Consider the following 72,089-nt stretch of genomic DNA (forward strand, 5'->3'; position numbering starts at 1 on the left):
ACAACTATTTCAATTGACAGCTTTTCACTGCAAGTGCACAATTTTAATGTTTGAAGTATCACTTATAAAAATAATTTTTTATTTATTTTGTCAGAGACACTGTAACCAACAACGGAAGCCACTGGGACCCCACAAAGGTGGCGGTGCACGTGATATTCCCACCCGATGCTGTGACTGAGGACAGACCGATGACTCTCCATACATGGAAATCTTCAGTATGTTCTCCTCCTCTCCAAGAGAATGAAGCCATTGTTAGCGATGTGGTCGAACTATCAAATGAGACTCCTGGAGAACTTGAATTCAACAAGGAAGTTACATTGGCCATTTCTCACAGTGCGGCAGACCTTAAGGGATATGAGGTGGTGGTGAAAAAGTTGATTGACAAGGCCAGCAATGAGTGGGTGGACATTGATAAGACAGTGGACATTCGATCCCTGACAGGTAATGAGCAAAACGCTTACATATAAAAATCTTTTCTTGAGTTATTAGTCCAATTTTTTTTTTTAAAAATCCGTCGTTCATAATTCATCTTAGCCTTCATCAATCTAAACCACCGTTGCTTCTTATTAGTTGATTATTATCTCTTAAGTGTCTTTCGATGGAACTGTATAATTATTTGTAATCACTGTCAGTTAAATGTAAAAAAGCGATTTTAGCCATGTGATTGTTGTACGAAGTAATGGTAAGGTAAGGTAAAGAAGTGACTACTTCGAGCCAAGTTTTCCATACTGCCGGAACTTATCCCGGCTTCTGTACCATCAAGCATCGACAGGGGAACTTCTATATAACGAAGGGCCAAGGGACTGGCAAACTATGTTTGCTATAATGAAGTTTGGTTATATCGAAGTTCTTTTCCGGGAAAAAATATCGCTCATTTAACCGAGAACGTCGTTTATAATGGTAATAGGACTGAGTGGAGTCCAATTCGGTCTGTAATCATACGAGTGATAAACAAAATCGGACGACCGCGAAGCGGGAGTCCGATTTGTTTAATCACGAGTATGATTACAGACAGAATTGGACGACACGAAGTCCTGTTACCAATTAATCAAAACTATGACAAAATTTGAGTAACAAACTAACCTTTAGTCAAATGGTTTAACGTTTTTATAAAAACTGAAAAACATAGCAGTTTACTCAACAAAATGCACAACAACAGCGCGCGCAAAATGACGCGTACTGTCCAATTACACAGGCATGACGCGTAAACTGTCCTATTACACTGTCCAATTACAAGCATGACGCGTACACTGTCCTATTAGTGCTCAAATCGGGCTGCTTATAACCAATCACCGATCGAGAATTTTGTTATAGTTTTAATTATATTGTATAGAGGCTCTTTGTATCGAGGTTCCACTGTTTAAGAGTAGTGTCTTGCTCAAGATTATAAGAATACAGAGCTCGAACCTGGACCGCTCGATCCGTAGTCTAGTGCGTTAACCATTAGACCAATGCGTCTCACATTGCTGTACGAAGTAGACTGCAAATAAACAGAGAATATTGAATACTTCTCTAAGGAAGTGGGACACCAACCAAATGACAATAAATGCAAAGAAAGCGGATCGTCAAAGTTATGGAAGATTGAAAACGATTACTAATGATGAACTGGAAAACTCGCGCAGATTAATCAGTTGTATGACTTGTAAATTAGTTCCATTGAGACATTTAGAGGGTTGCATTTGGCTGTTAGGCGGTGTTGATGTTTGTGGCAGTATTACTTCTATTTCTGCACAATATTTATTTCAGACCTCGAGAAAGCTTATGGCAACGATTTTCCCAACTACCTTCTTCCTGTCGCCGAATCCAAGATCACACAGTGTTCCACATATGCAGTGGTCTGCCGTCTTAAGTCTCACGTGTTCACCATTACATCCGATCAGGCCACCCTTACCTTGCCTGACTATCCCTCGGTCAGGGTTGTCATTCCTCAAAGTGCTGTACGTACAACAGAAGAGCTTTGTGTCACTGTCAAGGTAAGCGTGTCATCCCGAAACGGCGAAACGAAACCAGCAAAACAAGCGAAACCCATTATAATTTTTAAGACTGAAGTGTTAACAGGCTAGTTTGAGCGTTATTTTGGCTAACCGGAGTGCTTTTCAGGCTAACAGGAGTCGAAAACACCGAAACGAAACGAACAGTAATCCGTTTTTTCTTCCGCTAAAGTTTAGAAGAATTGTTAAACTTAAGGCCATGATACAGTGAAGACAAAAGCTATAGAAAAAGTCTCATAAGAGGTAAAGCAAATACATTTGTATATTTTCTTTACGCCAATACGCAAAATCCATCTGACTACCTAGACTACCATTCGGTCTTGTCTCGTAGGCTTGTGACGCTTTCATCTGACAACGTTTATTGAAATAGCTGTAGACTATATTTCTGAGAATACACCTAACCAGCTTACTACTCAGACTGGAGATATTGTGCCCTATCAACTATTTCACGTGACATCTGCTAAGTACTTTATTACGTGTTTTTTTAGGTACAAGAGTTTCCAAGTAAAGAAATAAAAAGCAAGGAAATGTTGGCTGGGCCCATCCTGAGAATTTCGTGTGACAGAGAAGTTGAGTTTCAGGAGCCCGTAACTATTCAGCTGCCATTGTCGTTGAGAGAGAAACCAGACACTGACCTTCCCGATTTGTCGTCCGTCCGTGCTAGGGTCTTGTTTCAACAGTCTGATGGCGAAGACAGAGGATGGACTGAAATTACGGATAGCCTCAAGCATTCACTAAGCTTTGATGGAGCTGTAATCAAATTCAGTGTTAGACACTTTTCTGGGTATGCTAAAGCAGCTGTGTTGTATTGTTTTGTCTGTTCATTTTACCAATTCTTGTTCGATTTTACATCTTTGTTCATGTATTATATTTGACATATAATAGTGAGATCTTTTTCTGAAACGCCTCACTCTTTACATGCATTGCTTTGCTCTTGTTTGTTTGAAGATTTTGGAGCTGGCTAGAGTGGTGCACAGCATCAGTCGTTCAATTAGTAGCCCGCGAGCAGGCTGTCCAGTCAGGGGTGAGACAAGGGGACGGAGAAGGAGGAGGAGGAGGAGGAGAAGGAGCAGCAGCAGCAGGAGCAGCAGCAGCAGCAGCAGCAGCAGCAGCACCACCACCACCACCACCACCACCACCACCGCCACCACCAGCAGAACCAGCGCCAGCACTGGCAGCAGTAACAGCAGCAATGGCACTAGTGGCACCAACAGAAACAGCAAGAGAGGAAACGAGAACAAGCTCTCAGACTGTTCAGATAGCTGGTGATTACAACACAGAATGCGTTAGGCAAGCAGCAGTTTTCACAGCTTGTGTTCCGGCAGACACTCGCCTTGGGTCTAGTACTAAGCTGACTCTGTATTGCAGTCCAAATGACAAAAGAAGGGAGCTTATTGACAAGGAGGATGAATTCCTGTTAGAGGAGGAAAGTGCATGGGAGTTAATGAAGCCGGAAGATATGGCCTTTGTGTTCCTTTCAGGAGATGTAGTTAAACCAGTCAATGTTAAACACGTGAAAGACCTTTTCGTCAGGTAAGACTGTAGAGTGCGAACTACCTCGGATCGTCTATTAATACTGTGAGGCTATAACTGGGTTATCGGAAGGGCTTTTTTGTTCTAAGGTACATAGTCAAAGTATCTTTAATGTGTTTGGTTCCATCCGAATAACATGGGTCTTTTTGGCATTTTAAAGAGGATTTGTCAAACACGGTATCGGTTACCCAAAGTGCCTTTAAAAAGGTATCGTTGTTTGTAAGTGATGATGTAGTGTGCTGATACCATATAGTGTCTATCAGAAATGCTCGACTTTGGAGCAGCTAAATATAAGTGTTTTATTTTGTTCGATAAACGTTTAATCGCGTTGAAGCAGTTTTGTAATAGGCCTTATGCTTGTTACTTCGTATGCTCAAAATTCACAACCAAGCCTCGTTCTCTGGCCCCAAAGGATCTTACCAATAACTTTTCAACGTAAAAACAAGTTTGACTGTCTTATTTACGAAATGTTTTTTTTTATTAACTAACTGAGACCGAGTCTCAATGTTCAATCTGACTCTATTCGTGCGAAAGTTTTGTAAATAATTTTTATTAATTAGTTTTGCATGCTTTTATTGTTTTTAGTAACTACTTTGTAAATTCTTTTTACATACATTTTTACATATTTCTACTTCATTAATATTTTTCATACGGTTTTACCTCTTTGTAGCTATATATATCTATGAAAATTTTATTTCTTACATTTGCCTAGATATTGACTGAAGAGCGGTCGAAACGTCGCGCAATTTTACCGTTAATTTTTATTGTGAAATGTTTTAAAAAACCCTTACTGACAAGCCTCGTTTACGCACATTATTCTCAACCCTCTGCCACCTCCATGCAGTTTTCACGTGGGTATTCTTTTCAACTTTGCTGCTTTCAATTGGAAATTCGTTCTTTATAAAATTAACAAGTTAGCACTTCGAACCGAGGCTTGGTGGTGAATCTTGTCTGTCTGACGTAAATATCTCGTCTGGTCGATGAAACTCGAAGCACATTGTAAATTGGTTGGTTCCTCCTACTTGCTGCACCATCTAATTTGCATTTTTGTTTTGTACGTGGAGTCTTGTTTTTTCGTAGAAAACGTTAGCTCTTCTGAAAAGCAAATTCCTGTAAGCTTACTCACATGATAATACTAACACGCGAATTAACATCAGTGTATACAAAGTTTGAAAAAATTTAAATCTGTTTGAAATTACGGGTTTGGAGTTTCGTTAGCGTCCATGGTACTGCTAGTAATGATTTTTTTATAAAACATGCATGTGATATCTCAATTTTGAAGTCGGATCGTCATATATACAAATACTAGGATTTATGTATGCAGTACGAATCATGTCAAATGACGTCACCTGACAAGCTTGCCAGCAGAAGAAGCCAGATTGCCATGACAGAGTCTGCATAAAGTACATTAGCATTTCCAAAAAATCTTTCAACTTAACTTATACAACATAACACAAACCTCCAATAGATGGCTCTTGCTATCATGCTCAACCTTATCCAATAATTGTTTCTTGTCACTGCTGATATCGGTGTTCGATTATGACAAAAGGATGATAAAATAGTGGGAGCTACATTAAAAAAACATTATAAAATAACTCAGATACTGCGCGCGCTCTGATTGGTCAAAAACCTATTTACTATTGTACCTGTAAAGTCCCGCTTCTGTCCCGACATGGTTGCACTACGCTCGATTACGCATAAGGACGAAGAATCAACGTTAGTTTAATGTATTCTTTTGGTCTATCAGAAGGTTGAAACAGAGGATGTACGATTCTCGTAAATGATCATTATGAAAATTTACTGAGGGTGGATGAGAAAATTGAGTTTCCCGCCCACCACAGTTTGAGCGAAGGAACTAGAGAAAAAAAAGGCAGAGACAAACATACGAGAATGTACACAATAAACAGATCCGCTTTCACCGGACCGCAAAAATATTAAAAACATGGATATGGTTCCATTCAACATTAACTCGGAAATGTTATTTGAAAAGAATTAAAACTGCATCAAATTGGTCGCGATGAACTTGAATTATTTTGATGGCAGAACCTCACGCTGAGTTCTTGTATTATATCTTCGGTTTTACGTGCTTTCAGTGCTTTCTCCCAAGTCTGTTATTCAGCGAAAACGAAAGAATACGAAATAAATTAATTCATAACAAATTTCTGAAGCAGTGTTTGTGGAGCTAACCTTTATTCTTTATTTACACCTTCGTCAGTCTCTGAAGTTTGGAAACTTGCAAAGTTTTCGTGCAGTCTTTTACCTGCTTTTACTTTCGCGAAGAATGACTCCGGCCACACTGTGCTAGATTTCCACGTCAAAGAACTTTAAAATCGTTGAATACATTTTATACCATGACAGTTTGTCTTATCCTTTTCCTTTCTTATGACTTTTATAGCCTTAAGAGAACTTTAAAACGTTTTTGTCGTGTCGATCTGTGGATTTTGTTTGTGGAGCTGAACCTGTGTTTTATTCTTTCGGCTGCTGTGATTGGTTTACCGCGTCATCCGATGAACTTGTTGAGAATAAGACATTTGATCACGAAAAATAAAATAGATTTCTATTTCTTTGAAGAACGTTTTCTATAGTTATTTCATAAAAGCAATAAACCACACTTTCTAGGGCTTTACTGGCGTAATAAAACCACTTGTGATGTTGGGAGAACACTCGAAAAGCTTGTAAATCACTCGCCTGACGGCTCGTGATTTACAAGCTTTTCTCGTGTTCCAACATCCAGCGTGGTTTTATTACGCCAGTAAAGCCCTAGAAAGTGTGGTCTATTGCTTAATTCATAAAAGCTTTACCAAAGAGTGCTATAGTGACTTTTGACGGTGAAACCAAAACTGCTCTGTTATCCTATTTTGACTGAAGTTTCTCTTACAGGTTTCAAGAGCATCATTCTATGAAGAGAAGTCTAAAAGTGCACGTCGTTACCATTGGAGACCTAACCATCGAGTTTTGCAGTAGCCGAAAATTGAAAGAAGAAAGTCTGTTGTGTAGACTGGAAATGGAACTTCCTCCCCCTTCAAGAGATACAGAGGTTAGCCTTTTATAAAAAATTTTTATGCAATGATTGCCAACCAAGGGAAATTCAAATTTCGGAGGTTATGTGGTCCAATGTGCTTGTTTTGGCCGCATGACTCTTTTTAAAATCTACATCTTTCCTCCTTCAAAAAATATATGAACGAAGAAACGAATGAAAAAAATTGATCAGCCATTCTCGGACCTATTACAGTGCGACTACTTCAACCAAAGGCACCTAACAAAATCTGTTCAAAAAGTAAATGAAAACCTTGTTTGTTAACAATAGATTTCCCACAAATTGTGGACCTACACCAGCTGCATGCTACAGAAGAGTAAATTTGTGACCATTTTTATTGTTTTAGCATGCAAACACTATTGGTCAATTTGTGAAGAATTTCCTCGGGTGACCTTGGTTGGAGTAGTCATACTGTAATAATTTATCAAGTTAAAACAAAGAAAATCATAACCGTGAAGGGGGTTTGAATACCTGGTATTAATTGGCATAGTTTTTGTTTCGATTGAGAAGATATATCAAACACTCGAGACAGTGTTTCATAGGCTATCCAAACACCTCGAATTTCGTCAAAAATGGATTTGAATATCCCGATGAAACACTGTCTCTCATTTGTTTATATATTTCATCAATAACTTTCACAAATATGAAGCAGGAATACCTCCGATAACCTCCCTCCCCCAAGTATTATTTTCAAATATTGATTTGGCTCTTGAATGATTTCTTCTCGATTCAAGGATTTCATTCGACTGATCAGATTTGTGGCTTGAAACGTTTTATATGCAATATTTTATTCAAGTTTACACTCTTCAGGAAATAAATCTTGTTGTGATGTGGAATTTCCTTGCAATCTTTCATATCTTTCTTTGGGTTGGAGTCCATTCCATAGATTGAATTATAGTGCTATGCCATCTACTGTTCGCGTGCACACTCCTTGGAGAACGAGATGAAACCTGCTAACAGCGCCTGCAGCTTAATGGAAAAATTAAAGAAAAATTATGCTATTCAGACGAGAAGGGGTCGGGGAGGGCTAACTTTTGGTGCCCACTCGAGCTTTGAAGATTGTTACGGGAAACATTTTGACGCTGGAGAATTTACTTGGAAAACGTTTTTTCTACATTTAAAAGAACATGGAATCTTTCACCCTTTTTCCATTTATGACAGCTCTCATATCTCGTATCGATGCGATATTTTCAGCCAGTGATTGTGCTTATTCCACATGTGACCAATGTCTCGTTGATCGAAATCTTCTAAACTTCTGATGGCGTTTCGTTTGCAGAAAACTCCTGTTGAGTTCTTTGGTGTGCCTTTGGATGACAGGGACCTTACCGATGCGCCTTTGATGGATACCCTAGTGGCATGCAGAGGTGTGTTAGAGGAAATCAGACAAGGGGAAATTTATGAAAATCATTCTACGAGAAGTTCTGACAGGGCTGCTGTGACAAGTTTCTTCACTGCTCTCGCAAGGCTGGAACCGGATGAACAACAAAAGTGCTTTGATGTGATTGTTAGCTTTCTGAAAGAAGAAGGTGAAGGGAAGGAGCACATCGTAAATCGTCTCCTTAATGGTAAACATAATTACCGTAAAAGCTCCATTAAGACCCCTCAAGCAGTTCAATTTTGTTAACATCCCCCCCCCCCCCCACCCTTTCTCTCTTAAGCACCCCTCTTTTCCAAGATGGTCGACCATGAAATTTTGTGAACAAAAAAATAAGGCAATTTTACGCTTTAAAGTTTTTCATCCATTCTTCCCCATTCTCTCACTTTGTCACTCTTTCCCCGTTTCTTCCCCCACTCCCTCCACCGCTTCCTCTATCCCTCCCCTCTGACTACCTTCCATATTTCCTTCGAATACTCCCCCAGTTTCCTACTCACTCCCAATTCCACTCCCTTCCCTACCTTCAGTTGGATCCCCGCTAAATGCATTGCACTTCTTAACCACCAGTATTTTTCCTTTATCTTTTAATAGTATAATTTCAGAGGTGAATATAGAAATCGGGGGCATTCTGATTGGTCGAAAAATTCGGCACTCGGTAATTAATCATTTGACAGCTTGGCCACTAAGGTATGCAATCTTTGACATTCAGGCAAGTAAACATGGCGGACAATTACTGAATGGAATTTTCGCTCATTTGAAACAAATCATTCCAAGTCCGGGATATTCATAACATTGGGAATTCTGAAAATTCACTTCCAAGGCGTTTTGACCGAAAATATTTCAAAGAGATGGTTCTCAAGGCATTATAAGTGACCATTAACACGGTGGTTTTGTAGATCGCACGCGGACATAAGAAACTCAGTGACCGGAGACCGGAGCTATTCATTTGAAAAGAATTCGTACAATTGCTCAGAAGTATTCAGCGACTAAACAAATGTACCAGATAACTGCCTGTTTTGTTTTGTCCCGTTTTATTGCTTAAAGTAATAAATTGGTGTAAATTCTGGCTCACAATCGATGAATTAAACTTGTTTACACCGTATGCAAGTTAAGCGAGCACTTGTGTTTAATGTTTTCTTGTTGTCTATTGTTATTTTGCAGTTCTTGATATTCACCTCTGAAAATTATTCTAAAAAATTCGTCTGGGCAATATTCGCAGAGATTTACTGAGCGAAAAATTGTTAAATATTACCTAAAATAAGCCTTTTTTTATCTTTAAACACGGGTCTTTTAGCGTGTTGTCACTCCTAGGCGTTGCATAAGTAAATAAAAAGTATGCTTTTTATGTTATTAAAATTGAAACCCATAAAGTAAATTGAATTTTTCCCTCATCAGGGGAAGCACGTGTCAAACATCCCCCTGATGAAAGTGTACGTTACGTGGTAGCTGAGAAATTAAGAGTGGGACGTTTGTGGAAGACACTTGCTAGAGGTTTAAAGGTCAAGGAGGCTATCCTTGATGCAATTGAAGAAGAAGAAAGAGACAATGGCCAGGAGTGTTGTCGTGAGGCACTTAGAAAATGGCGCGAGTCCAACGGTTCTGCTGCCACAACCAGAAAGATCATGATCTGTTTAACGAACATGGGCTATGGTAGCGTAAATTGGCACATAATGAGAGAACTTAACCTTGTTGCAAGAGAAAACATGCCACGGTCAGAACGATCATAATGTACTCAACGGGCATGGGCTAAGGTGGCCTACGCCGGCAAAAAAGCAGTGTAATGACGTATCGCAACGTAACGTAACGTATCGTACCGCAACGTAACATAACATAACGTACAGTTACGTAACGTATTCTGCTGTAACTTATCATATGTATTTCTTAGGTCCGGGTTAAACGCCGTACTTCTATAAGCCGAACTTAATACACAGGTTGAGTTGAGCGCTCGCCTCCCACCAATGCGACCCGTTTTCGAATCCTGGACCCGGCGTCATACGTGGGTTTGCGTTTGTTAGCTCCGAGGGTTTTTCTTCGGGTTCTCTGGTTTTCCTCCTTTCAACAAACCAACAGTTATAAATTCCAAATCGATCGGTAATACACGGCTCCACAAGCTTCTAGCTTTAAACCCAACCGTGTCTAAATAAAGGTCATTTATTTATATTCATTTAGGCCATCTCTTTAAGATCTATAACATTGTCTTGTCGTTTCTATTTGTACACATTTTAACAGAAGATCTTCATAAATTAGCAAGCTTTCCCACTTTTCCAAGAGTTCCATCCCTCTTGCGTGTAGCATTGACGGTCATTTTTAATTTTGCAAGTCTTACTCATAAGACCACCTTTGAAGTACTTTGACTGCCTTTGGATGGTGTGTAGTTCTTAAAAAAAAAAACGCTTATAATTTTACGTTTTGGAACATTTGCAAGTGCACAGATCAGTCAAGAAATTGGTATGAATATAGATTTCAGTTTGATAAAATTATTATTATTTTTTTATCTAGACGAAACTCCTTAGAAGTTTAAGAAAAAACTAGATTTTATTTTATTTTATATTTGTAAATATGAAGTTTAATGTATAATGTAGTTTTACTTTACTATAATATACAATTTTTATTTATTTAATAGAATGAAAAAGTTTTGCTATGAAAAGAGAAAAGCAAAATAATATGAAGAAGTACCTAGGTAGTTAAATTACTCAATTCACGAAGTGAATTAGAGCAGATTTCAATTGAGTGTCGTAAAACCAAAACCAAAGTAATTACTCTAGCCAATCACAAAGGACACAGACAATCGAGTGAACCAATCAAAACTCGAAGCAATTACATGTAGTTGGCACCAAGCGCGGGAAAACGTGCGCGAGCAAGTCACAATTGGTTTTGGTTTTACTCCTGATTGGCCGAGAAAGTGGCGCGAAATTTTTAAACCAATCACTAAGCGTAGTGAACGCAAAACCAAAGCAAACGCAAATTACTTTCGACACTCAAGTGAAAACCGCTCTAAAACACTTGTATCAAGATCTGACAAATATGTAGAATACTATTCAGTTCGAATCACGAAGTGATAATAAAGTTAGAAACTATCTCATATACAGGGTAGCATTTTCCATTTTAAATCGCACGACCTCGAGTACAAAATCGCACGGTTGTTGTCATAAATCATTATCATTTGGAACGGAGAGCTTTAGAAAACCTCGATTCGTCTTTGCAAAACTCCGGGGGAACGTCATGGATCTCGGGTAAAATTTTGAAATCTTCGAAAGACTTCGAGTTAACTACCGAAATATTCCGTAGTCTTCAGAAAGCACGAGCTGTAGGCGAGGGTTGTCCAATACTGTCGACATGATAGGAGTCAAAAATACGTCTTACAACTCGTACGAGTGGACAACTTTATTGTCGACTGGAGAAACGTAGTTCTCGAGTGGAGAAATGCATCTCATTAAGGACACTTAGAAATCATCCATCATAAATTGTCGTTGAGCAATGGCCCTGTGATAGGTTGTCGAGTCGTACGAGTGGAAAACATAATTGCCGACTGGAGAAACGTTGTCGAGTAGAGAAATGCATGCCATTATGGACACTAAGGAACTTACCACTCAAGAAAGACAGAATAATCCAGAACGAGGTCAATATGCTGCCCTCACATAACATGAGTTCCATAAAAAAAACTCCTCACCAATGTTAGTAAGACAGAAAAATCTAGCACGAGATCAATATCCTGCCCTCAGATAACAGACGGTCCATAAGGAACGCACTACCAAATTAAGACAATCATCTGGCACGAGGTCAATATGCTGCCCTCGTATAACATGAGTTTTATAAAGAACTCACCACCCAAGTAAGAGGTAATAATCAATCACGAGGATCGATTGGTTACTCACCACTCAAAAAAGACAGAATAATCCAGAGCGAAGTCAATATGCTACCCCCACATAATGTGAGTTCGATAAGGAACTCACCACAAGTAAGTAAGCCAAAAATCTAGCACGAGGTCAATATGCTGTCCTCAGAAAACATAAGTTCCATAAGGAACTCACCACCAAAGTAAGACAGAATAATCTAGCACAGGTCAATATGTTGCCCTTAGATAAAAATAGTTCCATGAGGAACGCACCGCCCAAGTAACAGAGAATAATCCAGCACGAGGCCAATATGCTGCCCTCAGATAAGATGAGTTTCATAAGGAACTCACCACCCCAGATAGTACGAGGGAATTATCTAGCACAAGGTCAATTTGCTGCCCTCAGATAACGTCAGTTCCATAAGGAGCTCACTACGCAAGTAGGACATAATTAACATGAGTTCCATAAGGATTTTACCACCCAAGTAAGATAGAATAATCTAGCACGAGGTCAATATGCTGCCCTCAGATAACATTAGTTCCATAAGGAACTCGCCACCTAAGTAAGAATTAATAATTTAGCACGAGGTCAATAGGCTGCTCTCAGATAACATGAGCTCCATAAGAAACTCACCACTCAAGCAAGACATGCTGCCCTTACGTAATGTGAGTTTCATAAGAGATTACCACCCAAGTAAGTCAGGCAGAATAATCCAGCACGATGTCAATATGCTGCCCTTAGATAACGTGAGTTCCATAAGGAACTCACAATCCAATTAAGACAGAATAATCCAGCACGTTGTCAATATGCTGCCCTTACATAACATGAATTCCATAAGGAACTCACCACCCAAGAAAGACAAAACGATCTAGCAGAGGGTTAATATTCTGCCGCCACATAACATGAGTTCCATAAGGAACTCACCACCCAAGTAAGACAGAATCATCTAGCACAAGGTCAATTTGCTGCCCTCAGATAACATGAATTCCATAAGGAACTCACCACTGTTTTAGACAAAAGAAACACTTTAAATTTGAGACGCAGAAACTCTTCCATTACCAGATTCGTGTTCGGCGAGTTTTCCGTTTGATGTCGAGTTTTTTCCCGTAATACCTCGTTCAAGCCACTGAAATATGTTTAAATAATCCAGCACGAGGCCAATATGCTGCCCTCAGATAAGATGAGTTCCATAAGGAACTCACCACCCCAGATAGTACGAGGGAATTATCTAGCACAAGGTCAATATGCTGCCCTCAGATAACGTCAGTTCCATAAGGAGCTCACTACGCAAGTAGGACATAATTAACATGAGTTCCATAAGGATTTTACCACCCAAGTAAGATAGAATAATCTAGCACGAGGTCAATATGCTGCCCTCAGATAACATTAGTTCCATAAGGAACTCACCACCTAAGTAAGAATTAATAATTTAGCACGAGGTCAATAGGCTGCTCTCAGATAACATGAGCTCCATAAGAAACTCACCACTCAAGCAAGACATGCTGCCCTTACGTAATGTGAGTTTCATAAGAGATTACCACCCAAGTAAGTCAGGCAGAATAATCCAGCACGATGTCAATATGCTGCCCTTAGATAACGTGAGTTCCATTAGGAACTCACAATCCAATTAAGACAGAATAATCCAGCACGTTGTCAATATGCTGCCCTTACATAACATGAGTTCCATAAGGAACTCACCAGCCAAGAAAGACAAAACGATCTAGCAGAAGGTTAATATTCTGCCGCCACATAACATGAATTCCATAAGGAACTCACCACCCAAGTAAGACAGAATCATCTAGCACAAGGTCAATTTGCTGCCCTCAGATAACATGAATTCCATAAGGAACTCACCACTGTTTTAGACGAAAGAAACACTTTAAATTTGAGACGCAGAAACTCTTCCATTACCAGATTCGTTTCCGGCGAGTTTTCTGTTTGATGTCGAGTTTTTTCCCGTAATACCTCGTTCAAGCCACTGAAATATGTTTAAAGTAAACATATGTTTAAAGCAACCCGTTTTCCCTTAAACGATTAACTTGCATTGTTCCCTCAAAGTTGTTCGTGTCCAAACATATGCTTTTTATTATGGTTTTATAATTTATGCGGTTTTATGTTACTTACGTACATAAGATGTTTTACAAATATTACACTAAACCCAAACAATGGAGCTTCGAATTGCTGCTACTTTAGGTTGTGCATGGTTAGATCATACTTGAAACCCTTCGGGAACTTGTTTTCTTTCCTCTGGGGCCACAACGTTTAATGTGTGTAGTCTGAACTACTTCGTGAGTTAGCTATATACATAATCATGCTCAAAATAAACATGTTCCGATGAAGTTTCGTGCAAGGCACCTCCTGATGTAAAATGTTTTCGTTGTGAAACTGCCTCTTCGCCAGGCGCCAGTCGGCCGGCCGGTTTAGGCAGTAAGGCGGGAAAACAGGGAGCACGGGGTTTGATGGTTAGACCCACAACGCCAAGCGAACCATGCACGTCAGTCCCATAACGCCAAGCGAACCGTGCACGTCAGTCCCATAACGCCAAGCGAACCGTGCACGACCAAGGAGGAGGACGCCTGAGGACGAGGCAGGTTGTGAAACTTGTGTCGTTCGTGATCAGTAAACTCAATCGAACTGTGTTAAAATTATACTGACTTTCCCGAAGAGTCGAGTGGAACTCTAACGGTAACTTAAAAATACACTTGGACATTTTCACTGGTGGACGTGTTGAATTAAACGGTCTGTCAGTCAGCTGCAGTGCCTTAAGGATAATTTAAATTTATAAACTGTTAACCGTTTTAACCGATTGTAGCCCAGAAAAAAAGTGCCCTGAAGCTTTTTTGTGTTTGATTTTTATTGAGATCCATGGGTGTTGCTGAAAAAAGGAAAAGAAAAGATCGCTTTCCAAAGACCCGATTGTCATGAGCTCCGCTTGTGTTATGCGAGCTGTTCATTTGAAAAGTATGATCTAGTGTTTTTCAACGAACATTTTGCTTATAAAAGATATGCAAAATAAAATATCAGGGTAAAGTTAAATACAGACGAGTCTATAAAATTAAATTATTTGAAAAACTTCGGGTGCAGAATAAAAATATTGTTAATTCGCTGTGTTGAATAAATATGTAAGTATTACAAACTTGTTATTCTTTTAATTTACGGAGTTTATCTCCAGAACGATAAAATAATCGAACACCTGTGTTTGCTCAGTAATTTAAAACGCCGAAAGTGAGAGATAGCGTGACAGTTATTTATTCAAGAAAATAATTATGTAGGTGTGTGAAAAATTCACCATCACGAACTACAGTCCGACCTCTATTAAGCGGCCACCCTCTATTAAGCGGCAAGATAGAAAATAAAATTACGACCTCTAATTTTTTTCTAAATTGTAATTTAAATATATAAACGGTTAACCTATTTAGATCGATTTTAACCCACAAAAACTTTTCTGAGATACTGTACTTTTTAAACTTATGTGGCTGTGTGTTTTTTTAGATCCATAAATAAGAAAAAATAGTGGTTACTTTACAAAGACCCGATTGTTGTGAGTGACGTGCGAGCTGCCAATTGTTAAAAGCATGAATTTATTTTTTATACAACGAACATTTTTATACAAAATATTAAAAAGGTATGCGAGAAATAAAATATAAGGGTAAAGGTGCGAACAGACGAATTTATAAATACTAAAAGAAATATGAAAAAAATATCTGAGAAAGGTAAAGCTGGCTTCGTCATTGTTTAAAGCATCATAGATGCAAAAGAAAACCACATTGTAAATTCGGTGAATGAACCGGACTTGTTATTAAGCTTGTTATCTTTGTAATTTACGGTCTTTATCTCCAAACGATAAAATAATCCAACACCTGTGTTTACTCAGTAATTAATACGCCGAACGTGACAGGTAGCTAGGCAGGAATTAACTCAAGAAACGAGTAGAGAAGGTGTTTACTATTCGTGATCACGAAATCTCTTGTAGAACTGTAAAATGAAAGAAGTCGATTGTATTGTCCTCTTACATGTTATGGTACTAACTAACGTTTACAACAGTATAACGGTCAATCGATACAAACCGAGCACTTAAGACAGAAAAAAGAATTCAAAACAGACGACTTCTATACGAAAAATGTTTTTTGATTAACGGTTAACCTATTTAGATGGATTTGAGCCCATAAAACGTGTTCTGAGATAGTGTACTTTCAAAACGTTTGTGATTCTATGCGGTCTATTGAGATCCATGGGTATAGCTAAAAAGAAAGAAAAACTGAGTTTTTAAAAGGTCTAAAAGCTGTCAATTTGAAAAGCATAAATAGTTATTTTTTTACACGACGAACATTTTTCTTACGAAATACATAAAGATATATATCAAATACGATATTAGGATAAAGATGCGAACAGACGAATATAAATGTAATTGTTAATTCGCTGAAAAAATTGAGCTAGTATAACAAGCTTGTTTTCCTTTTAATTTATGGTCTTTATATTCAGAATGGGAAAAAATTCAACATCTGTGTTTACTCAATAATTAAAAACACCGAAAGTTACAGATAGCCTGACAGAAATTAATTTAAGAAAAGCATTAAGTAGGTGTGTGTGTTATTCACGATCACGAACTATTTTGAGGAAGTTGCTTGTGCGTCCTCTAACATGCTGCAGTACCTAATTTACGTTTACGATAATATTACGGTCAATAGGCACAAACCGAGTAGATTAGAAACAGAGAAGTAACGACATTTAAAATGTGGGCAGCTTTACAGCTTGAGTTTGAATCATCACTGCATGCAATTGAATATATTTATAAATATTTAATACCAAGGTTGTCATTTATTTTCACAAATTACAAATAGGCCATAATTAAAAAATAATGACATTAAATTTTAATTAAGTTAAAATGACGCACATTCACAGTAATATATTAAAAGGGTACATCTGGTTAAGACTCATCGCACTAAGGAAACAGTTTGCGAAGAAAGGAAAACATTACGTTAACTTTGATCGAATACGCACAAATTGAGAACACTGTTACCTAGTTTACACCGAGTAACATGTGTGGTGTTAAGATATTCATCATTCTCGTTGCTTTTGGACAATTTTTGGCCTCAACGAAAGGTAAGAAAGAAGTGATGGCTCTTTTTGTTTTGTTGGGAGAGTTTCAATCCACCACATTGAGGGACTACTCTTCGTCTTTTAACTGATTTTCTTTTCCGTTTACTTTGTCATTGCCATCGAGAAACGGTTTATTGAACCAATGACGAAGATGGCACTTAGCTGAATAATATAACACAAGCGCGAAACTGCCCAGAACAAAACAAAAAGAATGAAAACGTGTTTCCTACAGTCAGGTATGTCATGAGTAAAATTATGAAACGGCAGATGCGGGATCACTTCTTATAAAATAAATTCATTTAAGACAAAGGTTTTGACTGTGTAACATGGCTTCAGTGCTTGCTCCTAAGATGTTTAATAGTGTCGTTTCTCTGTCTACCTTGCTGAAAACGCTAAGAGAACTATTTTAAATTGCTCACTTTTGTAGGTCGATCAGTCGGGCTAGAAAACGATAGTGATCCATGTTTTGGAAACCCATGTAATGGAGGCGTATGTCGCGCCAAAACTCAAGCGGAAGGGTATGGTTATTCCTGCCAGTGCTGCGAGGGTTTCAGCGGAGAGAATTGTGAAATAGGTAAGTCATATACTGTCTTAGGCATGTTTAATTATTTATCTAATTAAATATCGTGAGGAAAATTAAATGAATTGGGTTAGCCGTAAGCCATAAAACAGCCAATAAAGGGAATAAAAATAACCGTAAGCAGTAAAAAAAGCCAAAATTTTAATCGTTTGCCTTAAAAGCCACCACCCCATTAAGACTCTTATGAAAAAGTCAAGCAAATGTAGTGAAAGCCTTATTCGTTGTTTTGAACTGTTACGTTTGATGACAGAAAACAGTGGCTTAAGTGTGGAAAAAATCGGGTGAGATATTTATATAAAAGACGTAGAATAAATCGTGAAATTCAAGGTATGTAATTAGTACAATGCAGTACATAACCCACTTGTATAAACATACGGCTAATAAGGTACTCGCTCTTTCAAAGTTTGATATATCGAATACTGATATCCAACCTGAGGAATATATAATTTTATAGCTGTGCACTAAAATAAAAGCAACCTTTTACCGGTAAACCTAGGACCCCATCGGGCTGTCATTGAGAGCTTTTAGGAAATGTTCAGGATCGAGGTATTAGATGATGTTAACTAACACGTCTGTCTGAATGCTTTATCAGGTTGTGGGGATTGCGAGGTTCAATGCCCTCTTTGGGCTCAAAATGGCGAATGTGAAAAGAATCCAGGTTGGATGAGAGTGAACTGTCAAAAAAGCTGCATGGTTTGTTGTAAGTGCATCAATTTTAACTGTGCGAGTAGGGGAAACGCCCTTTATACTCTAAAAGAGAACTGCCATTTTTATGGATAGAAAGTGGCGAAAAAACCTGTTTTTTTATAGTTAGTTAGACTAACAGCCCAAGTTTTCCATGTGCGAATAGTCGACAAGGAGTGAATTAAAGCAACAGAAGGATTATCGACACACAAGCTAGCTTATGAATGCCACGTTATCTTCAAATCCTGAAACAATCAGAATCGGACAAATCTTCTCCAAAACGTTTAAAAAACTATCACTTAATAGATAATTTCGCAAGTTTATTGATTTAACATCGTTCAGGGTTTTCCCTTGCATGCTTTTCGCATCGGGTAATTCGAAATTTATTTAATGTGAGACCAGGAATCGGTATTGACCCTTGTTTTGATTGGTCCAACAGCATCTGCGTGTGAAGATTTCCACAGCTCTTGTCCCGCATGGGCGACACTGGGTAAATGCACCACAAATCCTCTTTGGATGAAGCCTAACTGCAAGCTTAGTTGTAAGCAGTGCTAAGAGGTAAGACTGTCTTTAACAGCTTGGATCAAATTGCTTCATTTTCGTAATCAACATTTCTTGAAGATAGCAATTCATCTGAAACAAGTTTACGTGAAAAACTTCGATATTTTTATACGGGTCCTTCCTTCCTTTTAATTTGTTCCGACTTTGATACGTCCCGTTTTTGTGTATTTTTTTCTTGTTTGTACGATTTAGGTTTCATGAAAATCTGTTTTGTCATAAATGCTTGCCTCATAAAAAAGTCTGTGGACACCTAACAGTTTTCTGTGGCAGCAAAAGGACTGATTGCAGCGATAATAGATTTAAGAACGAGTTTGCCAGAGGACCAGGCAGGGGTGATACATGCTATCTCTCCGATTTGGATGAAACTTTGCCAGATTGAAGGGCTCACCCAATACCTCTGAAAGACAAAGTGGGTCGGCTTTGCGATTTTTCCCTTGGGAGTTAGACCACCCCCTTGTTTTTTGACCCAAATCCCCAAAATTCCTCTAAAATAAGCAACAAATGTAGACACCGCTCCTGGCTACAGAATACAATGAAATTTATTGTTCTTCCACACACATAAAGACTAGCCCATTGTTAGTTTACACTGCAAGTTTCATGTCATTTGGACTGACAGGTGCCAATCAAGAATTGCCAACTTCTACCCATGTCACGCAACATTTATCAGTTATGCAAATTAGCTCAAATTCTGATCCAAATATCGTCAAAGTCCAACTTCCTTTTTCCAAACAGTTTTTACCATGTTACAGGCTTAGCTTTGTTCTATTAAAATCACAAATAAAATTTTTGGCATCTGTTAAATTTTGGCGACAACAGCTGTTAAAATAACGTGACCAGAGACTGGTTCTAACAAAGAGGCAAGGACCAAATTCAAGAAAACAAAGCACTATAGATCAGTTCAATGAACACAATTTCTAGGTAATTGCGATTAACAGTGTCTGTAAACACAATTTATAGCAGTTAACTCTAGTGGAAGGCAATATTCAGTGCAATATCCCTTTCAGTTATAATAAATATCTCCTAAATTCTGTTCTTATTTATTGAGAGTAAGGAACGGTCATGATGTTTTTTTTGTTCCAAGGCATCGAGGTGCAAGATATGAGTTTTCCAGTACATTATGTGGTTTGAAAGCTCTTGAATATCCATAAAAAGATAACAATCTTCACACTTGACCTTGTAACTGACCTTCAAATTATTAATTATCGTCAACACTGCCTTTTCTCATTACGTATGAACATTTCAATCTGTCCCGCCGTAAGAAGCCTGAAATCGACCTGAAATTGTTAGTTGTCTTGACCGTTTTAGTCTCGAGCTTTCGTTTTTCTAATTCCACTGTGGGTTAAAACAAACTTTAAATTAATGGCTTCGGCGCATCGTGCATAGAGGCAAACATGGTAAATTGTTCGTCAGGTTGTTCATGAGCGCGTGACGAAGCATGAGCCCGGAAGCATGATCAGCGGTAACTGCAACTGCAGGAAATGAGACCCAATGATAAGAAATGGACTGTGTTCAATGACCTAACTGTGATGAAATATATAATTTGCTTTCACCTTTTGCAAGACTTCTGGCACTTCATTTCAGTCAACGTACGACCATGAATTAGCCTATAAATGCAGCTTTGGAGCAAGCTATGCCAGCTTAGAAGACAAATGGTGGGGCCCTGATTTTTTTCTTTGAATTTTCATGTAATAAATTAGATTGCAAGCAGGCTCAAAGTTTGAGTGAAAATACCTGGAAATAATGGAAGCGGATTCGAAGCTTCTTTTACTCATTCCAGGAAACCTCTTACAGGGGTTTGGGGGTGGGGGTGGTAGAAAGGTATTTCTATTAGTTACTTTATAGATGTAATTCACTCAAAGTTGTCTTGGCACATCTTTGAGATATAGAGTCTCTAAGTTGTCATTCCATCCACGGGTTGACTAACACTTTACCTTAAGGACGTTCGCGCAAAAATCTTCCAACATTGCTTTTTTTTTAAACTTTCACCACTGCTAGTTTACAAGTTACTGATGTCAGAAATGTAAAAAAAATGGTGGTCACCGAATTCGTTAATGAGATACGATATCTGAAAGAAAGCGCTTATTTGGATAAATTTGACTTCGTCACTCGATTTGACCTCTGCGGCTTCTGGCAACAAATTATTTTAGATGAATGATGCAGGCCAAATTCCTTTGTCCGAATTTATTTGAGTGGGTCTATTGAACAAATATATTTCACTTTTAAAGTCCTTTTGAGTAAACCTTGTCTTAAACAACTGGATTTTCAAACGTTTAAAACAGCAAAATGTGACTGATTCGATCAAATTTGGCTCATTTTTTGTCAATTGATAGAGATTTATCCCAAAAGGTTATATATTCCGAAAAAAAATGGGGGTCACCGACTGTTTAAGAGAGGAAACTAGCATGACGTGGAGTGCTGTTGCGACATAAATTACATGCGCAGTAAGGATGCGCATAAACAATTAGCGTGAACATCTTAAAGGTGGCTGAACACAGTTTTTCGATCATTGGAGTGGGTAACTTATATATTGCTCTCACGCCCAAACCGTTGCAGCTGACGAATTCAAATTTGGCAGTTTACAAGATCAGCTACTGCATTTGAAATTTTTGCGTGTTGCGTAAGACCATGTTGCATTACCATGGTCACCCAGCTAATTAAAAATCGATCAAAAAAGTTGAATTCGGCTCGGTTTGAGAAAATTCAGTCATTGGATTTTTTTCATCTTTTGTGTATAACAAACTCGGAAAAATTCTGAGATTTTAACACTGAAGTAGTAAAGTTTCGACAGAGGGAATTTTTATTTTTCGCAGCTTTACGTTTTATCGTAATGTCCTAAAATGTTTTAAAATTCCTTTCTTAAATTTCCGATTTTTGGCTATCAACAGTTTTCTTGCTATCTAAAGTACAGCCTTGCAAAATTTCTTAAAATTCCAATGTCGGGTTCGTTAGAAATCTTGCCTTTCTGGAAAGACAATAAAACACGCGGTCGCAGGTTTTTGATCAACTGCGCACGCGCAGCATTTAAATTTTGTTTGTCTAAAAGCCTTGAGCGCGCGCACACGGACTCAAATCGAGAGCGCGCGCAAAAACTGTGTTCAGCCATCTCCCGCCCGGGAGTAGGGCGGGTTACTCGCATCCATAAAGCACATCTGTGCGTAGACTCTTCACAGCCCCCTGTTTTTTATTAATCATTCAATGTGTCAAAGAAAACTTGCTTGTTGCGTCACTGTGGAATTCTTTTGCATTTAAAATAGAGTAGCTGTGAACATCCTTACGTCAGTTACGTGTGTACCAGAGAGGTTCTTTAATGACAGTCGACGCATGGGAGTACCCCCTCCCCTTTTCCGGGGGTGAGGGGTTCCGCGATTTTTTTGTAAACTCCATGTAAACTTCATTCTGGCATCTTTAGCCTGCGCCTCGAAACGCAACCATGCTACAGACGGTAAACAGCTGGAATTTACAACTAATTAAGCATTCAGTGTCTTACAATAATAAAATTACAGCTCCAGCTGACTTCGAACTCGAAGCCTTGTTACTATCTCCTCTGCCTCGGCAACAAAGTCTTCCTCCTCTTCTTCAGTTGAACTCGGATCAGCCTGGTCTATGGCTAGTTGGCCAGTTCTGTGCAAGACAGAAAGTCTACTGAAGTACCGGGCTATTTGCTCAGCATTCAGCCAATCTTCTTTGTTGAATACTTTCTCTCCACTCTCATCGCGCAAAGTTCTTAGTTTACTGCAGACATCCACCGCAGTCTTTGCCTTCTAAGAAGTTCCTTTTCAGATGAGTCTTGACCTTCTCTGAAAAGCAAATCCTTTTTTTGGATATCTTTAGCACCCATCCCTTTGGGACTGGACAGGTGGAACTCATGGTAACGGCTGTTTGGGAGCTTGACCTTGCTCAATTGTTTAGGTAGCTTTCAAAGACCTCTTGGCAAGTTTATTATAATTTCGGCCCATTTTTGTATGGTGTCATAGGTCGTTTTCTTCTCAAGCCTTACAAGGTGCTTTCCTACGTCCAGGTGCTTCTGAAAACTCATAAAACACTGGTATGCCTGTGCATCCCTCCTCAGGGCATTAGAAATACACCCTTCAGTGCACCTTCGGCAGCTGGTGGCTCTTCCTCGACAGACAGTCAAATTTTGGTTGATGCTTGTGGTTCTGGAGATAGGATTCCGGATATTGGTATTGGGACAATAGGTAACTCTTCAGATTGCTTTATGCACAAAACTTCATCCAGAGTCGAGACTCGCACAGTAAGCAAGGTGATCAGTTCTACACAGTTTACATATTCCTGGAAACAGTTATTTCAAAAAATTTTACGTTATTTTGTTAATAATCACACCGTAATATTATCATCCACCTCCCTGCCCTCTCCCCGAAAAACGTAACAGAAAATGTCAATGCCTATGTCAACATTACGTTTTTCGTCCGTAAACTAGACTAGGACTAGAACTCGCAGTGTTGGTGTATTTGAGCAAGGGGCTATTGTCGGGGATTTATTATAGGAGGTCGTACATCCCGCAAACCGCTATGTACTTTGTTCTTCCTAGACCGCAAAACCCTTTCAAATATTAAATACCGAGAAAGGCCTTATTTTATGAACCCTGAACCGCGAGGTAAATACGAATGTACCCGCAGACCGACTCTCAAAAGTGGCTTGACTGAACCACCAGACCAGTCTGATGTTTGACCTTGTTTCGGTACAGACACATACAAACATACAAGAAAACTAAGAATTAGATTAGTCGCTGGCCATAATTTGCACTTTTTTGAATTATTCTGTATTACAATAGCTTAAGCAAAGACCGAGATATAAAGGTTATCTCATTTTTAAACAGCAGCACAGAACGAGCGTAGACAATATCTTCCTAATTAACCTGCTCCAAATGGAATAAGCACTCTCCAATTTTCCATAATCTGTCTGCTCATTTCTAGATTTGCTCCTCTCTCCGGCTTGCCCTTGCGATTTCCATGAAGAGGATGCTCATATTTCCTGCTTGGTCTCCAAAGCACACCCAGCTCAGCTCCGTGCCTCTGACAGATCGTCATATTAGCGCAATCTTCATTGAAATGTCCAGCGCGAGCGAGAATCAAATCCTTCTCTGAGGGATACCAGTCTTTGAGACTTTCACTGCTCTCAGATGCTTTCTTATATCTTTTTGACAAGAGGTCAAGGGAAACAATTCCTTCACCCACGGATAACGAACGGATATGTCACATTTGTTCTGAGAATTATTCAAAAACGAACAAGAAAGAAAAGCCATGTTCAACTTTGAGATGCATAGATCCCCAACTCTGTAAGTAAGGATTTTTAAATAAAACCCGTGCTGGGCAGGGTTGTCCTAAAACCTAGAATGCCGGAAATCCGGATAGGAAGGCCCGGAATCCTAAAACCTGGAATGACCTTTTTTGTGTACGCCTTTTTCAAGATAAATACGTGGAAATAAGTTTTTTTTTTCCGCAACGTTATTGGAAACTCGTAACAAACTTCAAATTCCCCCCCCCCCCCAAAAAAAAAAAATACTTATTTCCTTGTATCTATCTTGAAAAAGGCGTACACAGAAAAGGTCATTCCAGGTTTTAGGATTCCGGGCTTTCTTATCCGGATTTCCGGCATTCCGGCAACATCACGCGACTTTGATCATGTAAGTGTCACGCAATTCTGGTAACAATCAACAATGTGTTTTTTAAAGTGGTTTTCTTATTGCTGGACACAGAATTGCAAGACACTCATAGGGTCTGAATATTAAGTGAAAAAATCATTCACTTTTTAGCCAAAGGGAAAAAATGATGTATTTCAAATATAACTTGCTATTTTTCTCTACCGCTGACCATGGTCTTGGGCGCGATTTCCCACACATTCAGTTCGCTTTCGAAACTATGTTTACATAAGTTATATCAAATGCAACAAAGAATAATCCAAAGTTTCCTCGGATCCTCAGTAAACAGATAAACAAAAGAGTGAGCTCGAGACTAAATCGGTCAAGACAAATAACAATTTCAGGTCGATTTCAGGGCTGCTTACGGCGGGCACAGATTGAAGTGTTCATAGGCAGTGTGAAAAGGCAGTGTCGACGATAACTAATTGAAGGTCAGTAACAAGGTCAAGTGTGAAGATTGTTATCTTTTTATGGATATTCAAGAGCTTTCAAACCACATAATGTACTGAAAAACTCATATCTTGCACCTCGATGCCTTGGAACAAAAAAAACATCATGACCGTTCCTTACTATCAATATATAAGAACAGAATTTAGGAGATATTTATTATAACTGAAAGGGATATTGCACTGAATATTGCCTTCCACTAGAGTTAACTGCTATAAATTGTGTTTACAGACACTGTTAATCGCAATTACCTAGAAATTGTGTTCATTGAACTGATCTATAGTGCTTTATTTTCTTGAATTTGGTCCTTGCCTCTTTGTTAGAACCAGTCTCTGGTCATGTTATTTTAACAGCTGTTGTCGCCAAAATTTAACAGATGCCAAAAATTTTATTTGTGATTTTAATAGAACAAAGCTAAGCCTGTAACATGGTAAAAACTGTTTGGAAAAAGGAAGTTGGACTTTGACGATATTTGGATCAGAATTTGAGCTAATTTGCATAACTGATAAATGTTGCGTGACATGGGTAGAAGTTGGCAATTCTTGATTGGCACCTGTCAGTCCAAATGACATGAAACTTGCAGTGTAAACTAACAATGGGCTAGTCTTTATGTGTGTGGAAGAACAATAAATTTCATTGTATTCTGTAGCCAGGAGCGGTGTCTACATTTGTTGCTTATTTTAGTGGAATTTTGGGGATTTGGGGTCAAAAACCAGGGGGGTGGTCTAACTCCCAAGGGAAAAATCGCAAAGCCGACCCACTTTGTCTTTCAGAGGTATTGGGTGAGCCCTTCAATCTGGCAAAGTTTCATCCAAATCGGAGAGATAGCATGTATCACCCCTGCCTGGTCCTCTGGCAAACTCGTTCTTAAGTCTCCAACAAAAACTACAATTCATAATCGGATTAAATACTAGCGCTAAATACTAGATTTACAACTCATTTAAAATAGGTGACATTTTTTTGCTGTACCAGCAAATTTTCAGAGAGAAAAGTGGAACAATCAGCAATTTAAAACATTAAGAACATCGATTTTAAGGGTTAAAATTAAAAGTTTGTCTTTATTTTTATTATTTTGATAGGTTGCAGTTGAGGAGCAAGAGAACAATCGTCACCGGCAGACAAAATTCGAAAATTAAGCTTAGAAGTAAAAATTGTAACTAACAAATCTTATTATTATGTTAAATGGGAAATAGTAAAAAAAGACAAATAAACAACATATATCAGTGTGATAGTGTTTATTTTGTTCTCTTTAAATTTCAGTTACCTAATTTACTTAAAAGAAAGCTCAGGGCTAATGCCAATCAACAATTAAGCTGTCTCTTCTATGGTCGATTCCTTAGTATTGCATTGTGTCTCCTACCCTTACTGCGCAGAATTTTACGCGTATTTAAGACGCCCGCATACAAATATACAAATATGGTCTCTTTTTTCTATGCAGCTTTGTCCTCAAGAGAAATGAACTGTCGTTTTCTTGTAAGTTAATACGGCGACCAATCCGTCTTTCATTAATTTGAGTGTAGCGATCTCCTTCTTTCTAAATATGAACCAATCCCTTTGGCGGAACAACTAGATTATCACCGGAAACGCGAACTTAATAATTACTCGTAAACGACTACTGTGGCTTCGAGAAAATTGGCTAAAATATGGTATAAATGCTTCAGAACAGTCAAGAAACATCACGTCGACAGCATATGATATGAGATGTAAACTTATCTGGCTGATTATTATATTTTCTTCCCATATCAGTTTTTCTTATACCGTTTCATAAAAATCCTTATAATTTTGCCGCCACCATTTCCCCGAGTGCTCATAACAGCCGTGAGCCCGCAGGGCACCCTGAGGGTTGACCGGTGGTACTGTTAATTAAACGTTTGAGTAGCGACATTGTATTGTCATTCTCGTTGTCGTCGTGGTTTGCTAGAAACAACTTCCACTGTTTACATGGCGTCGAAGAAAAAGGCGAAGCAATTTTTTATATTACTTGAACCGTTTGCGGAACACAAAATAAACGCGCTTGGCAGCCTGTGCGATTGTATTGTTAAGCAAAAATGTTATCTATAGTTGGATCGGGCTATTATCACAATGAGCAACTTCTGTAACCAGCTTGCTGCATTTCATGTTTTATATCAGTATATGCCACGCAAGTGAATAGTACTTTTCGCGCGCTCTGGTTGGTTATCTCGAGATTAAGGTGATTAGCAAGGTATTACTCACCTCCACTTCGATGAATAATTCTTAAATATTAGGACATCATAAATTTGGAACACTGCCAGCTTTGCAGGGGTTTTAGTAGCAAAAACAGAAAATTAAAAAACCTTGGAAATTAACGATTTTATTTCAATCATTATTGGTACGTTTATTTCTCAATATGAAACGTCTTCTTTCAATGGTAATAGTAATTGGACTGAATGGAGTACAATTTAGGGAGTAATCACGCGATTAATTTCAAAACCGGCCGAGCGCGCAGCGCGAGAACGATTTGAAATTACGAGCACGATTGCTCTCTGAATTGTACGACATGAGGTCCAATTACTAACAAAGTTATCAAAAGGTTTGTCACTGACTTCAAAAGCTTAACGTTGTATAACAACGTTAAAAAACTAAAACAAGACGTTTCGACCCAAAAATCTTCGGTCTTCATCGGTTTTTTTAAAGGTCTTAAAAGCCGTAACGGCATTATTTAACGGTTCACGTATTTGCGCGTGCTACGAGGACACAACGTCAACAAAAGATCGCTGCGCTGCTTTGAAGTCAGTGACAAACCTTTTAATAATTTTGTTATGCCTATTCCTGACTGCAATTTTAGCATTTTTCGTCCAATTGTACTAATCGAAACCCGTCCAATTGTACTAATCGAAACCCATAAGGGTTGAAACGTGTAACTCCCTATGATTCGCGTTGTACAAAGCGTTTGCACATTCGTTTACACTAAAAATTCTTTGTTTTTACAACTATAGGACGATGACGAAATTTTGGGATAAAAACAGTGCATTTACATTTTTAAAGAAGATAGTGACCCCTTTGCAATCTCTGAATCTACGGCATCGATGTCGTGGTTGCTATAACTTCTATTTCACATGAAAAGATGGCCTGCTGCATCATCGTCCAAAAACCGCTGAAAAAATCGTGAATTGATCGTGTTGCAAGTTGTGAAAATATCGCTATTCGGTTCCAGACCTCGTGTCTATCCCCTCCCTCCCCGCCCCGGTTCTATTTCTTGTGTTAAAGCTGAAAGCTTTCTGATATTTGAACTCGCTAGAATGGAAGCGTTCTGTTTCTTGCATTTGTTGGCAAAAAGCATTATTTTACTTGAATTTGTTAGAAAGAAAGGGTTATGTTACTTGCATTGAATTTGTTAGAAACAAAGCGTTCTGTTAGTTTTGTTATAGCGGAAAGCTTCTGGTACTTGAAAATTCGCTAGAATGGAAGCGTTCTGAACTCGTTCTGTTTCTTGAATTTGCTATTACGATCACGTGGCATGCTTTTATTATGACGGCGTTTGGCCAGTATATTTGATGAGTGTTTTTGCAGGGTCAGACTAAATGGCGTGGGTGGGTGGGTCGTGGGTCGTGGGTCGTGGGTCGTGGGTCGTGGGTCGTGGGTCGTGGGTCGTGGGTCGTGGGTCGTGGGTCGGTCGTGCGTTTTGGGTCAAGGCAAGTTCGCCCCCGATGCAAAGGAGCATTCTCACCGATTTGTTATTTTTGGATACCGTTTTTCTTTCATGTCGGGCCCACCGTTTCGCTTTTTTCCCTTCATGTCTGCCGGACAGTTTTACGGAAGTGGGCCGAAAATTGCAAGTATTGCTTGACCTTGGCGTGCAGGCTGTTTGCCGACTGAGAATTTTCTGATCGGCAACGTTTTGGTGACAACCAATTTATTGAACGATTTCATGTAGGTAGCTTGGTGGTTCTTCATTCCATATCGATTAAATGATCATGTTATTCATTTATTTGTTTTTCCAATTTAATCAGGGAAGTCACGCTAGCCAATATATTTTATAATTTTTAAAGATTCGTGGCTTTTCTTGGTCATTTCAAGTGAAAAAGTTACAACTTCTCAAGTCTTTTTTTTTTAACTTTAAGGGATTTCTACAGAACACTTAATGGAATTTTTTTTTCCTGTGCATGGCCAACTTTTTATTCCTCTAATTGAAAAAAAAGAGTTTCTTTTCCGTTGATCGCTACTTAGCAGTCATCCAATTAGTGGCGTGGGAACGCTCAAGTATGATTGGTTAAAAATAGGTGAAATGTACATGTTTGTTGAAAGCATTTGCGGAAGCATTATCAAAACTTGCACTGTCTGGGACTATAGCGAAAGGAATTATTTATATTCTTGAAATGACTTAATAATTGTACGCCGGTTTTAAGCACTAGAGATTTGTTTCACAAGGCCAAATCGATGTTGCTGTTTCAGAATCCGAACTTGCAGGTTTGTCGTCGACCGCGGTCAAACGACAGAAATATGCCAAAAACAAGACAAGTACTTCAAAGATAAGGTTTTGATTTTCACAATTTAAAGTTTCATACAATACCGGTATCGTGACAATTTACGGAGCTTTTTGGAGATTTATTAAAAAATGTTTGAAAATGGTGATATGTGAACTTCTCTGCGCCATTTTTTCAAAGCACTTTGGTTCAGATGTAAAACATTAAAAAGTAAAAACACTCTTATACCTGGGAAAATGGGAATGTTCAGGAAAGCGTGACTCTCGCGTGACTAAGTTATCGTGACGTGTTTTAATTTAGGTCAAAGTTAAAATGAGTGAAAGATGTCAAACGAAAGGTGTCAAGGATTCGCGAGCGGTAGTTGTTGTACACTGTTGTATGTTGTACAATTAAAATTGTGGAAATATGTTTATTTACACTCAGCAGCTATTTTTTGCTCATACTAACACATCAGATATGAACGAAATTCCCCGAAATAGGAAGAAAAGCTGCCTATAAATACGTTTGAATGCGGTGAGGGTGCGTCGAGATTTGACCTTACGTTATCAATTGAAGCTTGAGGCTGCAGATGCACTATCGAAGGTTGCGTTTAAAGAGATTAAAGGGAAATCAAAACTTGCAATGCCAAGCACTGTAGCGAAATGAACGTTTCATTTTGTTGAACTGACTAAAGTTATATTTTAGACCATTATTTTAAAATAAAAATGTTTATATTATTTGTGCATATATCCTGCGAAACCAAGAAACAAGAAACCCAGTGGAAATATTTCGACACAAGTTTGCCACTGATCCACACACTGGTCCCTGATTAAAATTCCGATTTTACACAGATGAAATGGCAGAAATAGAAGTAGCTGATCGGCTTATCAGCCAAACTGAAGGAACTTGTCCTTGTCGATGCAATCGTTTTAAGGGTGTTCTTGTTTGTTTAAGATTTTTCAGTTTTTCTGCGAACTAGTAGCCTGCGTGGCTAACTGCGTGGCCGGCGTTCAAAGGGGAAGGAGAGGGGAAGTTCTAGCGGTAGTCTCATGCAACGTATATTGTAACACCTCCATCCGAGGTCTTTGAATGAGTGAGTTCAAATTTTCGGCCTTGTTAAGCGTCACACATTTTTCGGTAAATTTAAAATCCAGAGATAGCTGGTAACTCGGCTTATACACGCACGACCCACGACCCACGACCCACGACCCACGACCCACGACGCACGCCAATTAGACAATCTCGTTTTTGCAATGTGGTTAGTGTATACTACGGATATAATCATGCAATGTTTGGCGTTATACTACATTTGGTGTGTTTAGAACGAGGAGTGTACATATATTTACGTCCTCTTTCATGGGTCATGGTTTTGTTATTGTCCAATCGACACTGTTCTTGTCGGATCGAGAATAAAATTATCCATTCGCGCGAATCGAGCGAATCGGTCGAATCGACAATCTTTCTTCGAGCGGTCTATTGTCACTATTAAATGAGATGCGATTTTCCGATCAACAACTGCACTTGACGGGTCGTGAATAACATTATCCGTTCGACGAATCGATGGAATCGACAGGCAGTGTATCTAGCTAATCGCTAATGATATGTAAGTTTCCGATCAACAACGAATAGTAATTAAGTTCTACTTTCGTGTCAAATCTAGTGGACAGTATTGGACATGGATGTCCTTACGGCCGGATACTAAAAAAACAAGAACATTGAGAAGCTTGAGAAGCTTAAAATCGGGCGCTTTGCCTTGAAAGGCAGGGTTCAGTACAGCAGAAACCACGAAGCAGTTACTTAAGTAGCACTCAGTCCGACTGTGTTTGTGTAAGTCACAGGGCTTGCATGAGCTGTATTAGTGTGCATAATATAATATCTAGAACGTTGTCGAGATTGCATTATTACTTAATGACATGATGGTTTCAATTTATAAATGTATCTCACACAATACAAATAAACGATTGAAGTAGACGACTAGACAATGTAAAGTTTGACTTAGCAAAGTGCAGTGTATTGGTAATACTGTAAGGTGCGGTTTCAACTGACGGTCGTGTGCTTTTCGGTATTTTCCAGGCATTGCACTTTGATGGGACAGTACTACAACTGTTTACCGGGGAACTACTATTGTCAAGAAAATGATCACAACTTGTTGATGAATGATTGAACATTTGTTTCATACCATTACTGTAATAGCAATTGATGAAGGCTTTTAGTACTGAACCAAAGTATAAGGACTGGGAAATACTGAAACCCATTATCAGCCACCTTAAACGGAAATATCTTGTTGGTGTTTCAAGGAATACAAGGAAACTTCACTCATCCCATGTATCTATGTATTGCGGTATTTTGTAATTTTTTGAGTAATTTTTGGGGATGTTTGGCAGGTGATAGTTTTTTTAAAAGAATTAGTAAAATTTAGACAACTAAGAAATATTGAAAATTTAATGTGAATTTAACATTGGAATTTGAAGTTAGAAATTGGCAGACGGACACCAAACAGTCCCGTGACATCCTGGAGTGTTTTTGCATGGGGGTCAACTGTGTGATGATGTTTCCATTTTTTTCTTCAATCCCCACTGATAAAGAACTGTTGTTGGTGTTATGTTGGTGTTATCACATGTCAAGCCTTTAACAAGGTATGAAAGAACACAAGGATTTAAATTATTCTGGTGCTCAATTTTTGCGTAACTAAAATTAATGTTACTCAAATTCCTGATGGATTCTGTCTTAAACTGTTACGAGCTTAGTATTTCCAAATTATTGCATGTCAATGTAAGGCAAGACAAGACATGCCTTCGTTCTTATGTAATTCTCTTAAAAACACATAAGATATTGACTATAATTTTGTCTGTGCTATGGCAATTCACAGTGGGGTGGTCTTGATGTGTCTTTATCTTGTAGACTGGACTGGACTAGTAAAACGCGGACTTGTAAAACGCCTCTAGACACTTCGAATTCCTTGGCCACAATCATCTTACGGCTCTCTTCAATACATAATGTCTCAAAAAAAACAGTAACCTCAGAAAGAAGTCAGAAGCAAATAAGGTCGAAAGACCGAATTTGAACATATAACGGCAAATGTTCTAATGTCACGAACGTAGGAGTCGTGTAGGCCCGTCACCTTTATTTACCACATACTGCCCCCAAATTAAAACAGTACCCTCAGAAAGAAGTCAGAAGCAAATAAGGTCGAAAGACCGAACTTAAACATTTAACGGCAACTATTCCAATGTCACGAACGTAGGAGTCGTGTAGGCCCGTCACCTTTATTTACGATTGACTGTTGATTTCTGGACGGGCCCCGTTCTACCTCGTGCGAGCAATACAAACGACTGCACTCAACAGACGTCAAGTAGTGGAAAGAAAGAAACATATGCACACAACTCATAGCATCAATCCCGTTGTTTTAGTAGGGGTTTGCAGAACGAACATGTGCTATACTGCAAAAACATCTCCACGCTAAAACAGACCATAGAGTGCTCAAAAAAGCTAGAAATATGCCGTCGAAGAAACACACAAGAGCTTCAAACACAAATTGTTTCGCTCGCTAAACCGTTTAGTTTCCGTTTAGTGTCCGCGTTCTACAAGTCCGTGCTTAACAAGCCCTCGTTTTACAAGTCCGCGTTTTACAAGTCCGCGTTTTACTAGTCCTCGTTTTACAAGTCCGCGTTTTACTAGTCCGCCTTTTACTAGTCCGCCTTTTACAAGTCCGCGTTTTACTAGTCCGCGTTATACTAGTCCGCGTTTTACAAGTCCGCGTTTTACTAGTCCGCGTTTTACTAGTCCAGTCCAGTCCTCGAAATACAGTATACCAAAACTCCCCGCCCTCTAAAGATAAGTCCTTGACGGTTCTTGTCGTTTTTCGGTGCCTATTCATCTTCGGCATCTTTCTCATCCACCTCTCGTTCTGTCCTGTGTCTGTCATCACACGAAAGAAAAGCTGATTCCAAAAAAAAATCTGCCACAAAAGGAAATTGACAAAAACAATATGAAAACCATATATCGAAAGTTTCTTATTCTAAAATTTTATCATACGTCTTAATTCAGAGCTACAAAGAAGTTCCTCCTTTTGAGTTATTGATACTGTTCTTACAGTACCTCTTTCCACTAGCGAAATTTTACAAAATTCCTTCGCGGCGAAAAGGTAGCGCGAATCCAGAACAGACTCCAATCGAGAGTGGGTTAATTCTAGATTACTATTAATTAACTATTACAACATTCATTTTTAAAATAGTTTCCCAAGCCGACTAAGCTAACTAAACGTCGAGTGTATCTTTCAGTAAACAAAACATGCCGTTATGACGCCGGAAATCCAGCTCACGCATACTATACCCCGTGACTCACGCAAACCTCCGACTTACGTGCTACTACAGTCATTCCTTTCTAAACATTTTTTTTTGACCACCACCGTACCTTTCTACCCAAAAAACTCATGAAACCGCCCGGTTTTAACCTGTTTTAACCTTTCAAAAATTAGAGCGTTCGAAACTAAATAAGATCCGTAATCACAAACAACATACAGCCGTTTACCAGCACTCTTTAAAACTCCTGAAACCCTTCAAAATCAGGCAAAATAAATCTTTGAAATAACCTTTATCAATGTTTCTTATTTTTTATTCAGTTCTATAAAATGCCTTTCATACACTACTGTCAAACAAAAATTTCAATTTCCTCAAAGTTTCAAGACAAAAGAATAACAAATATTTCGTGCACAATGTAATTTGATTAAGCCAATATTATCACGTCTAAAAATACTTCAAGCAATTCAGTGAAAACCCGTTTTTTTTTCGTATCAACGAAAACCACTTTCGAATAATCAATACATGAAAATAACAATAAGATCAAAAGGAAGAAAGGAACCTTTCTAATTATTTGAAGACTTTCAAAGCCGTGATATTATGCATCCAATCCGCGATAAAATTTAATTACAACAAAATCCAAGTTCTCATTTTGAATTCCATTTTTTTCAGTTGATACCTTTATCCAACTTGTGAAAAATTCCATTCAAGTTCCTATTAATACTGTACATTCCCAATGTTTTGCTCAGGTCTTCAGAAGCGTCTTACTAACCAAATCTAAAATAATTCCAAAACATGCTGTACAAACATTCTACTCTTTGTGACAAACGACTTGACGACCAATTGTTCGAAATGAAAATCGACACAGTTCTTCCTAAATAAAAAAAAAGTTTTACGGCGGAGTCAGGCTCAAAAAATATACCGCAAGATCACACCCCCATTCATAGTCAGAAACCAGCAAACCATCTAGTTTGCTAAAAAAAACACTGCGTGACATCAATGACGTTACCTTTTTCATTTACAAAAATAACTTTAACTTGTCAAAGTAAGTGCAATTTCACAATGGTGAATATATCGGCCCAGTTCTCGGCCGGGTCCAGTTCTCGGCCACTTTGTGTTTAACGCGTTTTTTCACACTCCAGTTGAATCAAAAAGAAAAGGTATTTCCTTCAAACGATAGACTGATTCATGTGCTTTAAGTATCTTGAGTTTGATCGTTCAATTCGATATAGAAAGCTCACACGTCGAGTTTACGCGGAGGTAGTTGTTTGTTTACGGCTCCAAATTCATGGATGTAGTTAAATTCGTATTTTATCCAAAAGCCCCCACCATACGAGCTAATTTTTGGCATGTGAAACGTAGAATAATTCAGCTTTCTGCTTTAGTTAACTTTTCGTTGAACCGTTGTATTTTTTGGTCTTAATTTACTTCGAAATTTTTTCTTGCGACGTTTGCGTATTTGCCAGTTCTCGGCCACCCTGCTCGCTATCACAGCTTAGCGCTTGGTTTTTAATATAATTTCATCTGCTGCTGCCAGAATGAAAGAAATAAATGTTTTAAAAATAAAGTTCAATCTTATCTCTAAGTTTTGAGCTGACTCTTGTCTTGTCTATTATTTCTACAACACCTAAATATTTCAAGACCTTTTCACTGCAAAATAAACCATCTAAATGCACGGGTCACACAATGCGGTTTTGCCAGAACCTGCACATAGGCAACTAGGCGCGTTAAAATCCTTCTTTTCTAAAGTAAAACAAAGCATCATAAAAATAATTTGGGATCGATATAGTATAAATAGGTTTACAGAGTGATTTTATGACTGTGAAAATTAATTGAGCATTTTTTTACAGATAATTACGCACAAGCTTTTTAGTGGCTGAGAACTGGGCCAAGGTGGCCGAGAACTGGGCCCACAAATGGAGCTTTTATTTTTATTATTGCTCGGGCAAATTAATTTTTGACCGGTCGATAGCTTTACACCAAAAAGCTGAATAATGTAGCTAGCTCTGGGAGAAATTTCAAGTTCCTGCGGTTCTTCTGAGGTAAGAAATACAAGTTTACGTCAAAAGTGGCCGAGAGCTGGGCCAAGGTGGCCGAGAACTGGGCCCACAAATGGAGCTTTTATTTTTATTATTGCTCGGGCAAATTAATTTTTGACCGGTCGATAGCTTTACACCAAAAAGCTGAATAATGTAGCTAGCTCTGGGAGAAATTTCAAGTTCCTGCGGTTCTTCTGAGGTAAGAAATACAAGTTTACGTCAAAAGTGGCCGAGAACTGGGCCAAGGTGGCCGAGAACTGGGCCCACAAATGGAGCTTTTATTTTTATTATTGCTCGGGCAAATTAATTTTTGACCGGTCGATAGCTTTACACCAAAAAGCTGAATAATGTAGCTAGCTCTGGGAGAAATTTCAAGTTCCTGCGGTTCTTCTGAGGTAAGAAATACAAGTTTACGTCAAAAGTGGCCGAGAACTGGGCCAAGGTGGCCGAGAACTGGGCCCACAAATGGAGCTTTTATTTTTATTATTGCTCGGGCAAATTAATTTTTGACCGGTCGATAGCTTTACACCAAAAAGCTGAATAATGTAGCTAGCTCTGGGAGAAATTTCAAGTTCCTGCGGTTCTTCTGAGGTAAGAAATACAAGTTTACGTCAAAAGTGGCCGAGAACTGGGCCCCATACTGTACTTTGCACCGTAAGCTTTTTTCTCTGTCCTTCCGCCGAAGCAAAAAAACACAACCTGATTACACATTAACCCAAAAGTCGACCAAGTGTGCCTGCAACGATTTCCTGTCAAAACTAAAATGAAAACCATTGCGGTATGCGTCACCCGTAGCGGTTTTGTAGCAACCCCGAGCTATCCCCGTCTTTTTGGCCGCGCCAGGAGACTACGCTCTAGGACGACCAAAGGGTAAACCTTAAATCGGCCACGCCCGATTAAAAATCGTGCCGGGTCGAGAAAATGCCACTCATTTTCCGAGTAGCGATCAAAACGTAGATAGGAATGGAAGCAATCTGCAATCTGCAACATATATCAATTTTTCAGAGCAGATTTGTCAGACCAAGATGCAGGGCAAGTGTTGATGGTGTATGAAATACGATATGCGACATTTACAAACAACAAAATACGTAATAAAATCTGCAAATCACTATTGGCAACTGAATTATATAATCGACACGTGGTGAAAAGTGTTACTAGTACTTTGAATGAGTAGCACACTTGTGTTAGATCCATTAAACATGACGAAAGTTCATGATAATTTTTTTTAATGCCAAGCCGCTGCAACTTCTATACCTTGTCATTTACAATTATTTTTGCTATTTAATTGTTCAATTAATTTTAATCACCATTAAAATGTCCCTTACACAGCAAAAATTCTACGGTTTTCTGTATAAGTGAACGAGGAAACCATCACCTAATGACTACTTGCGACTTAAATGGTTGGTTAATTTGGCTTGCCAACTAGCTAGGCCGGAGTTTCTTGCAGACGAGGCCGTTGGGAAGGTCTGACCGCACGTGACAAGCGAGATCATTCCAGTAGCCGGATGATCTAACTGGAAGAGCGTATGCATGCCCAGCAATAAACATGTGACCACATGGCTCTCTAGCTTTCCCATTCGGTTCATTTGGAGCCCAATTCGTGAAGCCTAGAACGGAGAGATCACTCCAGTAGAATTTGTTGCTCTTTGCATGCCACTCTATCCCGATCCAGACCTGTTTCAGCGATGGAGCTTTCTGTCTCACGAGTTGCAGGACGAATTCGTTTTCTTCAGCGTTGTTGATCTTTACCAGGTCCGCTCTTTGGCCACCACACCACTGTTTAGCATCGGAATAAGACTTGATCTGACCGCTCACCAAGTAGCAGTAAGCTCCAAACTCAGTCCAACCTCCAGGACAGCCCTCTGGAAAGGAAACACCAATTCTTTTAATCGCTTTTATTGTGTTTAAACATTATCAATGATCAAGCAGAATTAAACAATATTACAAACTACTTTGAAAGTTATCCATTTTATATCGATATTACGGGGATGGTGACTCAGAAATACCTTGAAAGCTCTCCTCCTAACAACCCCCACCGCCCCCTCTCTAGAAGTTTAATTTTGTAATAAGCCTGCATCCTCTGGACCATAAACATGACAATTTATGAACAAGAAAAAAAAAGACAACTTCATGCTTTTCAGTTTATTCAACCACCCAAAAGCCATCTTCATTTCTCGTATATGTCCCTCAAGTGATGTAAGATTTGACTGAGATTTTACGGTAGCTAAGATGTTTGACTATTTCCAAGGCAGTTGTGGTCAAACACTATATTTGCATGCTAGTTTTCTAAAGCGAGGGACAAGCTGCTAAAAAGAAAAAGACAAGTAAACGTTTTTTTTTATTAAAAAGAGAAACATTCCATCAATTGGCAAGTCACAGCTAATGAAAATCTATTCTTATTAGAAATTTTGCAAAATAAGTCATACTCCTCGGACACAGACTTCATCTTACTATGATGGGAAAAACAAGTTAGGTAAAAAACAGATTTGCCTATGAAAGAAACTAACCTAGTACATCTCGCCGGTCTAGTTCATGCTTGGGCTCAGGTATGGGAACAGCTGAAAGATAATAAAGAAAAATAAGTTAAGAAAAACTAAAGTCAATGAAAATATTTGAGTTTTTAGCTAAATTCCTAAAAAGTGATTTAGTAGAACTCACACCACAAAAAAATCGAATGCTGAGGCACTTAGTGTTAAGCAACTCTCTTCATTGCCACTGCCTAAATATATGAATTGAGCAGACAAAATATCAAACTAAACAAAATGAACTACTACGTAGCTAGAAACTCGAAAATCATTTCATCATGTCGGAAGTTGTTCTCTAGATCCAGATTGCATCAATTCAGAAATACACGTATCAACGGAATTTGGCAGTAGCTCCCGGATGACTCTTCTTGTATAGATTTTTCGGATTTTGGTGGTGACGTTGTTTTCTAAAGCTAAAACTTGCATTGACCACTCATTGAATTTTACTTCAGACAGCTGCAGTGAATGATCCCTTCAGTTTTTAAGTTTTTCAAAGTAGTAAATACTCATTAACGGTTTTTGATCCTCCAAATTAGAGTTTTGGTAAAGAAAATAAATAATTTCACCATAATGTTGGCATCCAAGTACCGTTCTCAACCAAATACCAAGTAGGTTTACATTTTGCAAGAGATTCTCTAAAGCTCAACAAGTATTTTTTACAGGCCAATTCTTTTACATTGATTTTTGTCATTCATTATCAGTGAATCATCGAGAACAATCACATTGTTCGAAATTGGGAACAATCAAAGACAAGCAATTCTCAATACCTGATACGCGAGATTCCATGACACACAAAGCCACGACAAACAGCGGCAACACTGCAAGCATCTTCATCCTATATTCGGTTTGGGTTTGGCTGTCGCAAATTCTGTGAAAACAAAACAAAAAACAATTAAATTAAAAGGGCCCTCTCTGTAAGTTCCTCATAACCGTCTTTGGGGTAATGAATAGACATTTCCTTGAAACTGTGTGTGTGAGCGCATCGAATTTTTAGGTGATCTTCAGTGCACAGAGCCTGTGAAACTCAATAATGGCGTAAATCAAAGAACGACCAAGACAACAAAGAACCTCAAAATAATACAGAGCAGGAAAACAAAAGCTCTAAAACAAAGAAAATTAAATTTCACACAATAGCTAATTAAAAAATAAATTACACCGAGATCACCCAAACTTTGCCTTCAGTTTTGGTGGTTTGAGTTTCTTAGGACAATGCAGCTACCGTTGCCAGTCCTCAGGGAGTTTCCTAACCTGTACTCGATGATCGCGTTTTCTCATCCAACGATAGTCTTCTTGTGATTAATAAATTGAGACTGAGTTGTTCATTTTTGCACATTGCTTTTATTTGGTCCATCCTAGAAACTATCAACGTTCCATCAATGTCAACTCATCACATAGATTATGCTTACGTTAGCTCATGCGCACAGCACTATACGAACAATGCGCATGTACAGAAGACTGTTTTGCATAGTATCCTTCGATAAGTTTACTTTGACAAAATGTTCTTTTTTTGCCAATTTTCACTGACGTTCCTTTAGTACCTGGTCGAAATAAAACAACGTGTGAAATATAAAAATTACAAGGTACATTTTCGTCGAAAAACATATTATGTTTAAAGCATACCGTAAATAGTAGTGCAGTTTAAAGGTTGTTTCATGACAGAGATTTACGCTACAAAGGTAAACAATTTTTTATGAAGAAGGGTTGGCCTTCTTGCACCTCCCTTTTCCATAACTTAATTCGGGGAGCTCATTTAGTATTCATTCCGCTTCTCCCACGCAGGCTAGATTCAGAGTACACCTGTTCAATCTATGGAACAAATAACTTTTAAATTATTTCGATTGAAGTGATGAGTTATCAACCCAAGGGTAAATAAATTAATTATGTATGAGTCGGTATGGTTGCAGTACGAATTGCAGAAGACATCTAATGTTACAACAAAATAAGTATTTTAAGAACTTCCAGGAAGAAAGCATCGAATGACAATATTAAGTCGATAAGGTTGAAAACTAAAATATCAACTTCCGTTCTGTTCCATTAAGCGTATTTGAAAACTAAACCAAACATGTTAACTGAGACGGTTGGTTGCTTAGAGACTAATCGATATTAAGCCTGAGAACACTCAATCCGTGCTGATACCATATCAAAACAATATTCACCTTGAACTGATCGCGAAATGCACAATAAATATTTAAAATCCTTGAGTTTGGTAACAACAGCAGTCCATGTAGCACCTATTTAGCTAAAAAAAAAAATCATCAAATAGTGAAGTTTTTAAGACCAAAATTTAGTTGAAAATTTCATATTTTTATTGTGGAACATCCCCCATGCTCAGTTAGGGCAATTCCCGGTTGCAGGGGACAAAAAAAAAAAAGAATCGAATGAAAATAAAGTGTAAAATGGTTCCCCCATCACCGAATAGCATGCGTTGCTGGAAGACATGTTTCCACCCATGAATGACTGTTCAGGTATCTTATCAGGAAGAGAAAAATCCAGCCTCGTCAATAAAAGACGAAAGTTTTTTTTTCCTGTTAGCATACCGCTAAGTGGTGGTATAAAAATAAAAACTAGAGTATGAGCTCGATTCCTACGAGGTGATAGTTGAAGGGGCCGAAGTCCGAATTAACTACCACCTGATAGAAATCGAGAGCGACAAATTTAATTTTTAGTAAAATTCAAAACAAACTTCGCACAAATATATCGAATTTTAATTATTCATTAACATTTTGTATCGCGCGTTAACTGAATAATCTTTTGAAACTTGCAGCTGTTTAAACTCCCCAGGGCCGTACCTAGGATTTTTTGTCTGCGGGGGCAAACTCCGCTAAACGCTGCTGCGAGGGCAAACTCCAATATAGCTACAAGAAATAGCCCAGAAAAATCAAACACTATGTTAGAAATTTAGTTTTCCTGGCTGGGGCAACTGTCCCCCCTGTCCTCCCGCTGGGTGCGGCCCTGCTCGCTCATCAGCTCTTTCAACAATTTCGAGTTTTTAAAGTCGCGTAACGGTGAAGGTTTTTCTTTCCAGTATTTCTATCTTTCAAGAATTGAATATTTCAAAAGCTCCAAAACTCCGAGAAACGAGAAAACACACCATTTTGTAGACGACCTCTAGCCACTGCATACTAAAAATTGCTGATAGTGCACGATAGCTCAGCCATGAGATTGCCAGCATATAGTATACTAGTAGATTTATACGTTTTAGGAATATAACAAACGACAAAAAATTATAATTTCTGGTAGCTACAAGCATTTTCTTGATAATGAAATCAGGCTGCAGTCTTGTTGTTGCAATTTACTAAAGCTCAAGAAATTGTCAGTTTCCGTTTGGAACCACTCGTTCATGGATTTAACTTAAGTATGCTACTTACATAAGGAGAGGGATATTGGGGGCTCCTGAACACCACAAAAGACGCAAAAAAGGCAAATATTGAAATACCGCAAACAAATTCAGAAAATACCCCATCTTTATAGTAAGACTGTATAGCTGGCTGATCCGTTTACGCAAGGGCAAAAAAGAGCCAATACCCAGCGGTAGGACCTTGGAAAAAATATTACGGCTTTAAAGTGATTGTTAAAACAGTCAAATTGCAGTTTAAAATGTGTGGCGAAATAAGGATGTTTCAGTTTGCTTCCGAAACACCCAGAAACGGCTGAAAGTGGTTGGAAAAGGTCAAGGATAAGTTTTTATACGAGTAAAACGCTAAGTAAACGCATCCCACAGGTTTGGAAAATACTGCAATACCGCAATTGAAGTTAAAATTGCCGAAATACGGCATAAAAAATTCGCCAATACCACACTACCCCAAACCCTAGAGCGCTAGAAATCGAAATGGCGGCCGACTCATTTTCTTTGCCGTTCACCCGCGTTAACTTATATAAGTCGCGTTAATTTAAAATGCTACCAAACACAAACGTTAATTAACAATTATTGGATTCGGTTTTCGCATGATAGCGATAATTATCAAGGCCTCAGTTTCTGTTATCCGCCTCAGCCTTCGGCTTCGGCAGATAACAGAAACTTTGGCCTTGATAATTATCGCTATCATGCGAAAACCGAATCCAATAATTGTTTTATTATGCACATTCCTGAGCTGCACTTGAAAAGACAAGAGCGCGCACAAAAAAATGATGAATGCAAAAAACTATTGTCTGTAGGTATGACGTCACTTCTACTTATGTAAAATCTAATGTCTGTAGGTATGACGTAAGAGAAACAGCAAGCAAGAATTAGCTGCGTGCTTATAGCCAATCAAAATCAAGCTGGTGACACCAATGTATAATAATTTCCTATAGCGTGGTATCTGGTTACATTCCCGCCAACAGTGTCTGTTTTTTTCTCTCGATAATTCATATATGTTTGTCAAAAGGAATATTCAGAACCATATCTATATTTGTAATTTGTAACCAGCTTTAAACCCAAATAAAACAATAGGCCACACTTTCCAGAGGTTTACCGGCGCACTAAACCCACGGCTCGTGATTTTCAAGCTTTGCTCGTGTTCTCCCAACATCCCAAAAGTGTGGCCTACTGCTTTTATGAAAAACTACGAAAAAAGTTTGCTAAAGAAATAGGAATCTATTGTCTATTTGGTGTTTTGTGATCAAGTGTAGTATTCTCAACATGTTCATAGGATGACGCGGTAAACCAATCACAGCGGCTGAAAGAATAAAACACAGGTTCAGCTTACACAGCTTCACTCACAAAGTCTACGGATCGACGCGACAAAAACGTTTAAAAGTTTATTCAAGATATGAAAGTTATAAGAAAGGAAACGGAAAAGGGAAACGGTTAACAGAAAAAAAATATTTTCAGCGATTTAATTTGACGAGGAAATCTAGCAATTTGTGGCAGAAGTCATTCATCGCTGAATTAAAGGGCTGCCCGAAAAATTTGCAAGTTAACCCACTTCACACTGTCGAAGTCATTTAGAATAACTCTGCTTAGAAAATATGTTCCGATTTTTTTTATTCCGTTTTCTTTCGTTTTCGTCGAATGACAGAAAGCACTGAAAGCGCATAAAGCTAGAGTCATAATTCAAGCTCTTCTGCAAATATCATATGCAAGTTGGAACAACAAAAGCCACTTTAAATTTCTAGGGGAGGTGTATGGAATTTTGTTTGTTTACTTCTCATCCCTGAGGTCATGAATATGAGGTCATCATGTGTTGCACGAGACATTCCGTACACCTCCCCTAGAAAGCGGCTTTTGTTGTTCCAACTTGCATATGATTATTTGCAGAAGAGCTCGGGCCACGGATGGTTCGTTGAGGTTTACCACTGAAATAATGTCATTTTAACGGGTAAAGGATGTAACATTGGGCAATTTTTCGGTATGTATTTACAGGATGATTATCGTAGCCTATGAATTTGAGGCGTTTTGGGTGAGAAATGGCAAACTTTAAGAATTACAGCTCATTCGTGAACAGGGGTCGGCATTCTGACGGCTCGAGTGTGCGACCTTTCGCTTCGCTTTGTTAGTTGTGAGCAAATTTTAGTATTAGCATATATTATGCTAATTTTCACTCGTAGAACAAAGCTCACATGAATATGTAATAGAAGATAGATAAAACAATGAGCAGTTGATAATTTCAGATAATTTTATTAAGTTTTCAGATCATTTTATTTATTTTAAGTCGTATCTTAAGCTTTGGCTACCTGTGGTAAAAGCGGAGCAGTTTATTGTCTACCTTCTCATATGTTTGTTTCCGTGTTTACAGATTTTTCTTTAATTCCTCCACTCCAACTGTGAAAATTCATATATGTGATTCATAGACAGTAATTTTTTTTATGATCATTTAGAAGAATCATATCCTCTTTTTTAAACATCAGATAGACCAAAAGATGACATTACACTAAAGTTTATTTTTTGTCCTTACGCGTAGTCGAGCGTGGTTAGTGCGGCCATGTCGGGAAGCGGGAGTTACATAGGTTTTTTTTATCAGTTGGACCAAACAGAGCACGCGTAGTATCTAAGTTAATTAAATTATAAATATTATTGAAATATTAATAAACAGCTTCAGTATAACGCGCGAGGCGATCAAACTTTCAATAAAATCAGTAAAACCGGAAGTGGATTTTGAGCCCAATTAGGGCAAAATCCTTTTTCGCATATTTCTTCGAAAGGAAGCTGTATTAGGAAAACTAACTGCAGTCCGTTTGGTTTCTCACTCGGACCTATCTATGGGCAAAATATGAGCGAAATCGATTTTTCCAATTTGTGCCGGCGAAAGGCGAAAGTTGATTTTTGGAAAAAATGGCACTTAATACACTGGGTAATTTTCGGAATTTAATCAACAAATGTAAGGAGACATTTTCAATGATAAGATGAATGTTGTAATTTTGCTTGGTAACCGAGGGAACCAGATTGCCAGATCTTTTTCTACGACACGAATTAGCATCGAACGCGGAAATGGTTCACCCATTCACACAACAACACAATAAGATGTTGAACATGCATCAAGCCATTATTCTCAAGTATTAGACAAACAACTATATATAAACTAGCCCTAACAGATTAACTGTGATCAATTTACTAATATTTAAGATCTATTCAAATGTTGCAACAATATATGCCTGTATCGTATATGTAGACGGCAATAGGTTTTGCCAAACGAACCAAATAAAAACGTAAGGGCCGGTGAGCTAGTGGTTGTTTTTGTTTTTAAAAAAAAAAAAAAAGAGTGGTTGACCCTCCGTCGGCCGTCGTTTAAAACAACAAGACCATTACTCGAGGAGGGTTTCCCAACGTAAACTTCACGACGAGCGTCTGTTCTAAAGCAAGTCCATTCGGGCACCAAGCACCTTTAAAACATCATGGTTTTGGCACTTAAATTTAATTTCTTTGGTAATGGAAATTCAAATTGAAGCCTATCTGATCTAATCAGGTCAAAACGAAAATTTCTATCAAACAAACCGTCATTTTAGGAATAGCTTCTACCCACGAATAAAAACAGTAGCTATTGATGTTATGGAAGGCAAACGTTTCGTCAGACAGTAACTAGTTTTCGCTATCCCGAGGGGCGCCCTTGAAACCTTTCTTCAAGTGCTATCCCCTTTTCCAAGTTTCCTTTGAAAAGTTTACACTGCAATGCTAAGAAATTTAAAAACTGTACCTCGGTCTCTCTTCTTATTGTTGTAAGCTTCTTCTCGTGTCTTCGTTGTCTGGCCTCTTCAGGTAGAATGTCCAGCCCTTCGTTCTGTTTAACTATTTTATAGTCCGCTGCAATGCGTGGTCGGTTTTAATTCTTCCATGGTAACCTCACTCCAATTCAACTAAGTACCTGCCTCGGGGTTAATTTGTTAGCAACGACTGTGCTTTAAGAAAACTGTGGTTTAAGAAAACAAAAGGCCTCTTGATGGTCGGTTTAAAGAAGTGTTAATAAGCGAATATCGCGTAAGCGGAAAAACTAATAAATTAAAGCAAACGCTGTTGTTATGTAACTCGTGTTTCGTTTCAAACGTGATATTGTAAGTAAACAATTTGCTAGAAAAAGTAAGCGATTGAGCAGAGGAGAAGTAAACAGCCAAACAAAAGAACTCACTTGGAAATAGTTTATTGAGTATCATCGCTTTCGTCCCTCTCTACGTGCAATTAGATTTGATAGTCAAAATATTATAGTGGCTTGCGTCAATGCAGTTGTCAAGTCATTCTAAAGAGCCACTCCATTTTTTGATGGTCGGTTTAAAGTGTTCGTTGAACAGCCATACGTAAGCGGAAAAACTAATAAATTGAAAGAAACGCTGTTGTTATGTAACTCGTGTTTCGTTTCAAACAAGATATTGTAAGTAACCAATTGGCTAAAAAAAATATACAAGCGATTAATGTATGAGTAGAGGAGAAGTAAAAATCCAAACAAAAGAACTCACTTGGAAATAGTTTATTGAGTATCATTGCTTTCGTCCCTCTCTACGTGCAATTAGATTTGATATCATAGTCAAAATACTGAATATAATGGGTTGCGTCACTAAATGCAGTTGTCAAGCCATTTTAAAGAGCCACTCCATTTAAACAGAGTATTAAGCTTGGAAACGGAAAAATGGACGACCTACAACTTGAACTGAAACCAATATAATTAAGCGGCGCAAAACTATTCGATTTTTTTTTGCTTTGCTGTTAGGATGGAAACAGTCTTAATGCACTGAATCCTCTATACCATGTTACAAAGCAATAGTCGAAGTTGTTCACCATATCTTCTTGGTTGAGAAATTAATTTTCAGATTGATAAAGTTAATAAACAAATAAAGAAAAGGAAATAAAACAGCCAACCAACCAAACAAACAAAGCAATTCAGTCAAATGCAATATAGCATAACTTTAACGTAAAATTATTTTGATTAGTTTGATTAGCCAGATATGCAGGACTGTTACGATTTTTCAGTGCGTGGTCCGTTTTAATTCTTCCATGGTAACCTCACTCCAATTCAACTAAGTACCTGCCTCGGGGTTAATTTGTTAGCAACGACTGTGCTTAAAGAAAAATAAAGGGGCTCTTGATTGACGTCACGATAATGGATACCTTGTCTTAACTAGCCACCGACAGTGGATATTTACTAACCAAGTTTGTCTTATATCAACAAATATTTTTTTCGCTTACTCGAAACTGATTCCTTCCAATTCAGCACTACCTGTTATGTATTCTGATACAAAGTGCATGCCTGTTTCAATGCTTCCATGGAAACCTCACTGAAATTTGATTAAGAACATGCTGCACGGTTGAATTGTGGGGTACAAACGACAGTGGTTTAAAAAAACAAAAGGCCTCCTGATGGTCGGTTCGAAGAAGTGTTCGATTGTTTCGATTAAACGGCCATATTGCGTTAGCGGAAAAACTAATAAATTAAAACAAGCACTGTTATTATGTAACTTGTGTTTCGTTTCAAACATGATATTGTAAGTAATTAACCAATTTGCTAAAAAAAATATACAAGCGACTGATGGATGAGCAGAGGAGAAGAAAACAGCCAAACAAAAGAACACACTTGAGTATCATCGCTTTCGCCCCTCTCAACGTGCCATTAAATTTGATAGTCAAAATAATATAATGGTTTTGCGTCCCTGAATGCAGTTGTCAAGCCATTTTAAAGAGCCACTCCATTTGAAAAGAGTATTAAGCTTGGAAACGGAAAAATGAGCGACCTAAAATTTGAACTGGAACCAATATAATTTGCGGCATAACTATTTGTTTTTCTTTTGCTTTGCAGTTGGGATGGAAACAGTCTTAATGCACTGAATCCTCCATACCATGCTACAAAGCAATAGTCGAAATTGTGCACCATATCTTGGATGATGCTGTTCTATTGAATGGCCATATTGCGTAATGCGAAAAAAACTAATAAAGTAAAATAAGCGTTGTTGTTATGTAACTCGTGTTTTGTTGCAAACACGATATTGTCAGTAACCAGTTTGCTAACAATAAAGCAAGCGATTGATATATGAGCAGATGGGAAGTAAAAATCCAAACAAAAGAACTCACTTGTAAAGAGTTTATTGTTAGTCAAAATAATAATATGGTTGCGTCAATGCAGTTGTCAAGCTATTTTAAAGAGCCACTACATTGGAAGAAAGAATTAAGGTTGCACGCGGAAAAATGGGCGACCTAAAATTTGAACTGTAACCAATATAAGTGGCGTCAATACTATTCGTTTTTATTTTGCTTAGCAGTTAGGACGGGAACAGTCTTAATGCACTGAATCCACCATACCATGCTACAAAGCAATAGTCGAAGTTGTTCACCATATCTCGGTTGAGAAAGGGAGAAAAATTAATTTTCAGACTGATAAAGTATACAAACAAATAAAGAAAACAAAATAAAACAGCCAACCAACCAAGCAAAGCAAATCAGTTAATATAATATAGCATAACTTTAATGTAAAATTAGTTTGATTAGCCAGATGTGCAGGACTGTTACGATTTTTCATTGCGTTGGTTTTAATTCATCCATGGTAACCTGACTTCAATTTAACGAAGTACCTGCCATAGGGTTAGATTGTTAGCAACGAATGTGCTTTAAGAAAAACAAAAGGCCACTTGATGTTCGGTTAAAATGACTTATCAATTGGAAGGCAATATCGCGCGGAAAAACTATGTAATAAAGTAAAATAAGCACGGTTGTTATGTAACTCTTGTTTTGTTTCAAACGTGATATTCTAAGTAACCAATTTGCCAAAAAAAAAACTGATTGATTTATTAATAAATGAGAAGTAAACAGCCAACAAAAGAACTCGCTTGTAAAGATTTTATCATCGCTTTCGCTCACCTCAATTAGATTTGATAGTCAAAATACTGATGTAATGGTGTGCGTCAATGCAGTTGCCAAGCCATTTAAACGTCACTCCATTTGAAGAAAGTATAAAGGTTGGAAACGGAAAAATGGGCGACCTACAACTTGAACCCAAACCAATACAAGTGGCGGCATAAGTATTCGTTCAATCAATCAATTTATTTAAGTCATGACGCGGCATGAGCTTGCCCTCTCTATCCTAGCCAGAGGCTCATGTAAAAAGCGCATGACAATAATTAAAACTAGAACTAATTGTTTTGCAGTTAGGACGGCAACAGTCTTAGTGCACTGAATCCTCTATACCATGATGCAAAGCAATGCCTATCTTGATTGAAAAAGGGAAAAAAATTAATTTTACAGATTGATAATTAAGTTAAAAAACAAATAAAAAAAACAAAAGGAGACAAAATAAAACAGCCAACCAACCAAACACAGTAAATCAATCCTGAATACAATATAGCATAACTTTAACGTAAAATTATTTTGATTAGTCAGACATGCAAGACTGTAAACGTTACGATTTTGTTCAGCGCTAATTCCATTGTCCACATAATTTTAAATGTTGTCTTTACAGAACTTTGCTTGAACAAGTCCTCTGTTTATTCAAGGAATGCCTTTTTGCATTCTTGGTACGCTGACTCATACAACTTTCATAAATTTACGGGTCTTTTTATCCTGCTACTTGCTTGAACGGCAGAAAGAAAGGTCAGGCTTATTCGCAAAATTAAACAAGCCTTGGAAGGTATAATGAACCTTACTTTACGAGAAACCTATCTGGAGATAGCATTTAATGTTCGAATTAATAAGTAGACACTGGCTAAAAATATTGTTTTCTGGACGTTTCGGCCACTACTGTTGCCTTCTTCAGCAAGATAAAATGCAAATGTTCAACGGCGTCCTGTTAAAATATGTAACGAATGTGTGAAAACTAAATGAACTTTCCGAGTGCAACAAAAGTCTCTAGAGCATTCTTAATGAGTCTATGAATTCTTAATGCTATTGAAAACGTTTGGTAGCGCTATGTGTTCGTTTATAGCGTTCCTATCTCGCACAGAATGCCAAGCTTCAAGTATTAGTCGTTGTTTCCACACCGTTGACCTGTCAACAATTTTGACGCTCTCCAAATCTATTTGATGATCGTTAAGCATATGGTGCATACGTGTTTTGCCAACAAAGAGTTTTTATCCAATGCTGCGATGGCCTTTGCGTGTTCTTTCATACGTGTTTTAAGCGCGCGTGATGTCTGACCAACATAAACACAGTCGCAATCGTTACACTTGATCTTATATACAATTCCTCTGGTATCCTCTTTCTCGATCCTGTCTTTTGGTTTTTTCAGTATGTTCGAGATGGTACGTATAGGTTTATGGGCGACCTTGATGTTGAAGCCACGAAGAACGTTTGCAATTCTTTCGGAAAAACCTTTGGCGTAAGGCACGATAACAAAACCACGATGGTCGATGTCATTTGTTTCTTGTTGTCTACTCGGTTGGCGCAGATTGTGAATAAAATTTGCAGGGTTGTTATTAGTGGCGAGGGCTTCCGCTACTCGCTTAGTTTCCCGTGATACTTCCTCCTCTGTGGAAGGAATGTTCCTCGCGCGATCCATGAGAGTGCGAGCGACCGAGTGTTTTTGCTGGGGATGGTGGTGTGATCTTAAATCCAGGTAACGATCGGTGTTGGTAGCTTTCCTGTAGACAGACACGGTGATCGAGCCATCTTCTCGCCTGGTTGTTTTGGTGTCAAGAAAGGCAATGGAATCTTCTGATTCTACCTCGATTGTAAATTTGATGTGAGGGTTGATGGAATTTAGATGTGAAGGTGGAAAAAATTTGTTGGAAATGGTTGCCTTGGAATACAAAGAAATTGTTGTCGAGGACGAACTGTAGAAGTGCCATGATATTTTGGATGGACAAATTGGTTCTCTCCGGTAGTGGTTGGTCAGAATCCAGTCTCTCTTTAACCACTTCGGTTGCTAGGTGGGTCGGAATGCAAGTAAACAGTGACACGACGTCAAAAGATACTAGGATCTCGTCGGGGTCTACTGACAAGGTGCGGATCTTTTCGACGAAAGATGCACTGTTTTGAACTGTGTATTTATTATTCTGAAGAGGTGACAAGATGTTGGCGAGGTATTTGGATAGTTCATAAGTGGGAGATCCAATGGCACTCATAATTTATCTGAGTGGGACGTTATCTTTATGGATTTTAGGAAGGCCATAAAAAGACGCTGGTGTGGAATCGGTGCTATGAAGTTTGTAGTAGAGCTTCGGTTCCAACTGTTTCTTGCTGCTGTCATGCGAGGCTGGCTGATGTTTAATCTGTAGGAGAAGTTTATTGAGAGATTTTTCGGTGCTCGATGTTGGGTTCCTTCTTTTGTCTGTAATCTTGTGGTAGGTTTTTTCGTCATTTAGAAGGTTGTTTATTTTATCGACGTAGTCGTTGGTATTCATCACGACTACGGCTCGGCCCCTGTAGGCTGGTAAAATTGTGACCGACGTGTCCTTGGCAAGATCTCTGAGAGCTTTTTTCTCTTCATTGGTAATGCTGCTTCGTGGAGGAGGACGCCAATTGTTGATGGCGGAGGTGACCGAAGCCCTGATAAGGTCTTTTTCGGCGTTAGGGAGCTGATCTATGCCGGATTCAATTGAGGAAACAATTTGAGGCACTGGCAAACTCTTAGGAGTGATAGCAAAATTGAAGTTGAGGCTTAATGCTGATTTCTCGCTTGTAGATTGAGGTCTATCAGAGATGTTTACGACCCACTTCTCCTTGAGGTTGGTTTCTCGCGCATGTGGACGTGGCAAGATGTTGCAGAGTTTCTTCTTGTGGCTCTCCCTTCTCCGTTGTGCTTCCCACTGTGATCTTTGTTTGATCGTGTGGAGGAGGGTGTCGAAAGATTCTTTGTTAATAATCTCTCGTAGCTTGAGCGTTGTTTGGGACAAGCGTTGAACATTTGCATTTTTATCTTGCTGAAGAAGGCAACAGTAGTGGCCGAAACGTCCAAAAAACAATATTTTTAGCCAGTGTCAAGTGTCGAATTTTTAACATGCCTGGCTACAACCCGAACATTTTTAGCATTTAATGTATTTTAATTGAAGAAACAAATTAACTGGCCATGATTTTTGGTAAGTTCATGTATCCTTGGGACACCTCAGCCACTGACGAATGGCTGCGGTAAATAGACGGTGAATCGAAAAACACCACGATAATGAATTTTGAGTCTTGAGTAGTCGTCGTCAGTGAATATTTCCTACCAAAGTTTGTCTTATGAACAAATATATTTTCCTTTCACTCAAAACCTGTTTCGTTCTTATGCAGCACTACCTATTTTATATTCTGATACAAGGAGTGTTGGTTTTAATTCTTCCATGGCAACCTTAACTTAATGTTGTCAGAAGCCCATTGTTTTGTTAAGTACTTGCCGCAGGGCTGCCTTGTGCAGTAAAAACGGCTGTGGTTTAAGAACAATCTAAGGCCTTTTGATGGTGGTTTAAAATTATTCGATTGAGTGGCAATAATGTGTACGCGGAAAAGTTATAAAGGAAAACAAGCGCTCTTGTTATGTAACGCTTGCTTTGTTTCAAACATATATGCAACATCAAAAAATCATGTCATTGCAAATAATCATCTCCAATTCGTCATTTCTAGCAATTGATTTATTTGACATAGTAAATTATTTGAAGCCACAGGGCTCGAATAGTACGATCGTTCGACTGAGAGTAGTTCTGAACAAAAGCTGTTGATGCGTTTCGACAACCTGAAGAGAAATCATCTTTAAAGCGATGTTGTTGTCAGTCAATGATATTATAAGTGTGCTCCCTTGAAGCTGCTTCAGTTTTGCCTTGCGTGATGTTATTGGCTGTAAGACCCATGTAAAGTTTGTCAACAGAATAGGTCATGCAGTTTCCATCCGTCTATTGTTAGCCAAATTAAGTCTTTTTGTTTGTGGACCATTCGTCGATTTTGTTTAGGTCGTTCAAGGGCACTACTGAGACCACTGCGCGGAAAATTTTCATAATTTTTCCAGCACCCCCCAAACAGTCGGCCTGGCTCACTTTAATTACAGTTAAATCCAGATTTCTTGAATACCTTATTTCTTGAACCTCCCGATTACTCAAACCAAACGTAATTTCCTTTAGATTTGCTTTGCAGCTGTACTATAAATCGCAATAAGGACAGTAAGTATGAGTCAAAACCTTGTGCAGAACTGCAATTTAAAGGAATGGAGAGACACATTAGCTCTTAAAGCTTTTAAAGCTACGGGAATAAGCAAAATTAGGCCAAGATGTAGAATTGTCTACATCTGCTTGTATGAGAGAAAACAGTGGCTGAAAGGTGGAGCAAAATCGAGTGAGATACAGTCGAAGATCCTCGAATCTATTTCGGAATTATTTGGAAGTCTTCAAACATCTTCGGCAGTCTTTGGAAATAAATTTCAGAAAATACCGAAATCCATTAATCATTTGTTAACAGGGTCAAATTGTTTGTATTTTTTTTTTCAGTATGTGCAGATGCGAAACGTACTTGTCCTCGGTGGGCGAAAGCCGGTGAATGCACCAAAAATTCGATTTGGATGAAGACTAACTGCAGGTTGAGCTGCAATCAGTGTGACTGATGAAGGTAAATGCTACTGCCTCTCAAATCTTGCCTGTCCCATCAGAGTTTCTGTGGACACCTAACTGCGTTTTCTTTGGTAGCAAAAGGCTGATCACAGCGAGAATAGATTTATACCTCCAACAAATACTACAATTCATAATTAGATTAATTACTAACGCTAAATACAAGAGTTACGACCTTTTTGAAATAGGTGACAGGAGCTAAGCGTACAACGTATTTTTTGTTATACCAGCAAATTTTTAGAGGGAAAAGTGGAACAAACAGCAGTTTAAAACAATTAGAGCATCGAAAAAGGGTTAAATTTAAGGTGTAGAAAAGTCTGCCTTACCTAGTATGATTTTTATTATTTTGATAGGTTGCAGTTGAGGAGCAAGAAGAACAATCGTCACTGGCAGACAAAATACGAAAATTAAACTTAGAAGTAAAAATTTTAACCAATAAAGCTTATCATTCTGTTAAATGGGAATAAGTGAAAAATGACAAATAAACAACATAAGTGTGATAGTGTTCATTTTGTCATGTCAATTACCCAATTTTCTTAAAACATGATTAGTATGGTATTTGATTTGCGCATGTTATTTTCTTGCAATTTTTTATGAATATTATTAATAAGTAATCACATGATTTTTCTCGTGCAATTTGGGATAAATAAGCACTCGTAAATTTTCCAAAGAACCAAATTGCACTCGCACTACGGGCTCATGCAGTTTTGTTAGCCTTTGAAAAGTTTACTCGTGCTTATTTATTCCACATTGCACCTGACTCGAAATCATGTGATTACCTACAGTATACAAAATACGGTATAAATGCTTCAGAACAGTCAAGAAACTTCACGTCGACAGCATAAATTTTATCTCGTTTTCATGTAAATATAAATTCTTAGATATTTTTTAAACTTTTACATCTGTAAATTTAGTTAGGATCGGGCAGGCGAAGAGCCACTCTGTGGATATACTGTCCGAAGTGCCATTATTATTATTATTATTATTATTATTATTATTATTATTATTATTACTATTATGCCTTCTTTGATTTTTATTATTATTATTATTATTATTATTATTATTATTATTATTATTATTATTATTATTATATGATATTAGATGTAAACTTTACTGGATGATTATTATATTTTCTTTCGATATCAATTTTTTATTAAGGTTTCATATAAATCCTTATAATTATGCCGCCACCATTTCACCGAGTGCTCGTAAAGGCCCTGAGCAGGGGCCCACAGGGTTGAGCCGTGGTACTGTTAATCAAACGTTTAAGTAGCGACATTGCGGTGTCCTTCCCGTTGCCGTCGTGGCTTGCTAGAAACAACTTCCACTGATTACAAGGCGTCGAACAAAAAGGCGAAGCAAATTTTTATATTACTTGAACCGTTTGCGGAAAACGAAATAAACACGTTTGACAGCTTGTGCGAGTGTATTGTTATGCAAACATAAAAATTTATCTATAGTTGGATCGGGCCATTATCACAATGAGCAACTTCTGTAACCAGCTTGCTGCATTTCATGTTTCATATTAGTATATGCCACGCAAGTGAATAGCACTTTTCGCGCGCTCTGATTGGTTATCTCGAAAGTGATAAGCAAAGTATTACTCACCTCCACTTCGATGAATTATTCTTAAATATTAAGACATCATAAATTTGGAACACTGCCCAGCTTTGCAGGGGTTTTAGTAGCATTAAAAAGTGTAGCAAGATAACGGATTTTATTTCGTTATCACACTTTGGTACGTTAATTTCTCAACATGAAACGTACCCTTTCATTAGAGCGGTTTTCACTTGAGTGTCAAAAGTAATTCGCGTTTGCGTTGGTTTGCATTGCTACGCCCAGGGATTGGTTTAAAACTCTGGCGCCACTTTCTCAGCAAAACAAAGGTAGAACCAAAACTGATCGTTTTCCCGCGCTTTGTGCCGGCTGCATGTATATGCCTCGAGTTTTGATTGGTTTACTGGATTGTCTGTGTTCTTTTTGATTGGCTAGAGTGATTACTTTGGTTGTGGGTCGAATCTAGTGGACAGTATTGGACATTGATGTCCTTACGGCCGGATAAAAACAGAATCGCGCCGGGTTCGAGAAAATGCCACTCATTTTCCGAATAGCGATCAAAACGTAGATAGGAATGGAAGCAATCTGCAATCTGCAACATTTATCAATTTTTCAGAGCAGATTTGTCAGACCAAGATGCAGAACAAGTGTTGAAGAGTGTATAAAATATGATATGCGACATTTACAAATAACAAAAATAAGAAATAAAATCTGCAAATGACTATTGGCTACTGAATTATATAATCGACGCGTGATGAAAAGTGTTAGTACTTTGAATGAGTAGCACACTTGTGATAGATCCATTAAAAATGACGAATAAACGAAAGTTCATGATAATTTTTTTTAATGCTAAGCCGCTGCAACTTCTATACCTTGTCATTTACAATTATTTTTGCTATTTAATTGTTCAATTAATTTTAATCATCATTAACCTTTCAAAATGTCCCTTACAGCAAGAATTTCACGGTTTTCTATATAAGTGAACGAGGAAACCATCACCCAATGACTACTTGCGGCTTAAATGGTTGGTTAATTTGCTTGCCAACTAGCTAGGCCGGAGTCTCTTGCAGACGAGGCCGTTGGGAAGGACTGACTGCACGTGACAAGTGAGATCATTCCAGTAGCCGGATGATCGAATTGGAAGAGCGTATGCGTGCCCAGCAATAAACATGTCGCCGCATGGCTCTCCAGCTTTCTGATTCGGTTCATTTGGAGCCCAATTCTTGTAGACTGGAACGGAGAGATCACTCCAGTAGAAATCGTTGCCCTTTGCATTCCACTCCAGTCCGATCCAGACCTGTTTCAGCGATGGAGCTTTCTGTCTCACGAGTTTCAGGACGAATTCGTTTTCTTCAGCGCTGTTGATCTTTACTAGGTCCGCTCTTTGGCCACCACACCACTGTTTAGCATCGGAATAAGACTTGATCTGACCGCTCACCTAGTAGTAGTAAGCTCCAAACTCAGTCCAACCTCCAGGACAGCCCTCTGGAAAAGAAACGCCAATTCTTTAAATCGCTTTTATTGTGTTTAAACATTATCAATGATCAAGCAGAATTAAACAATATTAATTACAAACTACTTTGAAAGTTATCCATTTTTCATCGATATTAAGGGATAATTACTCAGAAATACCTTGAAAGCTCTCCTCCTAACAACCTCCACCGCCCCCTCTCTAGAAGTTAAATTTTGTAATAAGCCTGCATCCTCTGGATCATAAACATGACAATTTATGAACAAGAAAAAAAAGACAACTTCATGCTTTTTAGTTTATTCAACCACCCAAAAGCCAACTTCATTTCTCGTATATGTCCCCCAAGTGATGTAAGATTTGACTGAGATTTTACGGTAGCTAAGATCTTTGAGTATTTAATAATTTGCAAGGCAGTTGTGGTCAAACACTATATTTGCATGCTAGTTTTCTCAAGCCAGGGACAAGCTGCTAAAAAGAAAAAAAAAACAAGTAAACGTTTTTTTTTTGTTAAAAAAGAGAAACATTCCATCAATTGGCAAGTCACAGCTAAAAAAAAATTATTCTTGTTAGAAATTTTGCAAAATAAGTCCTACCCCTCGGACACAGACTTCACCTTACTATGATGGGAAAAACAAGTGAGGTACAAAACAGATTTGCCTATGAAAGAAGCTAACCTATTACATCTCGCCGGTCTAGTTCATGCTTGGGCTCAGGTATGGGAACAGCTGAAAGATAATAGAGAAAAATGAGTTGAGAAAAACTAAAGTGAGTGAAAATATTTGAGTTTTTAGCTAAATCCCTAAAAATTGATTTAGTAGAACTCACACCAAAAAAACATGCAAATGCTGAGAAGCTTAGTGTTAAGCAAGTTACAACTCTTTTCATTGTCACTGCCTTAATAAAAGGATCGAGCAGACAAACTATAAAACTGACCAAAATATTCACAACTACGTGGCTAGAAACTCAAAAATCAGTTCATCATGTCGGAAGTAGCTCTCTGGATCCACATTTCATCAATTCAGAATTACACGTATCAATGGAATTTGGCAGTAGCATCCGAATGACTCTTCTTGTATAGATTTTTCGGATTTTGGTGGTGACGTCCTTTTCTAAAGCTAAAACTTGCATTAACCACTAATTGAATTTTACTTCAAACAGCTTCAGTGAATGATCCCTTCAGTTTTAAGAGGCTGTCTTTCTGAAAAACACCCACTCAAATTCGCGTCAAAAAAACGCCTATTTTTTTAATTTTCCAGATGTTGCGGCGGGCCAGAAGAGACAAAATATTTAATGGCTCCTAACACGGCCAGAAAATCATTTTGAATCAAACCAAATCTGTTTTAGTTCTAGCCTTGGTAAAGTCTTTCAGTTGCCAGAGGTTCAGGCAAAATTATTTTTTGATGCGAATTTGAGTTGGTGTTTTTCAGAAAAGACGACCTCTTAATTTTTTTCAAAGTAGTAAATACTCATAAACGGTTTTTGATCCTCCAAATTAGAGTTTTGGTAAAGAAAAGAAATAATTTGACCATAACTTTAGCATCTAAGTACCGTTCTCAACCAAATACCAAGTAGGTTTACATTTTGGAAGAGATTCTCTAAAGATCAACACGTATTTTTTACAGGCCAATTCTTCTACATTGATTTTTGTCATTCATTTTTAGTGAATCATCGAGAACAATCACATTGTTCGAAATTGGGAACAATCAAAGACAAGCAATTCTCAATACCTGATACGCGAGATTCCACGACACACAAAGCCACGATAAACAGCGGCAACACTGCAAGCATCTTCATTTTGGGTTTGGGTTTGGCTGTCGCAAATTCTGTGAAAAAAAAAACAATAAAATTAAAAGGGCTCTCTCTGTAAGATCCTCATAACCGACTTGGGTAATGAAGAGACATTTCCCTGAAACTTTGTGTGTGAGCGCATCGAATTTTTGGGTGATCTTCAGTGCACAGAGCCTGTGAAACTCAATAATGGCGTAAATCAAAGAACGACCAAGACAACAAAGAACCTCAAAATAATACAGAGCAGGAAAACAAAAGCTCCAAAACAAAGAAAATTAAATTTCACACAATAGCTTATTAAAAAATAAATTACACCGAGATCACCCAAACTTTGCCTTCGGTTTTGGTAGTTTGAGTTTCTTGGACAATGCAGATACCGTTGCCAGTCCTCAGGGAGTTTCCTAACCTGTATTCGATGATCGCGTTTTCTCATCCAACGATAGTCTTCTTGTGATTAATAAATTGAGACTGAGTTGTTCATTTTTGCACATTGCTTTTAATTGTTCCATCCTAGAAACTATCAACGTTCCATCAATGTCAACTCATCACATAGATTATGCTTACGTTAGCTCATGCGCACAGCACTATACGAACAATACGCATGTACAGAAGACTGTTTTGCATAGTATCCTTCGATAAGATTACATTGACAAAATGTTCTTTTTTAGCAAATTTTCACTTACGTTCCTTTAGTACCTGGTCGAAATAAAACAACGTGGGAAATATAAAAATTACAAGGTACATTTTCGTCGAAAAACATATTATGTTTACAGCATACCGTAAAAAGAAGTGCAGTTTAAAGGTTGTTTCATGACAGAGATTTACGCTGCAAAGGTAAACAATTTTTTATGAAGAAGGGTTGGCCTTCTGGCACCTCCCTTTCCATAACTTAATTCGGGGTGCTCATTTAGTATTCATTCCGCATCTCCCACGCAGGCTACATTCAGAGTACACCTGTTCAATCTATGGAACAAATAACTTTTAAATTATTCTGATTGAAGTGAAGAGTTATCAACCTGAGGGTAAATAAATTGACGTATGTATAAGTCGGTATGGTTGCAGTACGAATTGCAGAAGACAGCTAAATTAAACGCGCAATAAAATAAGTCTTTTAAGAACCTCCAGGAAGAAACCATCGAATGACAATATTAAGTCGATAAGGTTGAAAACTAAAAAATCGACTTCCGTTCTGTTCCATTAAACGTATTTGAAAACTAAACCAAACATGTTAACTGAGACGATTGGTTGCTTAGAGACTAATCGATATTAAGCCTGAGAAAACTCAATATTAATCTGTGCTGATACCATATCAAAAGAATATTCACCTTGAACTTATCGGGAAATGCACAATAAATATTTAAAATCTTTGAGTTTGGTAAAAACAGCAGTGCATGTAGCACTTCTTAAGCTAAAACAAATCATCAAATAGTAAAGTTTTAAAGACCAAAATTTAGTTCAAAATTTCATATTTTTATTGTTTAACATCACCCCATGCTCAGTTAGGGCAACTCACGGTTTCGGAGGACAAAACAAAACAAAACAAAATCAAAGTCTCTTCGAGATACCGACTTTTTTTGCATGAAGTATGAGTCGAAGGTTTATCCTGTGCAGTCAAAAAGCCGTATGCATGATTTCAGCGTGGATTTTCTAGGAAACTATTGGAGGGATGAAGTTCAAATTCGGCGAAGAGATAGAGCAACAACTCACCGATCGATAGCCGTCGTCAGATAGGTGAGATTTTCAGTAGTTTGGCGTTAATTCCGGTTTGAAGTGGAGGAGGTCGCTGCTGGCGGCCGCCGACTTGCAAGCCTTGTCTCCTCTTTCTCTCTTACTGGCCTTCGGCCGGCTAAATCAGTTAAAAAAGTGCTTAAAACGGCCCGCGCAGGCGAAGAAATACAACACATGAGTCGATAAACGTTTCATTAAACTTTATTGAGATATTTAGAGCGAAATGTAGTTAGATATGTTATTTCCAGAGCTTTATTTCAGTAACCCTTATAGATTTCAAAATTTCTTTTGTTCGTCTCATGTCAACAACAATAACTAACCACGAACACATAGGGTGGTCTGCCTGTGATGCAACATTGCTGTCAACGCGAGGTCACGTCCCTAACGACCTAGGCTGATGACGAAATAGAATGGGCGCTTGTAGCGACGAAATTTGGCCTAAAAAAGAAGCCTTAAAAGAAGCCCCCATCTCTTGCATTTGTTTTAACTTCAATAATATCTTTGAAAAGAGCAAGTTTTTTGGTATGGTTTATTTTTGACGTTTGTAATTTTTAAACGATGTAAGTGCTAGTGGCTATTTATTCGTGTTTTAGTTACGCAATCCATTGTTTGTGCGACGCTTTTTATAGATCGCCTTTCAGACACACGTGCGTTGAGATAAGAAAGCTGACATGTCACTTTTAACATTGTTATATAACGTTTGTAAATGACAAGTCACGTTTTTTCCACGAGATCGCGTGATCACCCACAGCGGAAAGTAATCCCTTGAGAAATTAAAATATTCCCTTGAGAAATTAAAAAAGTCCCTTGAGAGTAGACAAGAATGTTCCAAATTTTGCCCCACATAACTGCTATTCTTCTATTTTCGCTTGTAAACAAGCAAAAAAAGTCGCAAAAAAGAATCGAATGAAAATAAAGCGTAATATGGATCACCGAACGCCAGAAAAGCAGCATGCGTTGCTGAGTAATCTTTTGAAACTTGCAGCTGTGTACACTCGCTCATCAGCTCTTTCAACAATTTGAGTTTTTAAAGTCGCGTAACGGTGAAAGTTTTTCCTTTTCAGTATTTCTATCTTTCAAGAATTGAATTATGCAGTAATATTTCAAAAGCTTTCTCCAAAACTCTGAGAAACGAGGAAACACACAATTTTGTAGACGACCTCCAGCCACTGCATACTATAAAGATGTGTTGCGATAAACGCCTTCCTGGCGCGTGATTAGCTGCCATGCAGCAATGATCCGGCAATGTCAAATTAGCTGTGTTAACAGAAGCCGGTCCGGTGCGATCCGGTTTGGAACGGTCCCGGTCCGGTCCAGTGTAAACGTAGCCCGAGAGAAAAAAATAACCAAAACAGTCGCAAATTGGCCATTCTGACTCTTACCCCGCTTTCCCTATTTGAAATCCTTTTCACTTTTGGTTATTTTAACTACAACACAAGACAAAGTAGTTGGGAAGGTTGTAACCAGAGGATAAGTGTAAGTGATCCTCTTTCGATTTGTTTTGTGAAATTCAATTTAGTTCCCTGAAAGAGAGAGACCCTGGAACGAGGTTGAAGAATAATTTGTTTCTGATTGACATGTGCTGAATGCGTTTAAAGGACCTTTCTGTCAGCACGTTTCTCGTTTAATGCTAAATTAATTGCGGTTTGATATCAGAATCGAGTGAGTGAGTGTTCGAGTGAGCAAATGAGGCCAACAACATAACCTCATTACCATTCGGTAAAAACATTCCCGATTATAGAGAGTTCCTAATTCAAGTTAGCCTTCCCCATTCCTGTACTGTATTCCCCCCTATCAATATTGGTCCCTCATTTCACAACCCTGTGTGTGTAAGGTCGCTTTTCGCTCAACATTGAATAAGCGAGGGGAGTGGAGGCACAACCAGACTTTTGTCTGGGGTTGTAGCTATTTTGGTCGTCCAAATTTATAAAACACTAAGCAAACCTACCGCCAAAATCAATGGAAAATAATAATTCTGAACCGGCCGCCTGCAATGACAGTAGAAATGCAAATATGGCTGTCGTTAATTTTCAGCACCCAGAAGAATTAAAGGCAATACTTTTATCTAATGAAGGTTAAAGGGACATATGACCAAACACATTCAAACGAGGCTAGGCAGGCCAGGGTGGCTTTTTCCCAGATCTCTTAAAACTTGAATGAGTCAGAAATCTGCAGCCTTTCAACCAAAAACACTGAAAACTCTAATTGTAGCATATTATTCCATACATTTTCAAGTGTCAGCATCAGCGTTTTGAGAAACTTAACCAGACAACAGAAATGAATGGAAACCATTTTTGCATAAGGTCTATAAACAATATTTTCGAGGAGAGAAGCTAATCTCCTAGAAACTTTGAAATTTACCAGCGCTTGAGGCAGTTTATAAATTGATTGGTTTCGAAATGTAAAACAATCCACAGTGGACCAATAGTGCCTCGAATTAAGAAAACGTCCCGTTCTCATTATGGATATTATGACTCTACTGCAAGGAACAACTCGTAGTACGGTCGTCTACACAGTGAAGAAGTATCAGGGATACATTGAGAAAGCAAAACAGGTTAGCATGTAGTTAAAGCTACAGTATCGCTAATAAGTTTGATTTATATCAGTAAGAAGTATATTGACATGTCATTCAATCGAACTTTTGTTCCGTTCTGTTTAACAGTCGTACAAAGCTGTGACAAAGCGTAAGTAAGTTCAGGGGCACCCAACAGACCGTTTCGGTAAATATCTGTTCGGAAGACCTCAAATCGCCTACAATTTTCGGATTAAAGCGTGATCAAATTTTGGGGATTTCTTTAGCTCAAACTTTTCTGACATGGGGGAAGTTATGCCTGTTGTTTCTGAGAGAGAAAAATGTCGGTTTGGGGACGAAAAAAAGGCCAGTTACAATTTTCGAAAAGCCAACAGTGACTCGTAAATTCGGATAATAATATTTCGTTCCCTAAAATTTTCTGAAGTTTGGAAGTCCAGCTAGCGTATCCGAAAGGATTTACTTTTCTAAGCGTTTAAAAATAACGCTTTAAATGGCACAGATAGCATAAAAACGGTGTTCTTGGTTCCGACACCTATAGGAAATTTTACTCATTGGGTGCACAAATATAAAAAACGCTCATTTTGAGATATTTTAAAGCAAATTATACGATTCAAGAATTCTGCCCTTCAAAGAGCTCACGATTTTAAGATAGAAATTAACAAACGATTTAAAATTCGAAAACCATTCTTCAGATAAGTTTTATCCATCTTTTATTTGGGTGCTGTCAGTAAGACAGCAAGTAAAGAATTCGCCTATATTCCAGAACCTTAAAGGGTCAGAAATCTGCCGAGCCTCGTGTTCGAAAAATTGCTTCTCAACCCTCGACAACGCCTCTACGTCCAATTCAACAGAAAATCAAGGAAATGGGAAAATCCCCGTTAAACAAACAACTCAATTGTGCCAATTTATCGCTTTCCTTTGTATGTTTTTTTGTTAGCCGCTTTACGTTCTTTACTCCTTTTTGCGTTTTTACCACTTCTGTATTTCAGTTACTCCTTTAATATTCAATACTAATATCAGTGCTATTTGCATTGTGTTGTGTGTTTTGTATCACACCGATCGACATCGCTCGAACGAGTTTTGATAGAGGCAATGTGAGCAACAAAGTAGCCCAACGAACCAACGCTAAAACCCGGACCGCTCACCGACCGCCCCGATTCAAAGTCTAGTTTTCTCTCTAAGCCTTTAGTTTTCAATTCAATTCATTCCTAATAAATTTCTTAAAGAAAACCTTTCACACATACGTAGTGAGACAAGGTAAAATAAGGGCGGTGCATTCCAGTCTGATATCCACTCAGTTACCCAGGTGACATTATTCTAGAAAGAACCACCGTGCGAATTTGAAATTTAAACGCAACAAACAAGTACTTTTTATTTATCCATATTGATCAAAACATGATAGCGAGTTTCTTCTACTAAATCTTCCATCATCAAATCTTCAGAAGCTTTATTTGCGTTTCGACAGATCTGCAAATGGTAGTTTGTGTTTAAACGTCAGATTTATTAGCAAAGACGACTTTGCACTCCAAAAATTTATCACTGTGCTGTACTGTTCATAACGACCGTCGATCGGTTTCGTGAAAAAGACATTTTAACCAAGTAAGCGACTAAAATCATGAACTTATAACTTTAAAATGAAACCCAGATTTGAAAAATAACCACAGGGAACCCGAACGCTGTATTGGCAAAGTTAATAATGAAAATAAAGATATGTTTGTTACCTGTGCTCCTGTGTCTTTCTTTGTCCTTAAAATGGTTGTGCTCTTGTGTCTTTCTTTGTCCTTAAAATGGTATTTGAATCGGTGCGAAAACGGTTTGAGCAAGCCTTGTCTGACGCTCCGTAAATAACGACGCAGTTAACACGTCTCGTATTTCCATTCATGTTATTAACTATTTCTTTCCATATTAACCATTAACACTCCTGGGGAGATAATCTCGTATTTCAATTTAACGGCCACGGGAAAGAGAGAAAGAGCAATGCTCCTTCCTCTCTCTCTCTCTCTCTCTCGCTCTCCCGTTGAGAATTAATAGTTAATAACATGAATGGAAATACGAGACGTGTTAACTGCGTCGTTATTTACGGAGCGTCAGACAAGGCTTGCTCAAACCGTTTTCGCACCGATTCAAATACCATTTTAAGGACAAAGAAAGACACAAGAGCACAACCATTTTAAGGACAAAGAAAGACACAGGAGCACAGGTAACAAACATATCTTTATTTTCATTATTAACTTTGCCAATACAGCGTTCGGGTTCCCTGTGAAATAACCTCAATTATATGACATGTTAATCGCTTTTGTGTAAGAATTTATAGCGATGATTAAAATAACACTGAAATAAAAGAACAAAAAATACCAAAAACGGTCGCAAACCAGTCTTTCTTCTTTTTCCACTTTCTCTGGTTTAGGTCCATGTGTTGAAATGGTTTAATAGTATACTGATCAAACCGGTTGGTAGTGGCAAACTGAATATTTTCGATGTGAGTGAAATAAATTACTTACTTTTGAGATATACCGGCTCCTGAGGCAGTTCGTAAATTGATTGAATTTTAATTCATATGTTCGTAATAGGTTTTTTAAATGTAAAACCGTGTATTTCTATCTAAATTAAAGATTATACCTTGCCTGCTGTTATTTCGTTAACTCCGAAAAGGTAAATTTTACACTAGTTCTAAATTGGCTCACACCACCGCAACTTCTAACGGTTTCTGTAGCAGAAGCAACTTCATTGTTGGAGTATTGCTTATTTGCTCAAACGGGTTGTGATAGAGGCAATAAACCGCCTTCCTTCTCTAACACACAACACAGTGACCCCAGTCAACGCTAAAACCGAGACCGCTCACCGACCGCCCGGTCCTGAGTCAAAGCACTAACCATGTGTATTAGTTCAAGTCTTTATTTTTTTTTTTATTTTCAGTTGAACAATATAATTCTTAGAGAAAACCCTTGTACACAAAAGTAAGACAAAGGAAAACGAGGGGCGGTGCATTCCAGTCTTATCTCCACCCAGTTACCCAGGTGACATCATTCTAAAAAGAACCGCCGCGCGTGTGATCTTGAAATTAAAACGCACCAAACAAGTACATTTTATTTATCCAGCTTGATTATAGAAGTAGTGATTATTATTTATTTCTGAAATCTCCAAAAGCTATTTTTGTGTTTCGACAGAACTATATCGATATGGCCTACGACCTTCGATCTCAAAGGCCACTTTTCTTTAATAAATGCACTGGTTTGTAACTAAACATAGCTCGTCGATCAATCTACCCTATCAACCTTATTCACTACTCGAAAGAGCGCTGCACCTTTATTGCTTTATAAAACTGTGTTCATGTTTCTCTTGTATTTGAATGGCAATACTTTCACAAAGACACTGAGAAACTTTGTTCGTGTTACCTCTTGTATTTCATTCAAAATATTTTTATATCAAATTGTGCATACTTCGTACACGCAAAACGTAATTCTCTCTATATTTCCCTCAGTGTTTTACAGGTAGTTAATAAACGCCGTACAGTTAACAGGGAAAATTAAATAAGCGCCGCGGCGCTTATATTAGTCTTTCATTTACGGTATACAATAAACGAACAACACAAAAGACCGTGCAAAAATATGAGAGCTAGACGCGGGGGAAGCGAAAAGCGACTTTGAGAAGCAACTTTCAATTCATTTCTGTGTCTTAATTGCCTTCAATTTTCCGGCGAGCGTGCTGCCCTCGCGTCTCGCTTGACGTTCTATAAGGGAAAGATGGATCTTCTCATAGATTAGTTTTGCTATATGAATCAGGTCTTTAGTTCATGGATCCGGTGTGTGATATTTTACATGCACTCTTTTTATGTAAGAACGTCTAATTTCGGCCCAGGCTGAACGTTCTTAACTTTTTCGAATATTTTAGCCTGAAAATGTTCTTATTTTTTATTGCCATAAATTCGTTCCAGTAAGCGATATGTATAAATTATGTTCACGTCACAATGTTGGTTACAGGTCAGGATTTGAATAAGGATTGATGATTCATTTAGTATATACATTTTTTCGAGTGAGCAAATGGGGCCAATAACATAACCTCATTACCATTCGGTAAAAACATTCCCGATTATAGAGAGTTCCTAATTCAAGTTAGCCCTCCCCATTCCTGTACTGCTGTAGGATCCCTCCGCTCCATCTATCAATATTGGTCCCTCATTTCACAACCCTGTGTGTGTAAGGTCGCTTTTCGCTCAACATTGAATAGGCGAGGGGAGGGAAGGCACAACCAGACTTTTGTCTGGGGTTGAAGCTATTTTGGTCGTCCAAATTTATAAAACACTGAGCAAACCTACCGCCAAAATCAATGGAAAATAATAATTCTGAACCGGCCGCCTGCAATGACAGTAGAAATGCAAATATGGCTGTCGTTAATTTTCAGCACCCAGAAGAATTAAAGGCAATACTTTTATCTAATGAAGGTTACAGGGACATATGACCAAAAACATGCAAACGAGGCTAGGCAGGCCAGGGTGGCTTTTTCCCAGATCTCTTAAAACTTGAATGAGTCAGAAATCTGCAGCCTTTCAACAAAAAACACTGAAAACTCTAATTGTAGCATATTATTCCATACATTTTCAAGTGTCAGCATCAGCGTTTTGAGAAACTTAACCAGACAACAGAAATGAATGGAAACCATTTTTGCATAAGGTCTATAAACAATATTTTCGAGGAGAGAAGCTAATCTCCTAGAAACTTTGAAATTTACCGGCGCTTGAGGCAGTTTATAAATTGATTGGTTTTGAAATGTAAAACAATCCACAGTGGACCAATAGTGCCTCGAATTAAGAAAACGTCCCGTTCTCATTATGGATATTATGACTCTACTGCAAGGAACAACTCGTAGTACGGTCGTCTACACAGTGAAGAAGTATCAGGGATACATTGTGAAAGCAAAACAGGTTAGCATGTAGTTCAAGCTACAGTATCGCTAATAAGTTTGATTTATATCAGTAGGAAGTATATTGACATGTCATTCAATCGAACTTTTGTTGCGTCCTGTTTTACTGTCGTACAAAGCTGTGACCGAGCGTAAGTGAGTTCTCCGTAATTAGGGGGGACCCAACAGTCCGTTTCGGTAAATATCTGTTCGGAAGACCTAAAATCGCCTACGATTTTCGGTTTAAAGTGTGAAGAAAAACTGGAGATTTCTTTAGCTCAAACTTTCGTGACATGGGGAAAGGTCCGGAAAGTAATGCCTGTTGTTTTCGGAGAGAGAAAAATGCCCGTTTGGGCAAGAAAAAAGGCAAGCTACGGTTTTCGAAAAGACAACAGCGGCTCGTAAATTCGAGTAATAATTATATAACATTCTGCTGCAATTCCTCGAATATAAAAACTTCCCATTTTAAGATATTAACGCAGATATCAGTTAAAGATAGAAATTAACACACGGTTATAAATTCAAAAACCATGTTTCAGATGACTTTTATCCATCTTTGGATGCTGACAGTAAGACAGCAAGCCGTTAGGAATTCGCACATATTCCAGCACCTTAAAGGGTGAGAAATTTGCCGAGCTTCATGTTCGGAAAATTGCTTCTCAATCCTCGACAACGCCTCTGCGTCTAATTCAACTAAAAATCAATTAGGACATACGCAGAAGGTGGGAAAATCCCCGTTAAACAAACAACTTAATTGCATCAATTTATCGCTTTCCTTTGTGTGTTTTTTAGCCTTTTTTTGTATTTTTAGCACTACTGTATTTACTCATTCCTTCTTCTGCTCAACTGAATTCAGTGCTAATTATGCTATTTGCGTTGTGTTTATATTACACCGACTATTGAAGTCGAAATTAAAACCGTAGTTGCGAAGAGTGTCTTTCAAGTTTAAAGTGTGCATTTCATTATTTCTTGTTTGATGTTATTTCGAACAAAAAACTAAAGGAAGATAATACAAACAGCGAAGCTAATAACGGTTTTCACCTTTTAACTAAAGTTGTATGTAAATAGATTTCTATTTATTCATACCACACTCAAAAGTTTGTACATATATACGTCTTTTTATTTGTAATTTTTAAACCATTTTATTTCACGAGAGCGTTTTAACGAGGTACGGCTCCTAACCTCTTCGTGGTAAAATAAATTATATCTGAAAAATTAAATAAAAGTAAAATAAATTATATCTGATGTCTTATGTCATAGCACGAAGCAGCTTTATTGCTCGAACGGGTTTTGATAGCCGAGGCAATGCGAGTCACAAAGTAACCCCAACCAACGCTTAAACCCGGACCGCTCACTGAGTCAAAGCATTAACCATGCACATTTATCACAGGTTTTCTCTCTTGTTGTGATAGAGGCAATGTGAATGTAAACCGCCTTCTTAATAAGTTCTCCGTTCAGGGGGTGGCACCCAACAGACCGTTTCGGTAAATATCTGTTCGGAAGACCTTTAATTGCCTACAATTTTCGGATTAAAGTGTGATACAATTTTGGAGATTTCTTTAAAAAAGGCCAGCTACAATTTTCGAAAAGCCAACAGTGACTCGTAAATTCGGATAATAATATTTCGTAATAATATTTCGGGTAATAATATTTCGTTCCCAAAAATTTTAAGTTTGACGTCCAGCTAGCGTATCCGAAAAGATTCACTTTTCTTAGCGTTTATAGCATAAAAACGGTGTTCTTGGTTCCGACACCTATAGGAAATTTTACTCATTGGGTGCACAAATATAAAAAACGCCCATTTTGAGATATTTTAAAGCAAATTATACGATTCAAGGATTCTGCCCGTCAAAGAGCTCACGATTTTAAGATAGAAATTAACAAACGATTTTAAATTCGAAAACCATGCTTCAGATAAGTTTTATCCATCTTTTATTTGGGTGCTGTCAGGTAAAGGGACAGAAATCTGCCGAGCTCCGTGTTCGAAAATTGCTTTTCAATCCTCGACAACGCCTCTACGTCCAATTCAACAGAAAATCAAGGAAATGAGAAAATCCCCGTTAAACAAACAACTCAATTGTGCCAATTTATCGCTTTCCTTTGTATGTTTTTTTTTTGTTAGCCGCTTTACGTTTTTTACTCCTTTTTGCGTTTTTAGCACTTCTGTATTTCAGTTACTTTTTCCTTTCTACTTTAATATTCAGTACTAATATCAGTGCTATTTGCATTGTGTTGTGTGTTTTGTATCACACCGATCGACATCGCTCGAACGAGTTTTGATATAGAGGCAATGTGAGCCACTAAGTAGCCCCAACGAACCAACGCTTTAACCCGGACCGCTAACCGACCGCCCCGATTCAAAGTCTAGTTTTCTCTTTAAGCCTTTAGTTTTCAATTCAATTCATTCCTAATAAATTTCTTAAAGAAAACCTTTCACACATAGGTAGTGAGACAAGGTAAAATAGGGGCGGTGCATTCCAGTCTGATATCCACTCAGTTACCCAGGTGACATTATTCTAGAAAGAACCACCGTACGAATTTGAAATTTAAACGCAACAAACAAGTACTTTTTATTTAACCATATTGATCACAACATGATAGCGAGCTTCTTCTACTAAATCTTCCATCATCAAATCTTCAGAAGCTTTATTTGCGTTTCGACAGATCTGCAAATGGTAGTTTGTGTTTAAACGTCAGATTTACAGATATTAACAAGCGTCATAACAGACCTATACACTTTCTTCAACTGTAATTAAATGTCCCGAGAACAATAGGCATTCTACGCTATGTTAGCAAAGACGACTTTGCACTCCAAAAATTTATCACTGTGCTGTACTGTTCATAACGACCGTCGATCGGTTTCGTGAAAAAGACATTTTAACCAAGTAAGCGACTAAAATCATGAACTTATAACTTTAAAATGAAACCCAGATTTGAAAAATAACCTCAATTATATGACATGTTAATCGCTTTTGTGTATGAATTTATAGCGATGATTAAAATAACACTGAAATAAAAGAACAAAAAATACCAAAAACGGTCGCCAACCAGTCTTTCTTCTTTTTCCACTTTCTCTGTGTTAGGTCCAAGTGTTGAAATGGTTTAATAGTATATTGATCGAACCGGTTGGTAGTGGCAAACTGAATATTTTCGATCTGAGTGAAATAAATTACTTACTTTTGAGATATACCGGCTCCTGAGGCAGTTCGTGAATGGATTGAATTTTAATTCATATGTTCGCAATAGGTTTTTAAAATGTAAAACCGTGTGTTTCTATCTAAATTAAAGATTATATCTGCCTGCTGTTATTTCGTTAACTCCGAAAAGGTAAATTTTACACTAGTTCTAAATTGGCTTACACCACCGCAACTTCTAACGGTTTCTGTAGCAGAAGCAACTTCATTGTTTGAGTATTGCTTATTTGCTCAAACGGGTTGTGATAGAGGTAATGTGAATGTAAACCGCCTTCTCTGACACACAACACAGTGACCCCAGTCAACGCTAAAACCGAGACCGCTCACCGACCGCCCGGTCCTGAGTCAAAGCACTAACCATGTGTATTAGTTCAAGTCTTTACTCTCTTTTATTTTCAGTTGAACAATATAATTCTTAGAGAAAACCCTTTTACACAAAAGTAAGACAAAGGAAAACGAGGGGCGGTGCATTCCAGTCTTATCTCCACCCAGTTACCCAGGTGACATCATTCTAAAAAGAACCGCCGCGCGTGTGATCTTGAAATTAAAACGCACCAAACAAGTACATTTTATTTATCCAGCTTGATTATAGAAGTAGTGATTATTATTTATTTCTGAAATCTCCAAAAGCTATTTTTGTGTTTCGACAGAACTATATCGATATGGCCTACGACCTTCGATCTCAAAGGGCAGACACTTTTCTTTAATAAATGCACTGGTTTGTAACTAAACATAGCTCGTAGATCAATCTACCCTATCAACCTTATTCACTACTCGAATAAGCGCTGCACCTTTATTGCTTTATAAAACTGTGTTCATGTTTCTCTTTTATTTGAATGGCAACACTTTCACAAAGAAACTGAGAAACTTTGTTCGTGTTACCTCTTGTATTTCATTCAAAGTATTTTTATATCAAATTGTGCATACTTCGTGCACGCATAACATAATTCTCTCTATATTTCCCTCAGTGTTTTACAGGTAGTTAAAATAAGCGCCGCTCTCGAATAAACGCCGTACAGTTAACAGGGAAAATTAAATAAGCGCCAAAATCAATGGAAAATAATAATTCTGAACCGGCCGCCTGCAATGACAGTAGAAATACAAATATGGCTGTCGTTAATTTTTCAGCACCCAGAAGAATTAAGGGCTATACCTTTATCTAATGAAGGTTACAGGGACATATGACCAAAAACATGCAAACGAGGCTAAGCAGGCCAGGGTGGCTTTTTCCCAGATCTCTTAAAATTTGAATGAGTCAGAAATCTGCAGCCTTCCAACCAAAAACACTGAAAACTCTAATTGTAGCATATTATTGCATAAATTTTCAAGTGTCAGCATCAGCGTTTTGAGAAACTTAACCAGACAACAGAAATGAATGGAAACCATTTTTGCATAAGGTCTATAAACAATATTTTCGAGGAGAGAAGCTTATCTCCTAGATACTTTGAAATTTACCGGCGCTTGAGGCAGTTTATAAATTGATTGGTTTTGAAATGTAAAACAATCCACAGTGGACCAATAGTGCCTCGAATTAAGAAAACGTCCCGTTCTCATTATGGATATTATGACTCTACTGCAAGGAACAACTCGTAGTACGGTCGTCTACACAGTGAAGAAGTATCAGGGATACATTGTGAAAGCAAAACAGGTTAGCATGTAGTTCAAGCTACAGTATCGCTAATAAGTTTGATTTAGTAAGAAGTATATTGACATGTCATTCAATCGAACTTTTGTTGCGTCCTGTTTTACAGTCGTACAAAGCTGTGACCGAGCGTAAGTGAGTTCTCCGTAATTAGGGGGGACCCAACAGACCGTTTCGGTAAATATCTGTTCGAAAGACCTAAAATCGCCTACGATTTTCGGTTTAAAGTGTGAAGAAAAACTGGAGTTTTCTTTAGCTCAAACTTTTGTGACATGGGGAAAGGTCCG

The 72,089-nt window shown here is 38.1% G+C and overlaps 3 protein-coding genes and 2 long non-coding RNA genes across 9 annotated transcripts in view; 3 read left to right on the forward strand and 2 right to left on the reverse strand.

Annotated features, from left to right (window-relative positions):
- The window catches only part of LOC144665646 (uncharacterized), a 123,121-nt gene extending 112,103 nt beyond the window's left edge, over positions 1-11,018 (forward strand). Inside the window, 7 exon segments of the mRNA XM_078526912.1 lie at positions 95-441; positions 1,747-1,973; positions 2,480-2,775; positions 2,940-3,524; positions 6,405-6,561; positions 7,838-8,126; positions 9,332-11,018. Of these exon segments, the coding sequence (XP_078383038.1) occupies positions 95-441; positions 1,747-1,973; positions 2,480-2,775; positions 2,940-3,524; positions 6,405-6,561; positions 7,838-8,126; positions 9,332-9,663 (2,233 nt within the window). The 3' untranslated portion in view covers positions 9,664-11,018.
- A 5,681-nt stretch (positions 11,019-16,699) lies between these two features.
- Positions 16,700-53,495, forward strand: LOC144665801 (uncharacterized). 2 transcript variants are annotated; one of them, XM_078527100.1, is made up of 5 exons: positions 16,700-16,875; positions 17,300-17,446; positions 18,045-18,152; positions 18,576-18,694; positions 25,883-26,027. In XM_078527100.1, the coding sequence occupies exons 1-4, from the start codon at positions 16,812-16,814 to the stop codon at positions 18,689-18,691; spliced, it is 435 nt and encodes a 144-aa protein (XP_078383226.1). In that variant the 5' UTR covers positions 16,700-16,811; the 3' UTR covers positions 18,692-18,694; positions 25,883-26,027. The 2 variants fall into 2 exon arrangements, with proteins under 2 accessions (XP_078383226.1, XP_078383225.1); XM_078527099.1 differs by lacking the exon at positions 25,883-26,027 and adding an exon at positions 53,344-53,495 and having other exon boundaries at positions 16,701-16,875.
- LOC144665793 (perlucin-like protein) lies at positions 36,774-45,341 on the reverse strand. Of its 3 annotated transcripts, XM_078527088.1 has the most exons (5): positions 45,202-45,299; positions 40,246-40,328; positions 38,857-38,957; positions 38,072-38,122; positions 36,774-37,426 (listed from the first exon to the last, which is right to left on the reverse strand). In XM_078527088.1, exons 3-5 carry the CDS (start codon positions 38,921-38,923, stop codon positions 36,987-36,989), a joined length of 558 nt encoding a protein of 185 aa, XP_078383214.1. In that variant the 5' UTR covers positions 38,924-38,957; positions 40,246-40,328; positions 45,202-45,299; the 3' UTR covers positions 36,774-36,986. The 3 variants fall into 3 exon arrangements, with proteins under 3 accessions (XP_078383214.1, XP_078383215.1, XP_078383213.1); XM_078527089.1 differs by lacking the exon at positions 40,246-40,328 and having other exon boundaries at positions 45,202-45,341; XM_078527087.1 differs by lacking the exons at positions 40,246-40,328; positions 45,202-45,299 and adding an exon at positions 39,338-39,395.
- Positions 53,496-55,832: 2,337 nt separating the features above from the next.
- LOC144664942 (uncharacterized) lies at positions 55,833-58,315 on the reverse strand. Its single transcript, XR_013572882.1, has 4 exons — positions 58,213-58,315; positions 57,746-57,841; positions 56,693-56,743; positions 55,833-56,032 (listed from the first exon to the last, which is right to left on the reverse strand). It is a non-coding gene; the product is annotated as an uncharacterized LOC144664942 (long non-coding RNA).
- A 13,420-nt stretch (positions 58,316-71,735) lies between these two features.
- The window catches only part of LOC144665826 (uncharacterized), a 12,590-nt gene continuing 12,236 nt past the window's right edge, over positions 71,736-72,089 (forward strand). For both annotated transcript variants that reach the window (XR_013573053.1, XR_013573055.1), the window contains exon 1: positions 71,736-71,808. This is a non-coding gene — a long non-coding RNA (uncharacterized LOC144665826). The remainder of the gene's footprint in view (positions 71,809-72,089) is intronic.

The sequence above is a fragment of the Oculina patagonica genome, chromosome 9 (genome assembly GCF_052425735.1).
Source record: "Oculina patagonica isolate OP01 chromosome 9, crgOcupat, whole genome shotgun sequence".
NCBI classification, from domain to species: Eukaryota; Metazoa; Cnidaria; class Anthozoa; order Scleractinia; family Oculinidae; genus Oculina; species Oculina patagonica.

Excerpts from the sequence above, each read along its gene's own strand:
- LOC144665801 (XM_078527100.1), top strand. The coding sequence starts at position 16,812 with ATGTGTGGTGTTAAGATATTCATCATTCTCGTTGCTTTTGGACAATTT. Across the intron at positions 16,876-17,299 it reads ATTTTTGGCCTCAACGAAAG|GTCGATCAGTCGGGCTAGAA; the intron begins GTAAGAAAGAAG and ends TCACTTTTGTAG. Across the intron at positions 17,447-18,044 it reads CGGAGAGAATTGTGAAATAG|GTTGTGGGGATTGCGAGGTT; the intron begins GTAAGTCATATA and ends ATGCTTTATCAG.
- LOC144665793 (XM_078527089.1), bottom strand. The coding sequence starts at position 38,923 with ATGAAGATGCTTGCAGTGTTGCCGCTGTTTGTCGTGGCTTTGTGTGTC. Across the intron at positions 38,123-38,856 it reads CATGGAATCTCGCGTATCAG|CTGTTCCCATACCTGAGCCC; the intron begins GTATTGAGAATT and ends ATTATCTTTCAG. Across the intron at positions 37,427-38,071 it reads AGACCGGCGAGATGTACTAG|AGGGCTGTCCTGGAGGTTGG; the intron begins GTTAGTTTCTTT and ends TTTCCTTTCCAG.